Here is a 72089-nt window from a genome sequence, read left to right on the forward strand (position 1 = left end):
GAAAATCAAGATGTTTTGCAACTTCATAAATAAATCTACTATACATATTTCTCCCCCTCAAAAGTGAGGGAGAAAAGAAAAAATACCAATTTTCTATTGAATATTTCCCATATTGTAGCTTGCTTTATGATTCTAATTGAATGGGAAACTCTTAGGTTGCAAAATGAACCCTGAATTATCAGGCTGATGCAGTGTAATGCAGTACATTTCCATTACGATGCATGTACATTATAACCTCAATTTAACGATTGTCAAGGGACTGGAAAAAGTTATCGTTAAATCAAGGATATCGTTAAATCGAGTAGCATAGACATGTAATACAATCGAATCTGGACCAGTGCACTGTATCATTAAATAAAGGAAATCATTGAATGAAGTATTGTTAAATCAAAGTTATACTTTACATAGGACTTTTTTTTTCTACTTTTATAGATTCAAGATACATAAACAAATGGTTTTTTTTGTTTATCTGCAAAATAAAATTAGAGTTACAGTATTCTTGTCAAAAGGAGTTTTAGGTTTGGAAACGTGTGATCCATTTTGAAAATACCATTCATTTACATGGCTAGCATTAAATCTAACATCATAGATTTGCTAGTGTTTTCTGGCTCAAAATTTATAATTGGGTATCCTGCACCTAAAATTTAACATGGGGAAGGAATGGATGTTTCATTTGCATTTCTGTGCACCTTTTGCAAAATTTGGGTAGGTAATCGTCTATGGCCACATTACTGAGGTGGTTAGCTTTACAGAGCTGGCTAATATATTAGACTAAAGAGTTTGTTTTTTGTACATTATTTGCACTAAAATACTATTTATTTTACTGTTAAAGTACAGTACATACTATGCACTGATTATTACGTTATTTTAGCATAATTTAATGTTTGCAGGTGGCAGCACTGTCTGCTTTGTTTATGTTCTTTGTTTATCTACCTACCAGGAACATAACCTCAATCAGTTTAAACAGTTCACTAGTTCTTTTTATTAGTGTGTTCTGTTATATTTAAAGTTAGTTTTAGGTAATTAGTGAGTATGTGTATGTGAGTATAAACAATTTTTTCCCTCCTTTTTTAAAAAGTTAAGAAATGGTTTAAACCTTGTGAAAAGTATGCCAAAAAGACTTAAAAGCTCATCAAGAACAAGGGAATGCATACCAAATAATAGATAATTATTTCACTGTTTGTTAATGTGTCTATAGTTATGTAATCAATAAAGAATTTGCTTTTAAAGCAGTCTTAGTCTAATAATTTAGCCAGCACTGTATGTTAACGGAAGAGACGACTCCTGTTTTTTAAGTAAAAACTTGAATCATAATAATATCAATTATAGGACCTCTAAGTAATATAACATATGAAATGAAAAAAAAAAAAAAAAACTAAATTTTCTGCATAACATGTGTAAAAACATCCATGCTTAACTCACTAATAATTAGTATTACAGATAAATTCAACTGAAAATTACTCTATTGGCCTTTAGTTTGAGATAGTTTAACACAACTTCATTCTAAAAAACAAGTAATTTTTTTTAAACAAAATGACAGCTGTTTATTGTCACACTAGTCATAAAACTTCATGGATAAGATCTAAAGGACGAAATTAGCGGTCGCCACCTACCAGCAAGGTGATTAAATGAATCACTACCTGAAAAAGTAAACTAGTGACCTTAAAGTCAATGCTTTTACAACTGAGCCCAAGGTATTAAATGTGAGCTCCCAAGTTGATTGATAAAGTGGGTCGCTAGCGCTGCCAGAACTACCTCCTGGAGGGTTTTTTAAAAAATCGAAAGTCCTTACATGTGTATAAACTACCGTAAAAGCGGATGACTATGGTACAGTTTCAGTACATTTCTGACTGTAATTACTCAACATTAATTTGAAAAAAAAAAAGGAAGTTGAGTTATTATAGTTTAGGACCTTGGCTTTCGATTCCGACCCTGAAATAATTTGAAACTTTACCCACACCCCTTCAGAGCAGTTTTTCTTTGTATTATTCTCACCCTCTCATTGCGGGTGAGAATGGTACAGCACGTTTCAACGTTTTCATATAGGTTTTGGTGGTTTGTACCATTGTACCATACTCTACCTCTCTTACATTATAATGGGAGATTTGTAGATGTAAGTTATGCTGAAAATTGCACTTGGGAGAGTCAGGTGCATCATAAAATCGAGATAAAACAAAGGCTTTATTTTCTTCATAATTTTGGAAGATGGGTACCAAATCTTATCTTTATCAAGTTTTGGCCACTGCCAAAACTTACCTCACTTCAACTTGCTGAAACTTCAATCTCATTTGCATCTACACCAGTGATTTTTCCTAGGTACTTTTTCCCTTGATAACCCAAAGCGCCTTCGAAAATTTTAACTAATTACTGTACCACACTCGCCCTCCAAATTGTAAACTTTACACATTTGTAACTGTAGCAACATCAAAATATTTTATTTTTTAATGAAAATTAGAGGTAACTTTCTTTACGTAATATGAAAGCGAGGTACATATGAAATTGTGATTCCTTCTGCACTAAAAGTCCACCAAAATAAGTTTCCGAGCTACATACAAAAGGTAGCCTGAGTTGCTCACCACAAATAAATTCCCAATCACCAGGTTATTCCTCTGGCCAACCATTTTGAGTCATAACAACTCTCATTACCAGAGAAGGTTGAACAATAGTTCCTATTGAAACTCGGCTAGCCCAGAGTGCACTACGAATGCTTATTACGTCAAAACTGGAGTTTCTCACCCTCCAAACCATTCTCACCCGCTTTTACGGTTCTATTAGGATTGGCAATAATGCTAAAACCAAGGCCTCTGGGAGCTTTTACCTCCCAAACCCCCTCTTTGCTGCGCCACTGAAGTGGATTAATACTGCAGAGAAAAGAGAAACCAACTTAAATAAAAGATATTTTTTATTATGAAAAATGGCTTGAAATGCTCATAAAAACATGTTCTTTTTACAAAAGGTAATTAAAATATTTACATTTTGCAACAGGAGTTTTAAAAGCTTTGCTTGCAACAGATCTAAGTAACATTATAGCCAGTTTTTCAAAGAATCACAGATAGGTTTGACTTCTTACTTCTGTCTCGTAGCTGCTCTCCAAAGAGAATATACTGATGATACAAGGGAAGATGGCTAAAAGAAAAAAGTTATCAATTGTCACAACAGTTGTAAGTTCAAATGTAAATAACAGATGCAGAATGTTACAAAAACAACTGAAGGTGTAATAAAATAATAGTTTAAAAAACTAAAAAAACACGCTTTCGTAGCAAAATGTACTAAAAAGTGAAAAATAATCTTTGTATGATAGTAGTTGACCAATCACTTAATTTTAATGTAATACAAAAAACCGTGGGGTGCTGTCTATTTACATTTTTGCACAGACAACAAATGGAAGAAATTCAAGACAACTGATAAGAAGCCCCCACGCTTTTTTGTATTACATTAAAATTAAATGATTGGTCAACTACTATCTTCCAAAGATTATTTTTCGCTTTTTAGTACATTTTGCTATGAAAGAGTGTTTTTTTAGTTTTTTAAACTATTATTTTATTTTCTTCTTTTTAGTTTAACTTGTTTTACGAAAAAATATTCATTTCAACATTGTTAAAAATCTTTTATATTCATGAAATTTGCCCCAAAAAAGCTAATCCATCTCAGTCATCGATGTATATGTGCGGAAATCATATCTACATTACTTTGAAAATTTGAGATGCATTTGAATAAAAGTTTTGTTCAACAATGATCTGATCAGCAATGAATTTCCAATTGAAGGCTCACCTAAATTTTGGCATGAAATTAGTTAAAAACAATTATATTTCATGTTCTAATTACCTTGGAACATTGGAACAAATTTTGTCTGATGCAGAAAAATTAAAGGTTTTTGTAGATATTTTTTAATAATTTTTGTGAGCATTTTTTAATGTATTTTTTTAAATTTTTCCTTTTTCACATTGTTGGATTTATGCCAAAATATTGATTGAAATTGGAGGAAACCAACAATTAAAAGAGTTAATTAATTAATTTGATTATAGAATATTGCATTGTCATCGGGTCTGAGGTCGCGTGCCAAATTTCAAAAGAATCCGATCGCAGGAAGTGGGCGAAATTTGAGCTGCAAGATTCCGTTACAAGATACATACATACATACATACATACATACATACAGGTGAAGCTAATAAAAGCGTGTTAAAAAAGAAAACCTATCACTTTTAAGTTTTACGAAGGACTAGAACAAATAATAGTATACAATTTTTAGATTTGTAAAAAAAAATCCCTCGACAAACTGATATTTTTGAGCCTAAGAGCCATCCACACATGATGTCACATATTAAGGAGAAGAAGGGGTTCCCAAAATTGTGATAATTTGTGACAAGGGGTTGGGAATGGGTAACAGGAAGCGTGACAACACACATTTTGCTTAAATTCAAATCAGCAGAATAGATATTTATGCATTTTTAAATCTTGCTTTTATAGTGAAATTTTGGTGCTAATGGTTTTAAAAAGCAATGATAAATCAAGTTTTTTTTAAAAAAAAAAGTCTTTATATGGGCTGTTTAGAATAAAAGCGATGTAAATCAAAGTTTTTCAAGTTTTGGTTATGTACAGAAATGTGTTAATTTTTAGTTCTTCTATTCAGTGTGATGGTGTAAATCAGCAGTTCAGTATTTTACCACTATCAGCAGCACTGATTATGTTAACTGACCAAATAGCTGAATAGATTGAAAATGAGAGTGGTGTAAGTCACAAAGCAGACAGACAGCTTTGTTCACGAATACAGGGTGCGTACGGACTTAGCAAGAAACTCCAAGGAGTCCGAAAAAATTACGGGTTTACAGCAAAATAACCATGCAAATAGCAGTTAGTAAATTATTGCATTTTACTATCTGCTATTTGATTTTTTTTCTAATTGTTTCTAATAGACGATTTTTCCTAATAGACCTAACTTTTTAACTAACTAATAGACTTAGTCTTTTCCTAATACAGTGAAATCCCGTTACAACGAACTTCAAGGGACCGTAAATTTTGTTCGCTGTAACGAGAATTTCGTTATAATGAAATTCAAGCAACGTGCTAGAAATTAAATTTGGACTGAAATTTTATTTCGTTGTAACGGAAGTTTCGTTATATTGGTATTCGTTGTAACGGGATTTCACTGTAGATAGTTAGATTTTTTTTCTAATAGACGATTTAAATCTTTGTGGAAGCAGTCTTTCTGGGGTTGGTGGGCAGGGGTTGAAGCCCTTTAGTAATGAAAGAAAAGTATCAACACAATAAAATAAGACTATTTAATGTAGCTTATTTCAAAATACAGTGAAACCTCCCTTAATGGACACACCTCTAATTAACGGACATTTTTGCAAGTCCCAGTCCCTCAATATAGGCCATTCCACGTCATTCACTCTGAATAATGGACACTCCGAATAACGGGCAGTTATTTCACAAAAAATTTCCCTTTCGATCGTAGCACTTCCGATTTTTTTTCCCTTTTCACAGAATATGTTAGTAACTGCTTGCCTTACAAAGCTTTTCATCCTCCACAACTGTATTCCCACTCACCCCGTCATTTCCTTATCACTGTTTCTTGGTATTAAAAGGGTGGTAATGGGCAGAGGCAGCGATTGGGGCTTAAAAGTTGTGGGCAGAAAAAAAAGAACAAAAATACATGGTACTTTTTGTGGGCAGCAAAAAATGAAAAAGAAAAAAAAAAGTCATAATTTTGTTACGGCTAGTTTTGAGAGTATTGAAGCAGATAAGTGAAAACTGATGTCAGTCTAAGAATTAAGATGTGTTTTTCTTAAGATTTTAATGAATTTTGTACACAATAACTATTTAAAAGTTAAGATAAAAAAGAGGAAACTGGGCGCTTTTTCTAACTGAGGCTCTCGGGAGATGCAATTGAGCAGACCGGCGCCGGTAGTAGTCGGCTTTATGGCGCCGTGGTTTCGTTGGGTTGTTTAATTTTTAGTAATGAAAAAGATTTGCGAATATACAAGGTCATATTGCCAACTATCAATCATGCAATAGTGATACTCGAGATGAAGTAAATAAATTAACCATAAAAAGTGTGTACGTGTGGGGGAAAGGGGTTGTTCCACCGAATCGCCGCCGCCGTTGGTAATGGGATATTCGTACCCTGAGATGAATTGAGAGGCAAGCGAACCTGCTTTTCATGCAGCAATCGTAGCTTTGCAGTTGCAAACTTTCCTAAAGGCATGTTGATTTAGTTGATTGTTTTGTGTGACAATATTATTTGAATTTTAAAATGGCAACTAAAAAAAAGAGACTGACATTGAAAGAAAAAATTAATGTTTTGGATGTTGCCGAAAAAGAAAAAAATAAGTGTGCGTTGTCTTGTTGTTTTCAAGTTGGGAAAACTCAAATCAGAAAAATTTTAAAAGATAAAGACGAAATTAGAAAATTGTGAGTTCGAATGAAGATTTTAAAAAATGTTAAGTTTTGAAAAAAAAAAAAAGTTAAATGGACGAGGTTGTCATGAAATGGTTCAGAGCTGCTCATGCAAAGAACATCCCAATAAGCGGGGTATTACTCCAAGAGAAAGCCAGAGAAGTCGGGGAAAACTTTGGGGAACTTCCTCTGATTGAAAATGATGTTTGCACAATTAGAGACTTTTCAGAAGCACTGAAATACAGTAAAGAATTGAAAAACTTTTTCCTGAGCAAAGGGGACACTGAAGGACTTGCTAAGGTAAATGATTTAAATATTTATACTGAGAAACAGGCTTGTTATGCAAAAAAGAGATGTCGAACTCTTTTAACTGATTACTTTAATTGACTAAATGCTTTTTAAGACAAGTGTGTGCTGTCAGTATACCTTTATTAAGAAAAAACAGATTAATTACACTTGACGTAAAATGTAGTAAACCTTTCGCAATTGTTTCGATTGTGTTCTTCAAAGGGAAGCCCATTTTGAAAAAGGTAAATTAAGTAGTTCCTCCTAATAGCGGACACCTCCCAATAACGGACAAAACTTCTGGTCCCTTGACTGTCCGCTATTCGGAGGTTTCACTATACCTTTCAGAAATAATTGAATTATTTTCAGGATGCAAAAGGATTCAAACATCACGTACAGCATGCGATTAGAGGCAAAGAATATGCTCCATGTTGATAAACTTCAAAGCATAAACTTGTTACTTGTAAAAAGCAGAAACAAAGAGTACTCAGATCAAGAGTATTACTTCAAAAATTGGTAAAAATTACTTTAATGTTCAAAACACACTAAAATTTTGTAGCCTAAAAAAATATTAGTAAGAGATAAAACCTCTTGCACATAATTCCTTAAACATTAATTTCCAAAGCATTAGGCATTCATGCTGGTTGGTACAAGAGCAATGGATTGATGGAATGATTTGGATCTGTATTCGCCAATCACACCAACACTTCCAAAGAGTTGCTTTATAACTGAGTTCCATGGGCGCCCATATGCAAAATTGTAAGGGGGGGGGGGCGTCAGATATTTTAACCATGATTTAGCATGATATGTTCCCCATGAAAACCAATTTCAGGACAGATTAGAGTCATTAAAATTGGACATTTTTAATCACTTATTCATTAATGGCTGGAGAAGAAATATTTTTACATTTTTGCAAAGAAAACAGCACAAAAAACAAGAAAGTTCTAATTTCTAAAGGGGGGGGGGGCTCGAGCCCCCCTTGCCCCTTATATGGGCGCCCTTGCTGAGTTCATCCAGTCTAGTTTGTCAAGTTTGCCGATTGGTTTTTCATAGTTGCTGTGGTCTTTGGCATTAATTAGCAGTTTCATCCCCACTTTGCTGTTTGTGACCTTAGCCCTGCAATAAGCATGCTTCAAACCACCTGAAGTCTCTGAAGAGAAATCTCTCGAGATATGAATTTTATCATGAATGCAGTGTTAGGACATCAGAGGGGGCTTAATCTACATAGAAGTAGTAATGAGTCAATGAACAATGATTTTATAGCTATAATACATGTTGCAAAAAGTTTTACTCACGTCAAGAGATTAAGTTACATTTCTGAAAATCTAGAAATTAATTAAAAAAAAAAAATGGAGAAATAGGCTAGACAGATGACTTGGCTGAAGGGCAGGAGTCTCCTGCTAAAATGGGGGGAGGGGGGGGGGACACTGCATTGAAAAAAGTAGAAAAAACTTTAGGGACACTTTTTTAATATTGTTGCTAAAAATCATAAATCTTCTCAGTAAATCAGCAGGTTTGCCATTTGTAGAGAGACAATATATTAATTCAAGGATATGGCGGCAAAAGTTGGTATCATAAAAAAAATTTTTTTTGGACAACAACAAAATTTGTTTAATGAGGCTACAGAAAGATATGAGTTACAATAACATATCCAGAACATGCAATACACCAGACAGTCCGGTTATCACATTTTGAGACTGCAGTTTCGTTTTTATTAGAACTCCTCAGGCAGGAATAGTGAATAACCGAGCTGGAGGCAGATGTCGTGCCAACAAACTGGTAGATAAACTGAATTTGCCTCAACAGCGAGTGTCCTTAGCATGGTGCGGTAGGACTCGTGGATTGAAGGTAAAGCTTGGGTATTTAGCAGTAAGTTATTGCAACTTACTGCTAAATTCTCCTGTCTTGTTTAAACAATATAAGGGATCATTTTGAAACTCTTTAAGTGTTAGGTTGTTGGCTTACCTAAGTAGCAAAATATCTGAAAAATAAAAAAAAGTACTTTTACATAAAAGTTGGAGATACCTACTTTTACAGGTATACACTTCAATAAAATGCACACGATAAATTATCAGCACTTTTAGACTAATATAAATATCTTTGAAAATGGCTCACGAGAAGCAAAAAAGTTAGTTTTTCATTAAGTTAGTGTTTTAAAGGACTGAAGAGATCAAATAAATTGGCAATCTAGATACTGTCCAACCATGGATTCTATGGAATTTTCAAACGTCCACATAGGACGAATCTATCTGAATGAGGGGGAAAAGAAAAAAATTGATGCCGGTATTCTGCTCATTTGAATGAGACTCTGTTTCTGCAAAAGCTGGCATCGCTAAAAAATAATAGATTCGTCCATTTCCGGCTGTAAAACGGATATTTGTCTTTCCATACAATTCGTGGTCAGACAGTGGAGCTTAATTTACGAACTTCAACCTCAATTTCATCAGAAATTTTTTTTTCTAAAGCGCATGGGAATAAACCGACTGAGATTTAAATTTCCTGGCCAATAGATTATCAGTTGGAAGAGATAAATCCTGCTTCCCCGGCAATGAGAACCTGCCGAAACGTAACTAATAACACTTTAATAACATAGAATCACTTATTTCACCTGCACCTGCTGAACAGGCTCGTATGGTGTTTGTTCAGGTATTGAGAGGAATTCTTCTTCTTCTGAGACATGGACATAGTCAGCCTCGACATCATCACTGTCACTTTCATCTAAGCTCAAGAGGTCCTTATTCAGAGACTCTTCAATGGACTCCATCAAATCTTCATGTACTTCAGAAGACATTAGGCTGCAAAAAAATTGGATGCAATACAGACAAAATTTTCTTTTTTTTAATCATCACACTATTAGTCTTTGGCTCTTTTTGCATAAAAATTAAATAGATGTTGCAGTAGTATGCTTAATTTGTATCTATGCTACGTGCATTTGAATTGCACATTTTTTTTCTATGTTTTCTGGACATTTAAAAAATTGCACAATACAAGATGTGAAAAAATCAGATGGTGAATGACATTTTTATAGCAGCAAAAGCTGAAGCTATGTCTATGTGGTGTTACTTGTTGTTTGGTAATGTGATCAGCAGAGAAAGATAGCACCAAGTTTAAATAGTTTTAGATTTGTCAGAAGGCTGACAGAGTCACTAGAGTTAGGTTGTGTTTATCATGTCTGTCGTACATCAGAGTTTTAACTAAAAGATTCATTTTGAACTAATTTACAACCACTGATTCCATCAGTGATCTACCCATGGGTGCTCATATATGAAATTTTAAGGGCGGAAAGGGGGGGGGGGGCTCAGATATTTTCCCCATGGAAACCTATTTCAGTACAGAAGAGAGTTATTAAAATTTGACATTTTTAATAACTTATTTATTAATGATTGGAGAAGAAATGTTTCTACATTTTTGCAAAGAAAAAGGTACAAAAAGCAAGAAAGTTATAATTTCTAGGTTGGGGAGGGCTTGAACCCTCCACTTGCCCCCCCCCCCCTACCCAAAGGGTGCCCTTGGGTCTATCTACAGTTTGAACTTTGCACATGTTTTTCTCAAAATTTCAAAACATGTCCACTTTGCATCTCACTGCTTCAATCATAATCACATTAAGATTAAGAATTATGACATTAACAGATTCGATTTCATTTTAAATGATTCAGTTTAACTGATTGCTACAAATGAAGGAAAAAAAAAAAAAAAAAACAAGGAATGTTGTTTATAAGTCTTACCTTTTTGGCTTATTAGAGTCATTTTCCAGCAGAAGTAGAAGATTTGAAATGGTTCGATGCACATTTATGTTTGACGCATCAACTTGTTGAGATAGGCACAAGTTAATCACATTAGCATTCAACTTAGCAACCCGATGCAAAAACTTTTCCTTTGGGTTTTTTTCTTGGTGACAAAAATCACTTTGGGAGAAAAGAAAAGTTTATTTGAAAATCTACAGTACATTTAATACAATAATATAAAAGCTATTTAGATAATAAAATGAGAATGATCATTTTTAAAAACTGAAATACCAAATTAACCCTTAAGTAATTGTGTGTTGGTCTATTCCCTGCCCGTTGTAATATATTTCACTCCGCCACACTGCTCCTTATATTGATAACGGGAACTATCTGTGTAGCTGACCTTGAGTAACTCTCCAACCTGCACACAGAATTCTTAGAATTTCTTTCGGTATTTCAAGATTGCATAGCCTTTGGTAATGTATATTGGTCATTTAGACCAATAGCGCCACAACTTACTCAGGTCCCCAATAGTCATTCTCTCAGTGTACGCTGTAAGTATTGTTCTTCATTAGATACTTCTGCATAGTAAATGGTAGCTATTCCATTAGCTGAAGCAAACATTAGAAGAAATCACTAAAATTATTTTTTGTCTCACGGATCGCTAAAGCGGGGAAAAGACCAAAACACGAGCACTAACGTAATATAAAGAGACGCAACTACACGCAGGTTTATCACTCAAGCAAATTTTCCCATCATTTAAAGTTGACCGTGTGGATGAAAGAAAACCCTTTTCCTCAATCTATGAACTTATTTTTAAGAAAAAAAAATCTTGGTGATAACTGAGTTTATATAGTACTAGTGGTACTCACACGGCTTTGCCCCTAGTAGAAAATTAAAAAGTCATTTGGTTCGCCTGTATATTTACAAATAATGGATGATGAATCTCTCACCAATATGCTGTGTTAATTTGCTCACCCACATCATGCTAATTTGCTCGTCCACATTATGATAAATAGCTCATCTATGATATGATAATTTTTTCGGTAAAGTGTTCTTAAAATTGGAATAGAAAAAGAACAAAAATCGAATTTTCAAAAAAATCGCTTCGAGATGCTCACATCTATGCTATGGACTAATTTTGTGCCAATTTTATGAAAATCAGCCAAACCATCTAGGCGCTAGACGTGTAACAGACAACCAGACAGAGATCCAGAGACACAAACTTTCAGCTTTACTATTAGTAAAGATTTCACAAAATCTTCTTTCTTACCTGTAGCTTGTCCGTTTTGGCACATGGGAGTCCATGTAAAATGCAAGGATTCCCACCAATTGAGCAGTGTATGCAAGAGCAGCACTGATGCCATAGGCTACATCAAATCGATACTTCCCCACCTGGTCCAATTCATCACGAGAGACTCCTGCAAATCGTGATGAACCTGCAAAAAAAGAAGAAGTTCTTAACTAAAAATACGTTGTCGATTTAACTTAACATAACATATTCAGTGAAAGTAAAATTGGATGGTAGGTTCAATCTGCATCAAAATAGAATACACAGCTCCAGCTAGTTAAACTTAGGTTATACAGATCTAGACACTCTGTTCATTCTTCAAATCAGTAATAGCAATATTTTAAAAATAAGTAACTAATTAAAACCAACACTTTTAATTATTTGCACAAAAAGAAATAGTTGAAAGCAATAATTGATTGTGGACGTGGAAAAAGACTTTGATAGAACCTTTAAAAGGCAGAAAAGCGCACCACATATTTCGGCGAAAATTTTGAGATGAGTTATTTTTCCGAATAATTATAGATGAACAGGCAAAAAAAGACTAAATACAAAGCAGGGCTTGAAATTAACAGTGATCTGAGGGTTTAAGATCCCAAAAATATTCATTGAACCAGCAAAATATAAATTTTAGTGGTCCACGGGACCAGCAAAGTTTTATTTCTGTTTTCCTTTCAAAAATATTAAGCATCCTTATTTTTTTTAAATTTTGAAAAAAAGTTTGCACTATTTTTTTTTTAGTGTTTATGTTCTCTTTGCAAGAAATGTAAGAAAAAACTACAGCATTTTTGCCATCCTACTCCCTTCCTCCCAAAATAACAACAAAGATAAGATTTTGTTGTTTTAATTCCTTGAATAGTATTCGTGAACAAAGAGATGCCTATTATTGTTTTTTTTTTTGCTTCTCCACTAAGTTGGACATGTCTAAAGAAAACTACTAATTAGATCAACATGCCAACATCATTCGCAGAAATTTCTTTTAATTTGTGGACTGTTTTCATATTTTTTGAACTGATTTCTTCAGTGAGCGACACCTGTTTCTTGTCAATTTTGCAGTGCTTCTCAAAAAGAAAATAAACTTTAAAAAAGCATGTTGAAGATACATATTCCACTCGGAAAAAAAAAAAAAAAAACAACTTACTATTTTTACAGTTGGTAGCAATATAGGACTTAGGGGGTGGGGAGCACACAATGCTTTCTTGCAGAACAAAGTTTTAAGAAATGATTTGAGTTGATTTTTCCTTTCCCCCTTCATTCAGGTAGACTCGTCTTACATGGAAGTCTGCCAATTGTGTAGCAAACATGGGCAGACAGTAAGACTTATTTTATTTCCCCATTGTTAACTTCGTTCAGGGGTATTGAACCCTTCTGAAAACTTGGGATTGGCAGAAAGTATCTTGAACTTATTTGGAATGCAAACATGCAAAAGTTTTTGTGATTTCCTTTGTAATAAACAAAATCAAAAGTAATAGAGAAAAGAGACAGGTAGTTTTTATAGATTCCCAAACTGGAGTTATAATCTTTACAATACCTTGATTTATGACAGCACAGAGCCATAAAAGTCTGAGTCTAGTAAACTGAATTTCTCTTAATTTACAGTTGCAGAAATAATGTATTTTCACCCCTCGAGCATGAATTTTAATTTGGTACTTGCAGTTCAGTTTAATTATTGAGCAGAGTTTTACTAGTCTGACTTAGAGAGAAATTAAAATTAAAAATATACATATAAACATTACTTAAAATAACATCCCACATTGCAATTCCTGTCCATTCTGGAACTGCTACACTCCCGGTTATTGCATACTTGCTAACCAAGGGAAATCTCAATGTGTAAAAAAAAACAAAAAACCTATGCTATTTTGAAAATAAATGCTTAAATCAAGTCAAATCCCATTAATAGCATGTACTATGCCGTATGTTTTGTTTTCAAGAAACCATTCTTTTGACAAAATTTAATGACTATTTGTTTATTTATTACTAGCTGCGTTGCCCGGCTTTGCACGGCCTACCTCGAAAATAAAAGTTATTTCAAGTGACGTGTGTTCAATAGAGTGGTCCAAAATTTCGAAGGTGAAAATTTTTTGAGTCCTACCCTCCCATTTTGTTCCAATGTATCAAAAAATAAATCAGACAAAATTTGAAAACATTTCAATAATATTTAGAGGTAGCTCAACGCAGATCAAGTTTTCATCATTGCTGAATAGAATGCGTACGACACACGACCATTGACCTCACTAAGGTAAAATACAATTGCTATTTTTATTAACAAGAAAACAATTGCTTTATAAAATTGCTATTTTACAATGAGACTTAACAATAGCCATTATGAAAATACTTTTGTAAATACAAGTAAATACATAAAATCTATTCCTTTAACAGTCGTGATCGAATAAATTTTCAATTTGTTGCTTATGTATGTATTCTTAATTGTTTTGGTTTCACCACTGTTGGAATAGCAGTTTGCGCTTATTTTTGAAATGCATATGTCTCTTTACTTTAAAATAACTGAGCATGGCAAATACATCTATTAGATCAAAATCAGAGGTTTATCTTCTTAGTTTAATGACAAGTAGTAAACTACCTTCAATTCGTATGGCATTGGATATGTTTCTTCATAACCATATTGAATTAAAGAAAACCATAAGAGAATCTTCCAGAAATACAATAGAAGAAATAACAAAATTTTGGCAGAAAGCCAGAATACCCGTACAAAGACCCATACCTTCATTCACGTAGATCAAGAAATCTGGGAGCTTCAGGAGGATTTTAAGAAAGCAAAAAGGATTCTTCAAGGAATTTCAGTGGTTAATGATAATGCTGAAAGGGGTATAGCCCTTATAAAAGAGTAATGGAAAAATGACACGAAATGAAGAACAATTCCAATTCTTGTTGCAAGTTGTTGCAGAGCATTGACGAGCTTATCCCGGATGTAAAAAGCAGAGTTTGTAATGTGTACTAAGGAAAGCCATGTACATAACTGTTGAAATATTATTATTATGTAACTATTTTTAACTTACAAAATGCTGGCAATTTTAATTAAATAAATTATATACTTTTTCTAGCGTCAATTTTATTTCTATCTGCATTTATGGCATAAAATGGTAAAACGTGAAACTTTGAGGCTGTTGAGCTACTTCTAAATGTTAAAATTATGAGCTCAAACTTCACAATAATTATTTTTTACTCCGATGGAACCAAATGAGGGGGTAGGACCAATAAAAATCAGGAATTTTTTTAAAAAGGGCCTTTTTTGGACCACCCTAGTGTTCAACAATTAGGCCACTAATAACAGGTTGTTAACTGTAAGCACTACAAATAGACTTTTACTTCAAAAGCATGATTAAAAGAAGATGAAGTAGGTATTGAAGTCTTTCCTCTGTTTGAAATCAAAAAACTGAACAAACTCAAAACAGAAACTAAAATTACTGCACATAATATTGCATTTGTTAAGAAAGAAAAAAGAAGACTTACAAAAATTGATATATGCCGAGTAGTCACCATTGACAGGAATGCGTGGCTCCACTACTGCATATTCCATTTCATCTGGAGGACTGCCAGCAATCACCCATTGACCTTGAACATAAGTTGTTTTCTGAGCTTCTTCAAGTTCAGCACACTGGCCACTAGTGCTATCTTTGAAGCTTTAACCAATAAATTGAAATTAATTTTATGGCACGTTATCACTTAATAAGAAAAATTTAGGCTTAAAAAAGTTAAAAGTTGCCAGTACAACAAAGTAACTTTTCGTAAACTACTTAAATAAACAATTATATAATATAATCTAATATTGTATGCCATGGATGCTGAATTTCAAGATGCCAAGTTTATGTATTTTTAGGCAAGAAACAAAAACAATAAAAAAGAATATAAAGTCGAATCTTGTTTTAGCAAATATTACGTTATAACGAAAACTTCTAACATCCCCAAATTGTATTAACTCAGGGTCATTGTCATTTCAGTGGAACGAAATTTCACTACAGAGAAATGGTTTGTCTGATCCCTTCAACTTTGTCGAAACGGGATTTGACTAATGATTATACTTATACACATATGTATGCATTGGAACCTCAAAAATCTGAACCTCGGAGAACCGAAATTCAGGATAATTCAAACAGCTTGTTAAGTGAAGGCCATAAATATGAAAGAGGAAAAAATATTACTGCGATTCAAAAGCAAAGGTAGTTTTTTAAAGACAGCTACTTGTAGCAAACTTTTGAACACAGTGTGCAGTAAAACCTGTGTATAACAATACTGTCTATAACAATAAACCTCTCTATAACGATATTTTCATTGGTCCCAGCAAAATGTCAGCACAAAGAATCGAACTGTGTATAATGATAACCTGTCTATAACAATATTTTTTAAGTCTCAGCAGTATCGTTGTAGGCAGGATTCACTATATGATACAGCTCTTTATCTTATGCAGGTGCGTGCACAGTAATTTCGGGGCTCATCAGAAACGACTTTTACGGGCCCCCTCCATATTGTTTACCCCTACATCCCTACGTATATTTAACCCCTCATTTCAAGAAACTCAGGTCCCTTTTAGAGTTGGGCTTCGGGCCAACAGGTGTCTCTTCTCCCCCCCCCCCCCCCGATCTTATGTAGAAACAAATTCAGTATATAGTGAAATCCGGTGAAAAAGAATACAATTACAACGAAGTTTCCGTTACAACAAGATAAAATTTCAGTCTCGATTAAACTTCTAGTATGTTGCTTGAATTCCATTATAACGAAATTTCCGTTACAACGAACATTTTTTATGGTCCCTTGAAATTCATTGTAACGGGATTTCACTGTATTTTGTTGACGTTTTGAAACTGAATCGGCTTAATGACACGATAGTGCACCAGTGACACATGAACATTACATCAGCTACTATAGCGTTGAGACATATCAAGAAATCATGATTTATCAAGGGTAAAATTGCTGGATTGCTAACTTAAAACAAAGACTTTCAGATTGGTATTGTGTTAAAAACAAGAGTTAAAATATACCACAAGACAAGTGCAAACTTTCTGGAATCAGATCAGGGCTCAGCCCCATTAGTTTGAATTTTTGAGGTTTATGCAAGTACTAACCTACATTGCGTAGTGAAAACTAAGGTCAATTTCTGTCTTGTAGACAAAAATTTCGATTTCTTTTAAAGCAAAAATGGCCACTCTCGTCAGCGATTATTCTATAGCAAACTTATCAATGACTTGTGGAAATATTTATTCCTCGCAAAAGATACAAAGAGCTTATGAGGTAACATTCTAATTCATAATATTTTTTACCATACAGAGAGGAAAGAACAGCATGCCAAATGAAACTTTAAATTAAAAAGTAGAAAGGAGATCAATAAGAAAAAAATAAATAAATAAGTAGGCTCAGGTAATCTAGAGAGCATTAATATCAAAGGCACAATAGACTAAGCCAGGAGGGATTCTTCTTGCACTGTAAATATGCATTTGAATGAGACTTAAGCCTGCAGAAAAAGAATGGTGGTAAAGTTGGCATTTTACCATTATAAGTTTAAAAAAATTTTGTTGCTTAATAGAATTATTGCTAGAAATAATAACTTTGTACTGGGGATCACAATGACATCAAAGATAAATTTCCTAGACATCAAAATAAAAAATCCAAGAGCTCCTTTTTGAAATTTAACATGTATGAGATAAAAACTTCATGAAATAGAAATAATTCATAAATTTGCAAATACCAAGCTGCTCACTATGGCAGTGACAACAAAGGACAGGCTGAGCAGGGCTGCCGAGAGCCAAGGGTGTGCTTTGCCAGTTGGCCCCTAGTTCCCACTAAGCTTGCATAGTCATTCATGGGCCTTGAAGTTGAGAGATTTACTACTTCCAATTCTGTTGTGGCTGTTCAATGTAAAGACAGCCAACAAAAGTAAAAATCAATAAGGCAGTCAATGAAATTATTGCCATTGTCATAAACATTTGCGCTCCCCAGCTCTGAACTACAGCAGGGCCCGATTAACCTCTGAAGTTAGGGGAAGCTAAGTCTCATTTCAGGAATTGTTTTCAGTTGATATTTTCTAAAAATTCTATGCACATTGAAACAAAACTCACTAAAATGCTATATGTATTATTTCCAAAAACGGCCAAGCAGACTTCCAGTTAAAGTTTATTACCTCCCCCCCCCCCCCGACATATTGAACTTTTGTACATTACATACTTTTGTACTCCCATTCGCAGCAGATAAGAGTGGTTAGTTATTGTTTCAGATTTATCACTCCATAAAATTTATCAAGTGTGAAAAAAGTTAAGGTGAATTCCACAGATGAAAATAGCTTGCTACCACTTTTTATGAATTGTGTCCTCACTTTTTAAAATTCGGTCAAAATTTTTATTTAGCGAGTCCTAAAGTTTGAATACTTTTAACAATACGTTCAAAAGCAGAAACTGAAATTTGGGAGTCATTTTTGAGTCCACTGTTAATTCTGAGGGGAAGCTCAAGCTTCCTGAGCCTTTTGGGTAATCAGGCCTTGACTACATTTAACTGTTAAGTTCCACTTCAGAAGAAAAAAATAAACCAATACTCACTAAGACGGAGCAACTTTGGTAATAGGAAATATGTGTACGACCAACTCCTTGATTCTATGATTTACAACCATTTGTAAGCTTTTTATCTCAGCACCAAGTTTTCTCTCTCCCTGTTCCAATTCTTCATCTCTCATCTTTCGTACTTCTCTCATACGAGTTAACTTCTCCCCATACTGGGAGCGATTGGCGACCAGGGCAGCATTTTCTTCCTCCAGTTTACGTATCCTTCTCTGCCCTAATACATAAACAAAAAGTCAAATCGTGTAAATTTTATGCAAGATATTTTTACATTTAACAATGAGTTTTGCATTTTTGCGATGGTGATGTTTGTTTTCTGTGTCTTTCATCATGTTTGACCTTCACCGAGATGTTTCAATAAGATTTCAATGTTTTTTTTAAAGGTACTGTGGTGAAGCAGGCTCATCTGCTGCTTATGTAACTTCCGGGTTGCGTGTATCTAATCCACATGGCGGCGAATTAGTCAGGTGACCCCGTGTTTTTATTTCTCTATGAGGAATTATGGAACGCAATATATGAAGCAATTGAGGGAAATGACCGAAGCTATGTACTTCATACTTATGGTACAAATATAGCGCAAAAGTCACTGCTCTTCAATACTTTTTATAATCAACATCTTGTAAATAAAAGTCTTATTTTTGATAATTATGGAGTCTGATTTTTTATCAAGAACATCAATTCTGTTCAGTACTTAATTACCTTTTTCAATTTCGCAGCTACAATTGAAAAACAATGTTTTTGTGCCATAGGTAATGTTGGGCCGTTTGAATGCCGCTTCACAATCCAGATATTTAAAAGAGGTACAAAATAAAAATTTAAAAAATGTTATCTCATACCTCAAATAGTTTCACACTTAGTTATTTGATCAAAAATGAAAAACCTCTTACAAATTAACAGTTTATAACAACAAATAATAACTGCAATACATTACATAAGAGTTATACAAAATGCAAATTACCTTACTTAAAATTCTTTTTTTCCTTTTATATTTATTTTAAAGTTTACCCCAATGTCTGGGACAAGTATGTTAACATTTTTCTCCTTCAAAACGCATTTTCTTTTGTATTTAATACGACTGGGAGAGAAATTTATGACTAAGGAAATGCATGCAAATAAATATGTACGAATTGCGTAAATAAATTCATTTTTAAGTACAAAGTGGGTGTTCCTACACAGCTTTCGTCTCTAAACTTGAGGCCTGGGGAGGAAGGGGGCAAGAAAAGGGTACAGTTGAAGAATGAAACGCCATCAACATGTTTTTAAATGCCTCAATAGTGGTTCATAGCAATTATGAGGATCTTATTTTGCATATTACATAAGTAGTAAAAGTATAGTAGCGAAAATTGCCTAATTTTGTACATTGAAAAACGCCAATGTTCCCACTCAGTTCAGTTCAGTTTTTGTTGATAGGAAAGTAAGTCAGCTAACAAACCACTATGTGGATCCCTGGGAACTGCCTAAAATATTGGCTAGGCAACTGCTGAAATTTGTTTTGGTTATTGGGCTCTACTAGTTGTCAAAGTGGGACAGTACAATAGACCAGTGGTCTCAGTGCTAATGCTCGTTTCAAGCACCCCCCTTTTCACTTCATACTTCAAGTCAGCTAAGAAACGGTGTTGACTCAAGTCCCTTTTAACAAGAAATGATCCAATTGGGAAAATAGGAGTTTGATAGCTCATAGAAAATCTTTTTGATGTGCATTTTTCTCTATCATGTATATTCATCAACGTTATTACTGTAAAATTTCTAGTATTGGGTTATTCAAAATCTAGCTTTGAAAATTGACAAAAACTTGCGTTTTTACAAATTTTTGTGGGCAACACTTATTACGAAGGAGAAAACATTTTTCTTTCAAAAAAAAAAAACTACTTTTCCTATTAAATACAAAGTTTTTTAAATACTCATGAACAAAACTTTTTAAAAATCATTTTTTTTAACTTGATTCTTATTTGGGAGCGTTGGCATGTAGAAGGTTAACTTATCTTTTCCTCTGAAGGGGAATTTTGCTACGGCTCATAAACAATTTGATGTTTTGATACCAAACAACAGTTACATGACAATTTTTACACTTATTCAAAAATAATAAAAAGAATAAGATAAAAAAACTTATAAATAATGAATTACTCAATTTTATGAAGCAACTACGTAAATACAGTTATATCCCGTTACAACGAAATTCAAAGGACAGCAAATTTTATTCCTTGTTACAGGAATTTTGTTGTAATGGAATTCAAATATTGTAAAGGCAATTATATAGGGACTGAAAATGTATTTCGTTGAAACGGAAAATTCATTGTATTGGTATTCGTTGTAACAGGATTTGACTGTAGAATATAATAACTGAAGATATACTGCATTGCATGAAGTGAAACAGTGCAAGAAGGCAAATTGCCATGACAACTTTGAACATGTGTTTCGAATTTATAAGGATCTTTGATGGTAAAATTGGAGTTACAAGGAAACTATTCGTCTTCAGTGCAGAAAAATACAGTTGTGTCGAAAAAAAGACACTATTTTTCAAATACAATTCCATTTCTACACTGAAGAAGGGCTTCTTTTAACTTTGAAATGTGTGCATGCAAGTTTAATAGCAAATAATGTCACCACATTGTTTCATCCTTCTTTATAGCATTGCTACCAAAAGAAAGGTTATCTGTTTTCAACTTGTTTGCTGCATACACTTATTTACTAATATTTCTACATCAGAATTAAAGCTCAAACTTAGAGATTCTGAATAAAGCCACTGGCTACCAAAGGCACAGAAAATTGTAGCCACTTTTGCACTTTTGATAGCCATTAAATTTTTTTTAAAAAAATGCACACAGCCCCAAACAGAAATTAACCAATTTGCTATCAGTAAAACTAACTAAAAATGAAAATGTTATGACAATCTACAAAAACAACAAACAAAATTTCACTGGATATACTTCTTCACATGAACATATAAGCACATAACAAAAGGAAATGCTTCACACATTTTTAAGTATAATCAGGGTTTGAAAATACCATGATATTTTTGAAAATATCGAGAATATCCGATATTTTGATATATATATCAGATATTTTGATATATATATCCGATATTTTCAATTAGCACAAACTAAAGTCTTCAAAATAGTAAATGCATCCTCAAATCACTCTTTATTTTCTAATGTTATAATTGCAATATGTGGACTTAAAATTAATGTTTCATTCATTATTTATATCTAATGTTTCATTTTACATTTCTATCAATTTTAATGAAGATAATTTAGCATTAGCTGTTTTACTAATTTTTCTTCTGTTAGCTACTTTTAGAATCATATGATTCAGAAATAAAAAATATGCATTAGTCAATGCACTGTCATAAGACAGTTTCTTTTTTTCTGAGCAATGTTTAAAAATTAGTTAGGCACTTTTAATATGAACATTACTAATATTTTTATGAATATAAAATACAAGTAACAAAGGAATATTACATTAACTTTGTTATATTAATGATGTTATTATACATCATAAAAGTATAGTACATACCTTTTTGGTTGTTTTTAATACTAAATGAACAATTTTACTATGATTAATGTACTTTTTATATTGGAAAATACCATAGTTGGAAAAATAAATATCGGATACATATATCGTGATATATATCATGATATATATCGGCGAACCTTGAATATAATACAAATGTTTTAGCAATTAGAAGTTAATGCAAGCACATACGAAAGACTATACAGACTTTGGTTCATTAATTAGTCTGAAAATTTATGTCGCCTGACACAGTTATTTTTCAGGGAAATTGAAATTGCAAAAAGGCCATTAATGCAGAAACGAACCTTTTACCAAAAAAAGAAAAAAAATCATGGTACTAAGATGGACTTTTTTTAAGTACGAAAAGATGAAAAACCATGAGAATCATCGATTTAGTTATTTTAATTGAAAATATTTGGTCTGAAATGAACGGTGGGAAAAAAAATATTTGTACAAAATCAAGATAATGCTTAAAAAGAAAACCATGTATGAGACTTTTAGCGATTCGGACTTGATTCTTAGCTACTTTCAATAAAACGGACGCCTATAGGAGACTGGCGATGGCTAATCTGGAGCTTTAATCCGAAGTCAATCTCATATTTAATATATAAGAGGCAAATTCTAACAAAATAAAATTAATATAAACAACTGTCTCCACCAAACACGTGAAAAATCCAATGTAAATAAAATGCAAATTTGAAATGAATTTCATAACAAGTGTGCCTTATTGAAAGTAGATTTATTTTGGCGTATAAACAAAAACTAATTGAAAACAAATGACTCTTTCTGTCCACTTCAGATGTTAGAATGAGACATCTTTTGAAGAAAAAGATTCACAAAGATAACTATTATTTCTATGTTTATGTATTAAAAAAAAAGTAACGTCAAAGAAATTGTGGCAGGATGTCTGTGGCGGGAATGCATCCAGGAGATCCTATAGCACCTATAGCCTACAAATATTGTAAAAAATTACTTCGAGTCACGGGGTTTGCACCTAGCATTTTTTACATAAAACTTCGAATTAGTTTTTTTGTAATTGACTTTTTAAGCTAAAATTTTATGTGAATTGCCTAATAATGGATGAAAGATTCCCCGCACCCCTCAACATTCGATATTGTTGAAAGGATATTTTTTTTCTGCATCAAACGAAGCTTGTTCCAATTTTCTCAATTAGTGTTCCAATTTCAGCAAAAAGTCCTAGGCTTAAATCAATTCAAGGCCTAAGCTAAAAAGCAAAATGTATTACTAAAAACCACGAATTTGAAAGGGACTTTTCAAACATCTAAAATTGCCGTTTTGCAATGCTCAGGAGCCTTACAGCAGGCTATAGTTGTGCAAGTTAGTTCGGAACTTTAATTTTTTAATACCTCAGTTATGACTATTTCTATCAAATTGTTTTTGTCTTTGTGTGGGAACGTGATTGTGTACTAATTATGAACTTTTACTTAAATTCTACTTTCTATGGATGGGAGAGGGGGATTATTTATTTATTTTTGGTTTAAAACGGAAGTTGTAACGCATTTTTTAGTCTGATTCTTTCTAATAGACAGTTTAAATCTGTGAGAATTAAACAAGATGGCACAATAATCATCGAAGGTTGGTGAGCGCCAGCAAGCAGGGGGCAAAGCCGCCTAGTTCATTAAACAATAAAAACCTTTATGCCTGAAATACCATAATTTTGTATATTTAAACTGAGAAAGTAAGTAAAAAATACCTTTATGAATCTCATCTTTATAGGATTTAATGCTTTCTTTCAAGAGCTGTATTTTTTCTTTACATTTGTAAATATCCAGTTTCTGAGAAAACAGAATAACAAATTGTTTCAATTTTTTTACATGATAGCAGCAGCAATATTCAAAAGAAAAATGTACAAATATAAAATCACGTCACAAATAAATAAAGTTTAACCAAGTGGCTGCAGATCAAGTGTTTTTTTTTTAATAGTATCTTTTAGCCTTATGCCATATGTTGCCCTACTTAAATACTTACATAGGAGTATTATGCATAAATTTACTGCCAAAAAATAAAAAAATACAGTCTCAATGCAAGGTTTAGTATAAAATACACTCCTGTTTAAAAATTGCAACACCATGAAGGAAGCATCATAGTTGAATGAAATTTTATACAGTTGAGAGGTAATGGTACAAATATATTACATATTCAAACCAAACAAACAATAAAAAGAGATAGAAATTAGTATTTTATGTGGCCACCACATGCTGCAATAAGAGCTGCTACATGACTTGGCATGGAGTGAAACAAAGTTTGAATATTTGCCTGCAGAAGAGTATTACATATGTATGCGCAACCAAAGTTTGTCTGTCGAAGCAGCAGGACAAGGATCACTTGCGAGAAGCCGCCCAACGAAATCCCACACATGTTCAATCGGTGACATATCCGGGGAATATGCAGGCCAAGGAAGAAGCTGTACCTGCTGCGAATCAAGGTAGGATTGGACAGTCCTGGCGACATGTGGACGGGCATTATCCTGCTGGAATACAGCCCCTGGCAATCCTTGTAGGAAAGGAATAGTTTGGGGCTGTAAAACTTCGTTTATGTATCGGGTTCTGTTCAAATTGCCCACAATTCATAGCAATTGTGATTGTCTATGATATGCTATGGCACCCCAGACCATAACTCTGGGTGTTCGTCCACTGTGGCATTCGATACTGCACTCCGGAATGTGCCGTTCACCAGCATAGCGCCTGACATGAATTCGGCCATCATGATGCCACAAATTGAAGCAGGATTCATCAGAAAAGAGGACCTGCTGCCAATCAGCATGCCAGCTCCTATGCACATTGGCCCATTGTAGCCACAGGCGGTGATGGTTTTGCTTGAGAGGAATCCTGTATAAATGAATCCTTGCGCGCAGCCCACGCTGCAGCAGACGTCTCTGAATTGATGAAGTACATAATGAAACACCTGTAGCTGTTGACCACTGTGCTGCCAATTGTCTAGAAGAAGCTGTGTGGTCCGTCAGCGCCATACGCACCAGGTGTCTATCATCGTGAGCTGACGTCACATTTCGGGGTCCACTGCCGGATTTCAGAGCTGTCCGACCCTCGTCCGTCCACTGCTTCCAAACGCGCATGATTCTGCTGCTGATATGCTGCACACGAGCGGCTACTGCACGATAAGACAATCTAGCTTCACGAAGGCCGACGATTCTGCCCTGCTCAAACTCCGAAATTGGCTCAAATTTTGCTTTCTTTCATCGAAGAGACATAGTAAAGATTCAGTTAACATTTACTCTAGCATATAACCACCGATAATCATACACGCCTCGCTACAGCCGTCTATTTAAATTCGGTTCGATACGCCGTTCAGAGCGCGCTGCTCATCATACGCATGCGTTACCGGTCTGCAATTCTAATCATTTGCATATCATACCCTACTTTACATTTCCTGCAATTTTCAGCTCACTTGCGTAAGTCCTTCGTGGTGTTGCAATTTTCGCAAACAGGAGTGTACAATGTTCTTTTTTTCTTCATATAATGTATTTTTTAAAACAAATTTCTAATTTGTAAATTTTGAAAAAGCTCAGTCTATTTTACTCTGCTCCACATTCTCCTATATATGTTAAAATTACTTTTAATTTTAAAAACACTTGAAACATTCTTAGAATACAACAGGACTGAGATCTTATATGCAACATAGGGTTTTCAGCGAAACATGCAAATCAAATTGGAATATTTTCCACATTTAAAGAATATCTTCACAAAATAAATAATTTTTGGTTTAAAATTGGCACTACTGCGTTCTAGTGAGGAAAAAAATTTAATAAAAATAAGTATTTTTTGAAAAAATCAGAAGTATCAGGACAAAAAGTTAAAAACCAGAACAACTTACAAACTCTGCATAGAAGCACACTCATATATTAAAATAGTATTTATGAATGAATAAACACTTACCGCATTTTCTATCTTTTTTCTTTTAGAAAATGCATGTTCATACCTGAAGGAAAAAAAGATAGATAAATATTTTAAAATATTTGTACAAAATTGCAGATCTAATATGGTAATCCCTTTTTATATCACGCTTGTCAGGATACAAATACAAATGTGACGACCAGCAACAGGCTCTTGGCCCAGCTAGGCCGGTCCTAGTCAATTTATTAGTCCCCAATGAAGATCAATGGCCCTCCTAAAGCTATCCACCCCTTGCCCATTACCACCTCTTCCAGTAAGCTGTTCCCAGTGCCCACAACCCTACTGAAGTAGTAGTTTTTCCTTATTTTCAGGTTAGGCCTGAGATTTGAATAGCTTAAAACAATGACCCCTCGTCCTGCTTTCAGTGCAAAAATTTAATCCATTAACATCATTCATTTTGATAAATTTAAACAATTGAATCATGTCCCCTCTGATCCTCCTTTGCTCCAGTCTATACATATTAAACCTATTAAGTCAGGTATCATAATCTAAATCTGAAAGTCCCCATACTAGTCTAGTTACCCTTCTTTGAACCTTTTCCAATACACACATATCTTTTCTCAGATAAGGTGACCAAAACTGCACAGCATACTCCAAATGGGGTCTTACTAAACTCCTATATAAAGGCAGAAGAACCTTCTTAGATTTGTTTGAAATAGATCTATTGATAAACGCAAGCATTCTGTTGGCTTTGTTATTTGCAGTGCTGCACTGTTGACTAAACTTGAAGTCTTGATTTATTAAGATACCGAGATCAATAACATTTTCTGCCTGACTAATGATTGAACCCTGTAAAAGATAACTCGTATGCTTATTTCCATGACCTAAGTGTAGCACTTGACATTTTCCTACATTAACTGTCATACTCCACTTATCTGTCCACTTAGTAATATAATCTAAGCTGTTTTACCTGTTCTTCATTTTTTTCAATCCCTATAACTTTTTCATATAACATTTCAATCCATAATATATACATTTAAACATAAAATTATAACATATAAGCATTTTAATCCCAACTTTTACACCATCAGCAAAACAATTCATGCTTCCAGAAACATTCTCATTGATGTCATTCATAAAAATAATACACAAGAGAGGCCCTATAACTGAACCCTGAGGAACCCCACTTAAAACATCACTCCATTTAGTATGATTTCTCCTCACAACTACTTTTTGTTTCCTTCCAGTCAGCCAAATTCTAACCCAAAGTAAAAATTTTCCTCCTATTCCTATATCAGCTAATTTGCTGAGAAGAGCAACATGCGGTACCTTATCAAAAGCTTCTTAAAAATCAATATAAACAACATCCGCACACTTTTTGTTATCTAAAGCCAAGATAACCTCGTCGTAGAAATGCAATAAATTAATAGCATACGATTTACCTTTCCTGAACCCATACTGCAAACTAGTCAACAGACTATTAGTCTCTAAGAAATTTATAATATTAATTTTTATCAAAGTTTCAAAAATCTTACAAACCACTGAAGTCAAACTTCCAGGTCTATATTCAGTAAATTACCGCCCATTAGCCAGGGCTAAAGCAGAAATACAAGAAATACACCGCTGACGGTGACTGAGGTGGACTGAGCTCACTGAATTGACTGAGCTGACGGTGTATTTCTTGTATTACAGGTCTATAATTCCCAGCATTACCTTTAGACCCTTTCCGGAAGAGCGGCGTTATGTTAGCCAGTTTCCAATCCTTTGGCAATGTCCCTGAGTTATAAGAAGCATTGAAAATATTTAAAATAACATCCACTAATTCCTCTGTGCATTCCACTAAAATTTTTGGATAAATAATATCTGATCCCGGAGCTTTAGTTGCTTTAATTTTTTTCAAATGAAATTGAACCTCCTCCCTGGAAAACATAAAATCTTCAAGCTGCATAATAGATTGTATCTTGCTAGCGTCAACTGTTGAGATACAGTTATTGTTAAACACACTGGAAAAAAAATTATTAAGAACGTTTGCAATATCCCTCTATTGTTTTGGATTAAATTAACATAAACAAAAACAAAACAACAAAAACAAACAAATAATATGATATATTCGTAAACATGTTATAAAAAGTAATGATTCAATTAATGGACAAAGGAATGGCAAGTGAACTGTGCAGCTCCACAAAGATTAGTTTACTATCATACTATGGTGATTTTTTTAATAAAAACAAAACAAAACTAGCTAAGATATTTCTACTGTGTTACGATGAAATACGAATGAATAGTTGAAATTAATTTGTAATGTTTATGCCCCATTAGTTAGGTTCTTTTTTCCTGGCCGACTTGGTGTTTTTTATTGACACCCAAGCAATTTCATAAATTTTTCAAACCCAAAACCTTAAGTGTGTTTATGGGTGGGGGATGGCATTCTTCCACATACCACCCCCTAAAATGGTAGTTTGTCTAAACCTTTGGCTTTAAATATAGGAGAAACAGTTGGAATGTTGAAATATTGAGTATTAATAAGAAATGTATTCATAAGTAAATAATTCAGAAAATAAATTGAGTCTACAAACTTTTTCAAAATTGAAGCTCTTTCTGCATCAATTTTAAATTTTCTAGGTTTCTTGTCGGCAAATCTGCAAAGGAAACAACACATATAAACAAGTAAACATAAATGTTTCACTGATGAAAATCAAGTTAAAATTATATCAAGAAATCTGCAAATATAGTGCTTTTATAAAATTATTAACATTAAAAAACATATGAATATATAAAAGTATAAACTTAAATGTTGATCATTGCCAGATATTATAGGACATGTTACGAACATAATAAGGAATAGAAATTTAGAAAAAGTCACTGGCCTAACGAACCAGTTATTACAAAGTTTCACTGGTCTGTACACTTTTATTAGTTCATTCTTGCATCCTGGTTTATTAAAGACTGGTGGTACCCGCACGGCTTTGCCCGTAGTAGACAATTAAAAGGTTATTTGGTTCGCCTGTATATTTACAAATAACGGCTAGTGAATTTCTCGCCAATTTGCTATGTTCATTTGCTAGCCCATGCTACGGTTCGACGTTATGATAATTTGGTAATTCACTGGGCCACGTTATTATAATTTGCTCGGTAAAATGTTCTTAAAATTGGAAAATAAAAGAATAAAATCAAAATTTCGAAAAATCGCTTCTAGATGCACACCCCCTGCTACAAACTAATTTTGTTCCAAATTTCATGAAAATTTGCCGAACGGTCAAGGTGCTATGCGGGTCACAGAGATCCAAACAGAGAGAGATCCGGACATCCAGACAGAAAGACTTTCAGCTTTATTATTAGTAAAGAAAAAAGATAATTGTGAAACAAAATTAACATGACAAATGAAGTCAATTAGCAGTTTTCAGTAGACATGTTTGAGTGTCTGGATAAGAGAAGAAATATGGTATCTTTGCTGGAAGAAAGTCCCTGCACCAATTTCTTCCCTTAATAACACACCTGAGCTTTCCCCAATTGCAGACACAAGACTTAGAACTTGCAAAAGCCCAGAGGAAGGTCTACAAACTCTTCCTCCTAACATCACCAAACCAAAGACTGTCTGATATTGCTTTTTTGAAACTTTAATTCCGAAAAGTTTCCATCAGGGAGATAAGAACGCCATTCTTTCCCTTAACAGCATCAAAGATGGCCTACATTTGTGTTTAAGAACTTCAATTTGGAAAAATTTTCGGTGCAGGGTCCCTCAAGGGAGGGGCGATTGCCCCCCATTGCCCTTCCCTTGGATCTGTTATTGGTAGCAAATCAATGTGGTATAATGTTGTAGAAATTTCCTTATTCATCTTTTCTTGCAAAGAAAACCGAAAAATTATAAATGAAGGTGCAAACTTTCTCCCAACAATTTCAAAAAATGATGATGCTTGAATAGGAATAAAACTTCAGTTTCTATGGGCCACTAACATTTGTATTCTGCTGGTCCGATGGATGTTTCTGTGGTCAGCAATCGAAATTAACAGTAGTCTGCTGTTCCAGAATAGCAGAATAATTTTGATCCCTTATAACCAGTATGACATTTTACACTGAAAAGCACACAGCATTTAATTTGCAGAAACCAAAATATGGGAGAAAAAATAGCTCTACTTTGATATCCTTTTAGTTAATTAACATTTTTTTGCTTGCCTCCCTAAAACCACAAGTTGAACTTTCATCTCCTACTTCTGGGGGCCATGATATTTCCAAACTAGAACATACTAATTCAAGTCAGGCCCAGATCTGCGTACCGGCACACCCAGAGGGGGGGGGGGGGGCGCATGTCCTTAAAGGGCCCAAGAAATTGAAAAAAAACTGGCACTAAGACTTATTAACGCTGCAAATATATACGCTTTCGGCCTCTGAGGGTATCCCTACAGATTTTATTGCTGGGGGCATAAAACTTATAGATCAGGGCCTGGTTCAAGCCAAAAAAAAAAAAAAAATCAAAAATGTATACATTAGAGACGTACCGAGTAGCACTTTGGCCGAGTAGCCGAGTACCGAGTACTCGGCCTTTCACTACTCGGCCGAATTACCAAGTACCAATTATGTTTTAAGAAGAACCATCGACACACATGTGATGAATTTTGAACTTATTGGAAGACCTCCTTGTCCATATAATGATTTTTAAAACTAAATTCCTGCTGAAATTTAATCACGCATTATATAAACAATTTTGATAGTGTCTAAAATTTTACAAAAAAATTATTTTTAAAATTAAAAATAAATAAAAGGCATGATTAATCAAGTTGGAATTAAAACAAATTACAGTAAAATCCCTCTAATGCGGACACTAACAGGACAATTTTTTTTGTCTGTAATAGAGAGGTGTCCGAAGGACAGGGGTTTAAGAATGTTATTTGCATTTGAACTGGGGAATTAAAAATTGTCTGCATAAGAGGGGTGTCTGCCTTTGAGGGGTGTACGTTAGGAGGGTTTTCACTGTATACCAATCAATTATAGTTCTAGTCCGCCAAATATAAATAATTTTTAAAAGCAGATAAAACAAATGTGCAGGAAGAATGCAGACACGTGTTTCTTCCCCCCCCTCATTACAAGGAACGTCTTTTTCAGTGCATAACATGTGAGCTAAAGAAGACATTCGACAAAAAAATCCGATTGTTGTCTTAAAATCCACGAGCTCCCATTTTGTGCATTGAAAAAAAGAATTCCTTGTAACGCCAAAACATGTGTCTGCAGTATTCCTGCACTGTTCTTTTAACGTTGTTTTATTTCCTTTTATTTTTTTAACCAAAGATATTTTTATATTTTTTATGACTAATTTTTGGTTGAAGCAAAAATCCATTTTTAATGTAAAAATTCCATATTTTCTATACTTACCTTTTTTGCATAATTTTTAATAAATAAGTTTTATTAACTTTGGAGACATTAAAATAAAGATTTATTCCCATGATAATGTGACCAGACGTCCCGCTTTTTGTCTTATTGTCCCGCTGCAGGAATGTCCCGATTTGTCGAAAAAGGCTCGCTTTTTTTGTTTAAATTCCGTCACACAAGAAATATAACATACAATCTAGATTGTTGAAACGCTTTTTCGATTTTTTGCTGTCAGTAAACGTAAGAACGCCGTGTAAGATGTTATTCTTTAATGTTTAATAAGCTGAACTACCTCCACCATGATTTGGATTGAAGAGGAGGAGCCGTTCTTTACTGGTACATTTGAGTTATTTCTTGGCATTTTTCTGTTACGTAAAATATTAAGCCTGTAGAAAAAAAAACTACTCTCCCCCCCCCCCCTAATGTGTCCTGATTTTTAGCTTGAAAAATCTGGTCACATTATCCAATGAAGCATTATAAGCTTCATTATTCTCAAAATTTATATTTGACTAATAAATTTTAATTGTAAATGATTGCAGAATATAATGCTTGCTTTTTTTAAAAAAATAAATTCTAGCATCTGTCTTGGACAATATTCAATTTTTTGCAACTACTCGGTATTGACCGAGTATCTGATCAGAATTTGGCCGAGTACCGAGTAGTTACCGAGTACTCGGTACATCTCTAGTATACATATATACTGTACAAACACCTTTGTTTACAAAATTTTCTTGAACATGAAAATAGGCAATTATATGAATTTTCTTTAAAATAAGATCATTAAGTGGTTATTACAGTAAACCATGACTTTTAAAGCATACTAAAACATCCAGGATTTGTTCCAATTTTTTCCCATAATTTTGTATGCTACAAATGTATAGACATGATTTTATGAAAAAATAAATAAATGGGGCATTCCACGGTATTTTTGACATTATGTAAAGTCCGTAACGTGACCTTTTTTTGCCATAACTTTTTAATTTACCGTTTGATTTGCAAATTATTTTAATATTAGCTGGTTTGTTGGTAGGAAAAGATCAAAATAAAATAATATGCTAATCAAACAGTAAATTAAAAAGTTATGGCAAAAAAGGTCACGTTACAGACTCTACATAAATGTCAAAAATACCGTGGAATGCCCCAAATACGTGAAACACGATTTTTTTTCTAATTGCAAGCATTTTTTTTTTTTGATATGTCAAGGAAAGAACATTAGATTGTTAAATAAAATGCTGATAAAAGAAGAAGCCAAGAAAAAACTAAGCAACTTACGTGCGATTAACCCAATTCTATGATTCATCCTTTTTTTAAAAAAAGTTGTAAGAAATAAAAATGTAGATCAACATTTAATGAATAAAACTACGGTAGAAAAGAAATACTGAAACAGAAGGAAGAAAAACTTCATCGAATCTGAACTAAAACTTCTTTCTATTTACCATAGAGATGACTTCAAGTTTGTATGTAAACATACCTACCTCTCGAAACACTTTTTTTTGGAGTGCGTGAAATCCCCATTTCTCACACAATCAACGCAATAAAAGATTTTCCCCAAGTGGTGACATAGTGGGCATTTCACGAAGTCATCCCTTTTGCAATTATTGTCTGTAATAGATATGCATTGATACAAAATTTCAGGTATCGAATCATCCAGTGCTTCCGTACTTGATCTCGCCATTAAACCATCACGACAGTTGTTGGTTTTTGTTATTACACGTCGGTCAATGCAGGAACGATCCTGGGTCCATGGTTACCATATTGGCGACTTCATCTATTTCAAGGCGAGTTCTTATCAACATGACGAACATGATGCCAAAAAAAAAAGTGCGATACCATAAGCAATACAGTTGCAGTTTATTTCTCCTTTTTGGAAACACTTCCTGAAGGAGTATGTTCTTTCGAATTTTAAGTGTACTTTTTTTCATGTATTGGTATTTTCAAGAATGGTAAACATCATTAAATGCAAATTAGTTTAAGAAAATAAACTGGTTCGTTCTGTATTCTAAAGTTATATATTTTGAATTGTAATAAAACAAACTAAATGACGTTAAAGTTTTTTCGCATTTTTTATAAAATTCCATTTGCACCAAAAAAAATCTTTCCTAAATCAGAGATGCTCCTCTTCCCCCTCAAGAACAATGACGTCCCCTCCCCTCAAATGCATCCCCAAAATGAGATCCCCTAAAAACGACAAAGACAACTTTTAGCAAACCCTCCTCTCCCTAAAAATTTCAATCATGCTGTATGCTCTGAAGTCCCACTCGTTGCACTTTATTTATCTATTTATTTAGAAGCTAGACAGCTTCACATAGATAGAGGACTGCGTGCCAAGCGCCTTGGCTCCGGACACACACAGGAAAGATTTACAACACTAGAAAAGGAAATAACACTCAAGGCACAGGCGGGATTTGAACCCACGATCTTCGGCTTGGAAGACGAAGTTTCTACCACAGAGCTACGGAGGACCCCTCGTTGTACTAACTACCTTAATTTTGATAACATATTAATTGACCCCCTTGAGTGCCCACTCAAGCCATAGAAATTTTAAGGGGTATCCTGGGTGTTGCTCACGATTGGGGGGAGGGGAAAACTACGAAACACATAAGATGCAGAGGGGTACCCAGTACCCACCTTGGGGAGGTCATGGCGCGCTGCACCATCGAAATTGTTATGGGGGGGAAGTATTTCGTGTTGGTATTTTCCCTGTTATGGGGTCTTATTTTGGAGGGGGTGCATCCTTGCTCTTAAGCGGAGGGGGGAACCCCTAGATGCAGTAATTTTGCAAACTTTTTCTGCAAAATAATTGTTGTAACATTTTTCATTAGAAATGATTCATTAAAAATTTTAATATTTTCTCTCTTTTCTTTTTTTGTAACATAGATAGATACAGCATACGCAACTTTCAAGAGAAACAATATTAACTTTTGTGTCAAAATGAACTGTACATCGCTTTTCCAACCCCATGCCGTTATGCATAAGCTTTGGAAAAAGTAGCAATAAATAGTTGGATACTGTGGCAATAAATATTGAGAGTTCAGAGATTGGTAATAAAATGATATGTATGACTTATTAAGAACGTGAGTAAATAGCCCAAGCAGTGTACTTCCTTGCAAATGAAGAAATTCACAGGACATCAGTGAACGCCCAAAAGCAGAAGCACAACCTTGGATATTGGGGTTTGGGAGGGGGGGGGGGAGCACCTTCATTGAGTCTCAAGCAATTCTCACTAATCCTTGAGTGCTTATGAAAACACGAAGATTGCTAATGAGCCACAAGTAAGTCCGTCGTCATTTAGGGCAGTGCTTCTCAACCTTTTTTACTTTGCGGCACACTTAAGAAATTCCTAGATCAACGGGGCACACTGAACTTAATTTCGCAATGGTAATATAAAAATGTTTTATCATTCACTGGTAAAAAGACGGGAGGGGGGACTTTTTTCACATAAATGAAACAATTATAGCTATCGTGGTGTATTTCAATTTATTTAGAAAGTAGATATATTTTGAATGTATTGCGGTTGATAATGAACAACAAAACTAGAGCTATTTACAGAAAATTATGCTTCATATGTTTCAAAGCATTTCTATCAAACATGTCGTTAAAGTGCAAACTGCAGTTAAACGATTTATCAAATAATGTTTTATGAAAGAAGCAAGCAAGAAATTAAAATCAATCACCTAACTTCCGTTTGACACTAATTTTTGACGTTTGATGTTCGGCTCTCTGCTGGAAAGAGCTACACGAAGTTCTTGATCCAGGCTCTTTAAAGATGATCTCTAACTGTTTTTTTTTTTTTTCTTTTTATAAGTGCGAAGGCTGAAAGGCTGAGTTCGCAAATATTTGTAGTTGAAAATGGAAGCAGCACATCAGTAGAAAGACAAGAGATCGTGGGATACTCATTTTTAACCAGCAACCAAAATTCGTCCAGGGGCACTTCGCTAATAAGAGTACGGTCGCTCTTGAGGTCCATAAATTCTTCTCGAGCCTTCAGAGAAAAGATTTTAACTGATGCATCGCAGATGAAGAGAATGGATCCCGAATCCAGTCATACTGTTCCATGTTACTATTCTTGAAATAGTACTTAAACTTGTTCTGAAGTATGACTAAATGATCTGCCACCATATTCAGCAGCTTTTTTCCCATGCCATTTTCTTCACACACCATGTTGACGGTCCGTTTGATCATGTCCAATGAGCCACGAACTACTTCTTCTCTCCACAGCTGAATTTTTTATTTGAACCCGTTTGGCTTGTCCATACATGTAACCCCAATTCTCTCCTTGTCCTAGCATTTTCAGGTTCAATTTGATAAGGTTTTCAAAAATGCCAGCCATGTGCGCTAGTTTTGCCAGCCAATATTTGTCTTGTAACAAACTGGCGTACTGCATTTCGTTTTTTAAAATCAAAAACTGTCGTACCTCTCCCCTCAATTCAAAAATTCTTGATAGTACCTCACCACTTGAAGCCAGCGAATCTCTACATGAAGAAGTTGATCTGTTTCCATTTCTCCACAAAGTATGGAGAAAAGGCGAGAATTACGGGGCGTCGATTTTATGAAATTCACGATTGTCACGACTTCGGCCAAAGCTGACTTCAGCTGATCTTCACGACGGAGGAAACAGTGTATGGTTTTAATTTCTATTTTACTAAGTCTCAGAACCGAGCTTTGAGAAACTACGATAAAACGAAATTAGTATCGAACCTCGAAAAGAGGAAAACGAAAGCTAAAGTTGTGGTAGGGAACGATACTCCCGTTTGCGAAAGACTTAGAAAAATTCTGTGTATAATTTGTTGATTTTGTGGAAATTTAAATCCGTTTTCAAAAACTGAAAGTTATAGTGTCACAAGAATTTTAAAAGAGGTGGGGCAGTAAACCCCGCCTCTCCCCTTGTCGGGTATGCCTTATTGCACATGATCGAAGGAGTGAATTGAGAAGTTATAGAACGATACAAACGCTATTCGGTCGTGTAACTTTAAAATGAAATACGTCAAGGCTCTTTCTTTTTATATAACTACGAAAATACCGCGGCACACCGGGTTCCTTGTGGCGGCGCACCAGTGTGCCACGGCACACCGGTTGCGAAGCCCTGATTTAGGGGGTTCGGGGCATGGGCGCGCATAAGCAAAATTTTAAGGGGGGAGGGGGTCAGATATTTTTTCCATGGTTTAGTAAGATACTTTCCGCATAGAAACCAATTTCAGTACAGTTTAGAGTTATTAAAATTTGACATTTTTAATAATTTATTCATTAATGGCTGGAAAAATGTTTTTACTTTCTTGCTAGAAAAAAAGTACTAAAAGCAAGGAAGTTCTAATTTCCAAGGTGGGGCTTGAGCCCCCACTTGCCACCCCCCCCCCCCTCCATGTGGACGAAAGGGAGGAAGGTCGAAAGTCCCCCTTGCTTTGGAAAAATAATGCTTTTTATTAGTTATAAGTGGATAGCGGGCGTGTTTTTCGTTGTTTTCCCCAAGTCAATTCCCATTGAGTGCACACCCCCCTCCCTCCATGTCAAATTTCGAAATGAAGGACCGCAGAAAAATATTTCTGATTGTGCGGCCCCCTAATAGAGAATATGTTAGAATCCCCCCCCCCCCTTCCACTTCAAAGAAAACGCAAACCTACCTGGACTTAAGGCTACCCACCGATTTGTTACGTTAAACTATTATTTATTAATTTATTGCAGCGAAAAGGCAAGGAGCAAGTCACTACTTCATTAAGTTATTTACTTAGCCCAATTTATATAATATGTGCATATAAGTATACAAAGGGCAAATGTATGTTCAAACTGACAAACTAAAAAAATTCCTCTCCTCTCCTACTCCATGAGTAACAGACATTAAATTAACGTGACTAGGGGTGCACCCTCCCCCCCCCCTGCCCGTTTAATACAGAAAAATGTTCATATAGTAAACGGATTAAGGAGAAAAAAAAAAAAAAAACGATAACACTTGTTTAAAATAGAAAAGAATTTTTCAAGTAATGTGTTTCATATGATACATGATAGAATTCTGAATAGATTAAAATTTGACAAACTGTTAATAAAATTCTATGTGAAACATAAAGTTAAATAACAATTCTTAATAAAACTATTTAATATATAAAGCTGAATAATTTTCTTGTAAATATACAGGCGTCTCTCGTATTCGTCCCGTGTAGTATCGAAATCGTGTTATACGAGACTTTTTTAAACTTATTAACATATTTTTTTTACACTAATTAATCATGTACATAGTAAAAATCATGTCAATATGTATCGTGTTGTATCGAAACCGTGTTATACGAGACTTAGAAATAATGTAAATCAAAGCATGTCTATCGTGTTATATCGAAACCAAGTTTCATGAAAAACAAAGTAAAACCTCATTAGAGTTATCAAACATTAACAGAATGTATTAAACAAAAAAGAAATGTCTTCTTTATTAGTGATAACTTTCGTGTTATATCAAAACCATGAAGTATTAAATTGAAGTTTCGTACTGTGTAATATCGAAACCGTGTTGTGCAAGTACCATGTTATACCAGGGACGAATGTACTACAGTAAATTTGTTAAAATCGAACGTCAATTACATTGATTGTATTATAAAATAAAACCTGCTAAGTGTGAAGCATAATGCAAAATATAATGCTGTGGTTTTATTTTAATTTAGAAGCAAAATTACCCTCTTATAATTGTAATGTGTGTTGTTTAAATGCTAACACTGAAAAACACAATTACAGCATATAACCAAATCCAGAATAAAACATTCTTAAAAATTGGATGGTATGATAAATTGAGGAATGTCTCCACATGCTTCTCAGCACTTATTCAACATGGTGCGAATATTTTTAATGCTCTTGCTCAAATGTTCTTGACATTGAAACATGAATATAGCTTAAAATTACTCCTCTGTTAATTTGAAAGGATGAGCTTTTTAAAATCCCCATGGAAAATACATGACTAATGACTATCATGCTAAACTTGTTACCAAACTACTACATTATTTTTACCATTAACTACTAATATAGTGCTTTTGTAGAAAACAATAAATTAAAGTAGAAGCAAAATATATTTGACCCAAAGAAGGACAATCATTTTCTCTTTTAACTATATAGCTTTGAAATTTAATATTTAAATACATAATTGAAAAAACTATATATGTCATTGCTTTGACGGGATTTTTGAAACATATCAATAACATAAAGCATATATACCACTACTATTATACACTTAAGTTTTGCTGATACCTTTTACTTGAAATGCAATGTTGATTTAATGTTCATTTTCTTTACTCACTAGAATACTTGGCTTAATTTCTACTTTCCTCATACCCCTAATTTCTTACACCATAAAATTACAGATAGTGATCTCCAAGTTTTAATGCCAGCATGCCAAAGAAGTTTTGTAAATGCTTTTCTTTTGACATTTATGAAACTTTTGCACTAGGAAAAACTAGAGTAGAGCTAACTACAGGAATAACTTAGAGAAGCATATTCATTCTTGGTATGATAACAGCAAGAATTTGTTTTAAACTAGAATAATACACAGATTTTTTTTAAGCCGGCTGTGTTACAATTCTAAGCAAAATAATTGTACCAGAAATAAAATATATCTGTGACCAAGTAAAAATATTCAAACCAAACTTTTTATCTCGAGGAAAATTAGCCAAAAAAATGCTAGCATTTATAAAGAGGGTTTTAGTCATAAATTAAGTGACAACATCCCTTTATATTAATTCTGTAAATGCTTTTTATTACATCAGACACAAGAATCATATATTTAGACTGACACTATATGACTGATGTTGAATGCACTTGAATTTTAACAAGTCGGTTTTAAAGCATTATTGCCAGCAAAATTAGTACTTCAAAGCAGACTTAAATAAAGTAACTGTTGTGCAAGTTCTAAATTCAACTAGTGTGCTTTAAGTTTCTATAACCTCATCCATCTTCTCATTATTCAGGATCAAACAATTGACATCTTGGTAAACTATGGAACCCTTCTGAAAAATAAATATATTAATAAACAAAAATGTATTCATAATTCACAATACAAATTGAACATTCAACTTTGGGCCACATTGAAATAATTATTTTTATACTTATATTCACAGGAAGTTTGTGCATCAGATGAACTTAAAACTGATTTCTGGCTGCAAAGCATAGACCCACTATTTCAAAGATTATATTGGTTGTTCTTACTCATTGAAAGGTCCAGTTAAAGCATTATTACCAGCAAAATTAGGACTTTGCAGCAGACTTTAATAAAGTAACTGTCATGCAAAGTCTAAATTCAACTAGTGTCATGCTTTAAGTTTCCATGAAATCATCCATCTTCTCGCTATTCAGGATCAAACAATTGCCATCTTGGTAAAATAACATGGAAAAACATTTCTGAAAAATATACAATAAGCAATGTATTCATAAAAAAAATGTATTCATAATTCACAATACAAATTGAACATTCAACTTTGGGCACATTGAAATAATTATTTTTGTACTTATCCCACAGGAAGTTTGTGCATCAGATGAACTTAATACTGATTTCTGACTGCAAAGCATAGACCCAGCATTTCAAAGATTCTAATGGTTGTTCTTGCTCATTGAAAGGTCCAGTTAAAGCATTATTACCAGCAAAATTAAGACTTTGCAGCAGACTTTAATAAAGTAACTGTCATGCAAAGTCTAAATTCAACTAGTGTCATGCTTTAAGTTTCCATGAAATCATTCATCTTCTCGCTATTCAGGATCAAACAATTGCCATCTTAATAAACTAACATGGAGGAACCCTTCTGAAAAATATACAATAAGCAAAAAATGTATTCATAGTTTACAATACAAATTGAACATTCAACTTTGGGCACATTGAAATAATTATTTTTGTACTTATCCCACAGGAAGTTTGTGCATCAGATGAACTTAATACTGATTTCTGACTGCAAAGCATAGACCCAGCATTTCAAAGATTCTAATGGTTGTTCTTGCTCATTGAAAGGTCCAGTTAAAGCATTATTACCAGCAAAATTAAGACTTTGCAGCAGACTTTAATAAAGTAACTGTCATGCAAAGTCTAAATTCAACTAGTGTTGTGCTTTAAGTTTCCATGAAATCATTCATCTTCTCGCTATTCAGGATCAAACAATTGACATCTTGGTAAATTAACATGGAGGAACCCTTCTGAAAAATAAACAATAAGTGAAAAATGTATTCATAATACAAATAGAACATTAAACTTTGGGCACACTGAAATAAAGCATTTTTATACACATGTCCGCAGGAAATTTGTGCATCAGATGAACTTGGAACTGATGACTGACCAGTGAAAAACCCACAATCTCAAAGATTTCAATCATTGCTGTAACAATGACTGCTCACTGAAAGGTGAACTTATACTTCAGGTGCTATTGACAAATGTACCAGGTGCCCTACTAATATAACAGAATAGTGTTTCATGCTTAAATAATTTGGCTCTTAGCAAACTACAAAAATCTTTCATTTGTTGCTAGACAAAGTTAAAGTTCAGTAGAGATTAAAAATTTGGCATATAATTTTAAGTAATGAATTAAACAGCTAAATAATTTCAATTATGTAAGGATTAGGAAATAAGTATTTTACTCATGATAAACATTGTTACACATCACACTATTTGTTACACATGTGTTACACATGTGTAACATCACACTATTTGTTACACATCTATAATGCTGGATAAGAATAATACCTAAAATTCATGAATTTTGACAGTAAATTTAACAGCATACTTACTGATTTGTGACACCAAGAATATGAAAATTAATAAATGTTCATTTTTGGCGCACCCGGGAAGGCTAATAGGGAGAATATTCAACAAGAAGAAAAGATATGATAGTTGATGGGAAGGGGACTTAACAGGAAGAACCTTTACAGAGTTAATTTTTGAAGAAAATATTTTGACGGGAAATTGAACAGTTAAAGGGCTATTCCACGGAAAACGGTAATTTTTTCCCGCATGTGACGCTTCGTATATTTCATAAAAAATAATAATTAAAAAGGATAATGAACAAAATTTTGTTGCTTAAGACATCACAAATGCATGTGTGACTTCTTTAGCCAAAACTTTCTTCTAAAATTATTTCTCTTTTATGAAATACAGAAACCGTCACGTGCGGGACAAAATGACCATTTTCAATGGAATAGGCATAGATATATTTTTTTTTTCAATGGTTTAAATAATTTATTTCTAAACTTATGAGATATGTTTCCTTTACATTGAAACCATAGCTTTCAAAATCTGCAATTTGTTTCGTCATTGCTGTATTAATAGAGCAAAAATATTAGCTTATCCACAAGCAAATTACCAGAGGTTGACTTTAGATGTCCTGCACGTGACGCATGTAAATAAATTTTAATTTAAATAACAAAATTGTTTCAGAAGCATCTTTGTATCAAATTTAAAGATTAAAATAATTGCTTACCCCAGTTTCATTAAAATATTAAGAGATATGATGAAATGTTAATGAAATTTAAGCGTATTTTTGTCCCACATGTGACGGAGGAATGGCCCTAAATAGTTTCAACTATGCAACAGGAAAAGAAAATAAATGTCAGAATGAAGTCATTTGATGCTCAACTACACAGGAGACAGAAAGCATCCTTACTTAAGACTTGATATCTGAAAGAAAGTCAATTTTGGCAGAAAATTAAATTTGCTGCTAAATATTCCTAATTGTTTAAGGAACAAAAATGCTTTACAGTACAATTTTCAATAGCGTTCATTTGAAACACATCTTTGCACGCTAATGGCTAACAGGAGGAATCTGCCCTTAAGAATAGATGACAGGAATAAATTTAATTCTGGCAGTAATTAAATTAATTATACATCAAAATGGTTTTACTAAATGAAGGAAATTAAATAATTTACTCACGATAACAGATTTCCAGCTGACGAAGATCTACGAACGCTAAAGGCTGACAGGAACAATTCTGACAAAAGTCAACACGTCTGAGAAAAATTATTGTTAATTTTGGATAATTAAGCAACTCAGTAGCTTTAATTATGCAAGGAAAAGGAAACATCTACATGTTTCACAAAGGATAAATGTTTAATGATGTGAATACATGCACGCTTACAGGAAGAATCCTTAAGGACGTCTTAAAGAAATGTACGTTAATTTAGGCGGGAAATTAAAAGAAGCCTAACAGTTTCAACAACCTAAGGCCTAGCCATAATAAATCTTAATACATGCTTTTAATTTCATGACCGTTGTACTGTCCAACCACAGATTGCATGGAATTTTCAAACGTCCAGATCAACGAATCTATGTGATTAAGGGGGAAAAGTAAAAATTTGATGCGCGTATTCCGCTAATTTGGATGAGACTCTGCTTCTGCAAAAGCTGTGAGACATCGGTAAAAAATAATAAATTTATCCATTTCCGGCTCTAAAACGGTGTTTGTTATTCCATACAATCCGTGGTCAGACAGTAAGCATAAATAAAGGAACACGCTCTTTTTCAAAAAAAAAAAAAAAAAAAACAAAAAGATACAACTTAATATAGTCACATCCAAGAAAATGTTTCACTTACTTTCATGCATATCTAATTGTAAAAATCTCATCATAATAAATACATCAACACATTACTCATTACTATATTCTTCGAGCCATTTTGTAAACCACGCACGAGGTACAGGAAGAATCCTTGTCGCCAAGTCTGAGAATGATATCATTTAGCGCCAAAATATAGGGTTGCCTCCCGTTTATCTGTCAGGATCGTTCCTGCATTGACCGATTTCCTTTGTTATTAAGCTCTTTGTTTTGTTTAAAGTTGTAGTTTAGAAACTTTAGGAAAACAATGCCCCTTTTTTGTTTAAAACAATTTTCCAGACTTAAAAACCTAATTTTTTAACAAGAAATCAATTTTCTAGAACCAAAAAATGAGTAAAAATTATTTTCTTTTCTAAATTCTTTCATGGTTTACTTCTTCAGTTCATAAGGAAACTAATTTTAAGCTCATTCGAAATTAAATTAGATATTGTTGTTGTTGTTGTTTATAATTTTAGTTTGACATGTTTTTGTTAAAAGAAAATTATTTCCCCAGTTTTCAGCAGAAAATGTTTTTGCCACATTGCGAAATATTTGGCTCCTCCTCCGAAAAAAGTAAATAAAATGAGTTTTGTTGATGGAAGTGTCTGCTACTCCTCGATTTTTCTAGCAACCTTTGAAGTAACTTGGCGTGGTTTCAGACGTCCTCGATATTTGGCGATCACGTTCGCGTTGTTTTTTGGCAGCAACTGCTGCGCCTCGTGCTCTTTCTCAGCATTCTTTCCCATGTGGATAGTATTTTAATGATCTAATTATTGTAATTATGGAGAAATGATTTTTGAAGTAGGGGCGAAGTTTTCTTCATTTGAACAAATTAAAATACACCAATGTTTTTGGCGGGCGAGAGTCCCAAAAAAAGGAAATCCAAGTGAGTATAAGTTTTGTGTGTTGAACAGTACACCGAACTGACATGTAAGAAATTTAATCTAATTTTCTTACAAGTTGCTTCCTCTTTAAAAAAAATAATACTACGTTGCATATATTAGCTGTTTTATAAGGTAATAAATGACTACATTTCTCAAAATGTGTCGGAATTCATTAATGAGCCTAAGTTTGCCGATTATTGGTTTTATGAACCGTATTTAGTCACCAAAGAAGCCTGATAATTTTTATTTGTTTGAAATGCAAGCGTTTGCGACCCTAATGAGAAATTTTAAAGATGCGGTAGTGGATTTGTGCTCAGGCATTCTTGAACATTTTTATACAATGGTAATAATGCATGGTGATGGACCGTCTTAAGAGATGACGGCGCCCAGGGCGAATATTTTCTGGCGCCCCAACCCTCCCAGACTCTAACAGAATAAGGAGCGTATAATGGAAAAATACCAAATATTTTATATTAATTTTTACATAGTTGAATATGTAGTTTGAAAGTTGTCTGTCATAATAGTAAGAAATTAAATCAATTGTGTTGGTAAAAAAAAAGAATAATATTTAAAGGAAAAAAAATGAAATAAAATGCAGCAAGCCCTTCATATCTTGGGGCCCGAGGCGATCGACAACCCTCTTATTATTACCAATGCTTAATGGAGGACTTTATGATAAAAAAATCCTGCCCAGAAGAAAATTCTGGTAGCGCCACCTACTTACGTCACTCGATATGACTAAATACAATCCTCAAATAAAGCACATTTTAATCACGTACGGTTCCTAAATTCAGAATATGAAGCATATTTTAATATTTCAAGATTTTTTTTGGGGGGGGGGGGGAGGGAAGTGCAATTCGAACAAGCTTCGAAAAAAAATTGTTTCAAGAACATTTAAAAAATTTCAATTCGCCCTTCTTTGGCACTCCCCCCCCCCTCGTGATCGGCGCCCTACACAGTCGCATGCCAAACTCGGATCGGCGCTGTATATATACTATCTTCTATAACACAAGTATTAGACCTGTAATTTTGATTCCCAAACTGTTTAGGGGGGGGGGGGGGAATCAAGTCTTTATGGGAGCACAGCGCCGGCGCCACGAAATGTTTAATTACTTCTCAATAATTAACGAAATATGAAACTGTTGTAATATTCCGCAGAACTTTTGAATCATGAATAACACTAAAGGACTATGCAATGCTGTTTACCAAATGTGTTCATTTTTTTCCTGTTAGTTATGATTAGTTACATTAAAGGCAAATCTAGGGAAGGAGCTATACGTGTGTGTGTGTTTGTGTGTGCGTGTGTGTGTAAGGCTGCAGCCGCACTCCCCGCCCGCAAACTATAGTGAAACTAAAGTTTTTGCTTTTCTTTTGCTTCGCTGAAAGCGATATCAAGATGAAATAAAAAAAGGTTTCGACCTCAGCCCATTCCCCCCCCCCTCCCGGACTAAAACATTTACTTTGCTACTGAGTTATAGAGAGCCTTGATTCTAAAAAATATTGGAACCACGGGAATTACCCAAAAATTTTAATGGAAAGGTTTATTAGTTTCAATTGAATTCAAGTTGGCGCTGAATGTTTACTTATTGTTGTTTTGACGATTCGTGAATTGATAGTTGAAAAAAAAAATCCTATGAAGTATGTCACTTTTATTTTGAAACTAGTATGTTGTGGCCATCACGAAACTTTCTTCTATATCTTTCTTATAATTCTGATCCCTCCCCATGCCTAACGAGGAAGCAATGTTCCCAACGAAAACAAAATTACACATGCGAAAACTTGATGACCATCCCAATTCCTGATTTATCTCAAAAGCAAAGCAAAGAATGAAAATTGAAAATTATTTTTAAAGCCTTGCTGAAAATAATTACAAACATTTATCTGTTAACAGACACAAGATGGCAACAGTTAAAAATTTTAAATCATTGAGATAATATTTCGGATCATTTCCATGCAATTAAAAGCACGAGCTGAACGCAGACGACAGTCTGTTACGATTTATCTTTCTTATTGTTGCAATTAAAAAGCTATTTTTATTCACACAAATAAAAAAAAATCAGCCCCCCCCCACCCTGGAGCGATTGGCGCCAAAATTAAACCAACGCCTGTTTACATATGGATTCATATTTATTCCAAATTTCATCCAGAACGTAGCATTACTTCTTGAGATATGGCACTCACAACGGAAAAAAAAGAACGTTCGATTGCGCCACCCCCTTTTTAGCTGTTGACACCAAAATAGAATCATTTCTTATACCATCTAAGGGCTACTTGTCGATAAATTTTTGTTTGATTACGTTCATTATTTATTGAGATACAGCAGTCACAATTGACGGCAAAAAACGTTCTATAGCTCAACCCCCGTTTGAGCTATTGACACCAAAATTGAATCAGGATCTGTACCTGTTAGGGACAACATATGGACCAAATTTTGTCTGATTCCGCCAGTTACTTCCTGGGGAATAGCAATCGAGCAAAACTCAAAAAACGTCCCATTGCTCCACCCCCCTTGGAGGAATTCGCGTCAAAAACCAATGGGCACAAGTTCACATAGGGGCACATATGTGTACCAAATTTCGTTCGATTTCATGCGGTAGTTTTTGCTGTAGAGCGGTCACAAAAAACTGGTCACACACAGACGTGACACACATACACACACATACACACAGACAGACAGACATTTTCCAAAAATAGTCGAAATGGACTCAGCACACCTCAAAACGTTCGAATCCGTCAAAATTCGAAATTCGAAAATTTGCACGAATCCAATACTTTCTTCTATATATTAGATATAGAAGAAGGTAAAAATAGGGGAAAATTCCGACACCATTTTTTTCTTTGGGTGAAGTAAGTAGATTTGGATGGGAACGAGAAAAACATTTTACTTTAATGTTTTTGAATAAACCAATAAATGGGGGTTACTTTGATTTTAAAAAGTCCTATTACGTAGTTTTATGATGTCAAGTCGTCTTACTCTGGCGCCGCAATATCCAGTGCAAAGTCCTTAAAAAAAAGCGAGTATGGCACCGGCGCACTAAAGGCACCGGCGCACCGGGAATTTTCCCGGTATCCCGGCGGCCCAGTACGCCACTGGCTCTGTTTTTTATTTTACTTTGAACTGAGCAGGACCGGATCTATAAATTTTGTGCCCCAAAATCTGTAGGGCTCTTCCCTTAGTAGTATGTGTGTGACGTAATTAAGTCTTTGTGTATTTTTTTATTTTTATTTATTTAATTAACTTTTTTTTTCAATTTTATCCCCAATTTCTTGGGACGTTGGGCCCCTTGCACCGCGGGGTCTGCAGGTACGCAGATCCAGCCCTGGAACCGAGGACACTCATGCTCCCCTCTCCCATTGTGCATATATACAGTAGGGGATTCATAACTATATCGTCCAAATAAGCTGTGCTGTCTGTGCGTAGCTCAGAACCACGGTTACAAAGCAAGATTCATGCTTAGGAACATATGACGTTAACGTAATGCTGACGCGCGATATGTGCATACAAAGTCGGAGTCGGATTTCTCTCCTGAAGAAATACTAAAAATGATGCTGAACAAAAAAAGTCAACAGTTTCGGAATAGTGTTGACCTTGCCAATATTCATTAAGATAAAATATAGTAGTTGACATTAGTCCAAAAAATTTTTTATGACGGGGGGGAGGGGCGTCGACACCTCCTAATCCCCAAAAGTTACAATCTTGGAATGAAGAAACAGTTTAATAGTATCAAGAGTGCCTAATCTTTCTCATGAGCGATGTCCTAACTCCATTTAACACCAGAGTATATTGATATATCATTGTGATCCCGGAAAATGGGCACTCATATGCAACATTTTGTGAAGAGCGGGCCCAGATATTTTCTCCATGGTGTAGCAGGCGTGGAAACCGATTTCTGTACAGATTAGAGTTATTAAACATTTGACATTTCTAATAACTTATTCATTAGTAGCTAGAGAAATGTTAATACATTTAAAAAGTACTAAAACCAAGGAAGTTCTAATTTCCGAGGGTGCTCACCTGGGGGGGGGGGGGGGTCATGGCGCAGACTGCGCCATTAAAATATTTATAAGGAGGCGTATTTTTCTCATTTGGGGGGGAGGAGCTCAATATTGAGAGGGGTGCGCCCTTGCCCTTAGGGGGACACCTCTGTGATTTCTAAGGGGGGAGGGCTTGAGCCCTTACTTGCCACCCATATGGGCGTCTATGGCCGGAGTACCCCCCCCCCTCCGTAAAAAGAGTCCCTCTAAAATGAGGATAAACATATCACTTAAAACTAGCCCCCTGTGTACCATGAACTCTCTCTCTCCGCGTATATTTCTTCCTAAATAACGTCAACGGTCCTATTCAAGCAACGCATCAAATTAAGGACAGTAGTCCCTGAAAATCTTCATTTGAATGACAGGGGTGCTCATCCCCGATGGGCAAGGGCGCAACTCCTCAAAATCGCAAAAAACACCCGAGCAAGAGTCCCCCCTAATGAAAAAACCCCTAAAAGCACCCCCTAAAAATGCCATGATCCTCCCCCTAGGTGGGCATCCCTGTGAATGGTGACATTTAATACTCAAGAACTCAAACTATATTATAAAAAGAAAAACATTCCCCAAAAGTCTTCATTAGAGTATTAAGAGATCTCCTTTCCAATGCATAGCTCTTAACCCCTTACGCCCTCTAAAAATGTAGGGACTCTACTCTATAATACTAGTTCGAAAACCCATGAGAACTAGTACTAGTACATTCCCCCCCCCCCCCCCACAAAAAAAGGAAATAAGCAAATTCAAGGAAAGTCCTCATCGCAATAAGGATCCCACAAAATTCTCATACACATCAGCATTTCTTAAAGAATAGGTAATCAAAAAGGAAACATTTAAAATGCTTTCGCTTACGACAAAGCCTCAAAGCTTTTGTAATATTGATTCCGAGCGTATTTCTCTTTACGCAAGAAAAAAATGGCAACCGACAATATTACTCAACTGTATAATTCGTCATGTAATTTATTTCCTGTAGAATTAGAAGTTTTTCGCCAAAATGAGCGATTATTTTGCCAATAAGTAGTCCTACTGGAGTAGACTACGTTAGCCAATCATAGCTGCTTATTTTCGAGGAGTAGTAGCAACGTCCTTTGTTGATGTTGATCCAGCCAAGCAAATTTTGTAAATAATGGAACTGTGTGACATCAGAGCGTAAGTTTCTCAAATTATATTTTTCCCAGAGAGTAAAAGGCTAATTTTTAATAAATATTAGCAAAAGTTGTGTATTTTATCCTCTTTGGATCGCCATTTCGTTATTTAAAAACAAGAATTAAAAACAGAACAAAAAAAAAGTTGCTTGTATTTCGTCTTTATTATTATTATCTGTGTCAAAAAATACAATTTTAAATTGTATTCTAATGCATATTTTTTCTTAAAATGGATGCGTTTAAAACGAGTTTTTGTGTTTAATGATCGTTGCAGTGGAAGGGGTTGTGTGACACTTGCACGTATGACTCACTCTATAAATTGGGAACCACTGATCTACATGATCATCTCAAAAAACAAACTAATGTCACATATACCCGTCTTCCACTTATCTGTTCAAATAGCACTATTTGCTTGATCATCTCAAGATTATAACAAATGTAATGTAACGTCTTTTTCCATTCACCCAATCAATTTTCTTCAAAGGATTAGAATTTCATATATACGTATTGAAACTTGTACAGTAGGTTCCTGATTATCCGTGAGCAAGTTATTTGCTTTGCGAATCATCCACAAGCCTAAATTTCGTTCTCTTTTTTTTTTTCAATTCCAATCTTTTGGATGGAACACATTTTCACAGTTTGAGATGATGTTTAGACCCTCCTTTTACTAAACTCCTAGTTCATTTGAACAAGGAAAAAATTTTTGGTTGATTCTAAACTGAAAAGAAGATTTTGGTTAAGATTTATCAACTTAGGAGAAGTTGTTGGTGGAGGAGAAAATATCAATGCTTGCTCTATGATTTCTTATTGCTAATCAACAAATTGACCTAATTTTAAAAGTCTTAGCCAAAGGCTTAAATTTAATAAATTTTATTTGAATTTGAAATTTTTTTCAAAAAACTTCAATCAGAAACAGGCGGGGATAGGCGAGACTTGTGCTACTGCTTAGGGAGGCGGGTTTTAGGGGCGGCAAGATCCATTATAGTAATTTGTTCCTTGGTTTTTATTTCTTTGCAGCTCAAATTGCAGCAATACATGAGAATGTGCTTGATGATTTAAATATATATTTCTAATATATATATATATATTATTAAAATGGGGCTATAGCAAAACTACTAGAGCTGGATTTTGATCTACAGACCTTTGTGATGGTAACCCAGTACTCATACTCATATACACATATTATCATTTACATATCTCTAAGCGAAAAAGGACCTCAAGGCAAAAAAAAAAAGAATCGATTGGCTCCTGTGAATTGAAAACTAGTCGGCTGCCTTGTCTAGTGGTCAGAGAATTCTGACTGCGATAGGAAGATCCCTGGTTCAAATCCCGGCTCGGGCAGGGATGTACTTTCTCTCTCCTGTCATTGTCCTTTCTTTAAGTGTGAATGAATGCCTACCCTATAAACTAGAGCCGCTATATAGATAGGCCGACGCATCAGCTTAAGTTTAGCCATTTTGGATCGGATTTTTCATTGTTTTACACTGCTAGGGTTACCACAGCAAAGTTTTGGATTTCGCCAAATTTGCCGAAAATAATATTTTATTTAATGAACAATTCGCGTGCCGCTAATACTTGCTCACAGTGTACAATCATCAAACGCGATAACTTGCCTGAAAAGACAACCACTCAAACACGCACTCCGATCCAAAATGGCTGATCTTAACCCTTCAAGCGGCCGTGACGTAAAATTCCTTCACCCAGCGATATATTGAAGAGCGGCCGTGTCGAAAAATTTGGCCTTGAATATTCTGCTTCGAGAACGACTGCGGCGTAAAATGCTATGGAAGAATATTCATGGCGAAATTTTTCGACACGGCCACTCTTTGATACATCGCTGGGTGAAGGAATTTTACGTCACGGCCGCTTGAAGGGTTAAGCTGATTCGTAGGCTCGTACTACATCTAGGGGCCTTACTATAAACGGATCTTTATGGCATGTGTGCACAACAACAACAATTGAGAACTATTTTCCATGTGCTTGTGACCATAGCTAGATAATATAGATGCAAGCAGGACGGATACATTTGATACTGTGCAGATACATTTGCTGTAGATATGTGCAATGGCTAAAAATTGTTAATATTATCCATATTAAACACTTATTATCTTCAAAATTTGAAAATAAATTAATGAAAATTGTTCATTATTGATTTCACGAATACATGATTGAAATCAAAAGACATTTTCTCACAAAAAATTTTATCTACTCACTGCATATTGATTTTCATTCCTGCAGATAGTTTTGAACTATGTGCCCAAATACATTATATTTTTATCTGACTATGCTTGTGACTTTTCTAAAAACCAGAGCTAATGAGGGGGTAAGGGAATCAGAGTCGGGAGCTTAAGGTTTAAAATTTCAAGAGTCCGAGTGGTCATTTTCCCTCCAAGTCTGTAACTCTGTCAGTCACGGCCATATACAAGAAGGGGGAGGGGATCTTAGGGTTCAACGCACCCCTCTGAAAAGTTTGGTTTGACATTTAAATGTTCGTTTACATTTAAAACTTTCCAAAAAATATTGTTCCAAAACTTAAATGTCTTTCATATGTATATTATTGCATAAAATGCTTTCATAATACATAACCCAACGACTTGAACATTAGCACAAATAGCGCAAATCTCCACATGAAAGTTTTTAAACCCTCCCCGAAATTATTTTCTGGTTACGGCCCTGCTGTCAGTGCTAGCAGAGTTGGAGTCAGACTAATTTCAAGGTATAGGAATTGGAGTTGGAGTCGAAGGCTCTGAAATTTCTGTTAGGACTTTCTGTTCTAACAGTCGGAGTCTAACGTTTGCCCTCCGACTTCACAGCCCTGCTTAAAACTACAGTACACACAACATCATTTTTGCAGTCTAATGGGGACCAAAAACGATCTCGAGGATTGAATATCCAGATATCGCCAGTAATATATGTAATGAGCAAAACAAATCCGTAAGCGTAAGCGGATTTAGGCTGCGAATTCCGGGGGTGCAACAATTACGGGAATCTAGTGGGACGGGGGGGAGGATGCTTTCTTTTGAAAATTTACCTCAAAATGCTGGTTTTTAATTGGTTTCAGAGTACATTTTATAGCAGTTTACTGAAATGATGTGCAAGAACTTGAAGCAGATTTTTGATAAAGTATATAACAATAGCAATGTTGTTTTTTTTTTTTTTTTGACTTTATTAACCATGGTTGTAATTGTAATGATTGTACTTTGTACTCATAACTATTCAGTTACAGAGTATAAAATTATTCAATAATACACCATTGAATACTAAATAATTTGAAAAATATGTTTATTTATCTCTGTTTTTCAAATGGATAAAAGTATTCTGCTTCTTTATACGTTGCTAAATTTCTCTCGCACTGGCGAAGTTTGGTGATACACACAGGTTACACAATAAACTGCTTATTATTGTTTTTCTTTTTTTTTTTGAGTTTGTTTTCAAGCAAATCAACTTGGATTGTATACTAGAAAAAAGTTATTTTCTAAATTGTGTACCCGGAAGAAAAATTATTAATTTTAATTATTTTCAATATCCAAACAAAGTTGTTAGGGGTGCGGCGCACCCCCTGGCACCCCCGTAAATCCGCCTGTGTCCGTAAGTAAGCTACGTCACTATTTATTACAACAAAAAATAAATTTTAATGACAAGGTTACCTGGCATTGTTTACAAGATATTAATAATTATCAACATTTTTCATATCTTTCTGAACAAAGAATTCTTCTATTTTTAACACTTCATAAAGCACTGCCAAGCAAATGCTTTAGTGAGTAATAAATAAATACCTTTGTACTGGGAAGTAAATGTCAATCAAAAATGTTTTTATGCACTAAATTAGCAGATTACTGCAGACTCGTGTTCGAAGTTACAGGGAAACCCTTATTCTGTGATCGGGATGTCTTTACATCCAATAAAAGCCTTTACCAGATGTCTTTACATTCAAAAGCTCACTGTTTTGCATTGAAAAGGGACTTCCCCTGTAACCCCAAAACATATGTCTGCAGTAATATGCTAATTCCGCTTGTCAAAACGTTTTCGGCGGGAGTTTGTGCGTTTTTTAGCTTGAATTTTTTAAGGCTTAGCTGAAATTTAGGTACTACTTTCTTCATTAAATCTATCAATAAAAAGTGAAGGAATTGTCCCACTGTTTTCTTTTTTGGCACTATTGGATAGAGCAACATTTTTTACTCCAGATCAATCTCAACCCCCGGTTGAAAAATTAAGCTTCTATCTCAAAAGGAAAAATAGTTACACGCCTTTTTAAATCAATTTCAAAAAATCTTATTTCCAATCAAATTGTTAACTATTGTCTTTCGCATTTTAAATTCCTTAAACTGATTTTATTTTGTGTTTCCATGGTTACGCTTTTTAAATCCATCTTTCTCGATTTAATTTCTTAAAAGTATTTTAATATATGTCGTCATTGTTTGGGAGGGAAATTTTGCATGATGTTTTTTATTTATTATTATTTATTTCAGCCTGATTGTTGAATGTACCCTCACTTGACACAATTTTTATTTTCAAGGTGAACCGGGCAAAGTCAAGCAACGCAGCTAGTTAAAAATATTAAAAAAAAACTCACTGGTTGTATTGATCATAAAGAATTAAGGGAATGCCACAAATGGGTAGTAACGTCTTATTTAAACCTGTTTTCTCTCTGTTTAATCACATTCATTTGGAAAACACATCATAAGAAAGAAAGGGAAGATAGAGCTAAAAATCTCAAAAAAAAAAAAAAAAAAAAAAGAACATGTGCAAGAAAAAGAAACGAGGAAGGGACTAACTAGCCAAATATATGTGGTTAAATCACCGAATTTAAAAAAAAAAAAAAAATGCCAGCATTCATGTTGCTTTTTTAACATGATTTGATGAAATATATAATTATAACAACAGGCGTGTCCATCCCCCCCCCCCCTAAGATTGATGGGGCACTTCTTTAAATGCTACCAAGCACTTCTCCCCAAAAAGACCAAACCACTCGAAAACTACACCCCTGGCAATATTCAATGGCGCAGCTTGTACCATGATCCCCCCCCCTCCCCCTTGTCGCGCTTTTAATGATGATGCAGTATGGGTGCACATGTAACCCTGTTACCTATTCCTACTTTAAAAAATAGAAGTGTCATTTTTGACTATGATATTTTTTGTAATACAACCAAAATTTGTACGTTGTCCCCTTGTGTTAGTTTATTTTTCACATTTTTTCATGGAGATTTTAATTTACGCATTTCTATGGATGATATTATTATTGCTTTGAATATTTTGAGTTAGGAAAAAAAATACCAAGGGATTTAAAAGAGATACAATTCAGACTATTACTTAAATTATAGTACTGGCCGAAAAGTGTTGGCATTTTTTGTCGCCTGTTAAAATAATGGAGGTTAAATAAGATTTGTAATTTTGATAGGTCGCTTTATCAAGCATTGTTCCTCAAAATGGCGGATTTGCCCTTTTTTTTGTGTGTGTATGTTAAAAAGTTTTATCTGTTTAAATCTGTTTCTGGTGTCCCTCTGATACACTTGGAACTCTACTTTATCATTAACAATTCAGCTGGAGTGGTGTCAGGGTGTCAGGCTGGCGTTTCAAGTACAACCGTAATGTTTGATAGGCTAACATAATTTGTTGCATAATTTATACAGAGGCTGTACATTTTATAAAATTAAAAAGCAAATGTTTCTGTGTACTTGTAGTGATTCCTTCTATCAAAATTTTGAATTGGTATTTACATGAGTATATAAATAATGCAAGTAATCATTTCAATTTTTTTTTTTCTAAAAAGAAGCAGAGTTTAACGATGTTAAGAAGAACTAGATATGAATTGTATTGTCAGTGTTAAAGTAATAAAACAAAAGCAGTGCGCAAAAATATTCAGAAAAAAAATATTTTATCCAGAAATTGAAATATGAAAAAATATCAAGCAATTGCCAAATGAAAAAGATATCAAAATATGAAAAGGGATAAAACCAAATACCAAATGGACACCAAAGAAATAACATAAAGTAAGGATTAATGCGTCATCAGGGCAGGGAGTTCATGTTCGGTTTTCATATTTTGATATATTTTTCATTTGGCAATTGTTTGATATTTTTTCATGTTTCAGTTTCTTGATAATTTATGTACAAATGTGAACAAAATTTCCTGGAAATCCATATCAACACGGTTCTGCTGTAGTCATGATCTCAAAAATGCTGAGCCACTCTGCTCGCTCTATGTTATATTCATTACAGAAATATATTTCACATATTTTTAAAGACTTTTTTCTTTTCCCAGGTGTGTTATAGCCCAGTTGCAGGACAGAAATTCCAAGGAGCATAGTTTTTTGCGAAGTGATACATTATAGCAACAAGCTGTTAGAATCATTAGATTACCTGAAGAAGGAGTCATTAAATAGGAAACTTTTGGCCAATAAGGATGAGTCTGATCTATCTGTGTCTCCAACAGCAGAAAAGTCTTCAATGAAAAATGAGGAAATCAATATGCTTTTGAAGTGCTGTTCTTTGCAGAAAGACTTAGCCGATTGTCACAAAAGAATTTGCGGATTATGCTCAACAAGTTATTGATTTTCGAAATGTTTTGGATGAAAAGGATAGTGAATTGTCCAGGCAAAAGTGCATATTGGATTCTGTCAGACGTGAATTAACAGACTCGCGAGATTTATGTACAAATTTTTCCAGACAGGTCTCGGAGCTTAAAAGTGCCCTGCAGAATAAAGCAGATGAATGCGATACATTAAACATCACATATTCTAGTCTTGAAAGTAAGAAAAACGATTTGGAGATAGAAAACAGGAATTTGAAGTATCAGCTTTCTGCTCTTCTGTCGAAAAAACCCGCACCGGGGACCCGAGATTACGACATTCAGAAGTCTATTCAGGAGGCTTCTGAAGATTTGGTGGAAAGTAGTCAGGCTGTTAAACCAGCCCAGAAAGAAGTCTTAACCAGAGCGCCGTCCCGTAGATCCCGCTGTCCACGATTATGATGTGCCTACGCAAATGAAAGTTTCATTTAATGCTCATGATAGCCAAGTGAATGCCCTCATATGGCTATCTTCTTCCCATTTAATTACTGGTGGAACTGACAGAAAAATCAAGCTTTGGGAACTCACAAACGAGAGCATGACATTGAAGAAATGTGTTCGCGATTGCAATTCTGCAATCACGTCGATAGATTTAGATTCGGATGCCAATCTTCTGCTTTGTGCATCCTGCGACTTTGCAAGTCGGGTTTGGACTGTCAGTGATTTCACCATTAGGCACACTTTAACGGGGCATAGCGGGAAAGTCTATTGTGCCAAGTTTTTACGAGAAAACAATCAGATCATTTCGGGCAGTTCTGACCAGACGCTGAAACTTTGGGATTTGAGACGGAGGGTGTGTGTTCAGACATGTTCCGCCAACTCTCAGGTCAGTGACGTGATCAGTGCTGGAAGCCATGGTGTGATTAGTGGCCATTTGGATAAGAAAATAAAACTCTGGGACTTGAGAACAAATGTAGAAACTTCACATATCTATGCTCTGGAGCACTGACTTCTTTAGATTTGTCCAAAAATGGAAAATTTTTACTTGCTAGTCAAGCAGATCATAAATTAACTTTATTTGATCTGCGAAAAAATTCTAAATTATTATCTCTGTCTAATGAAAGACTTGAAATTCCAAGTGATTTGACAAGAGCGAAGTTTAGTGCCGATACTTGTATTGCTCTTGTGGGTCAAAGAATGGTTCTGTTTTCATTTGGCTTTTATCATCCGGAAAACTTAAGACTGAGTTAAAAGGTCATTCAAATCTGTGATTTCTTGTAGTTGGAGTAAATGTGGTTCATACTTGGCTACTTGTGATTCTAATAAGAAATGTATTATTTGGACTAATAAATAGGTTGTTTTTAAATTGTATCATTTTTATCAAAGTTAAAACATGATTTTAAATCAAAATTACTGTTAATTAGAGACGTACCGGGTAGCATTTTGGCCGAGTACCGAGTACTCGGCCGAATACCAAGTTACGGAGTACTCGGCCTTTCACTACTTGGCCGAGTACCAAGTTACCGAGTACTCAGCCTTTCACTACTCGGCCGAGTTATCAAGTAGCAATTATGTTTTAAGAAGAACCACCGACACACATGTGATGAATTTTGAACTTATTGGAATAGTAGTATAGACCATCCTTGTCCATATAATAGTTTTTAAAAACTAAATCCCTGCTAAATTTAATTGCGCATAATATATACAATTTTGTTTGTGTCAAAAATTTTACAAAAAAAAAATATTTTTAAAATTAAAAATAAATAAATAAATGGTATGATTAATCAAGTTGGAATTAAAACAAATTACAGTAAAATCCCTCTAATGCGGACACTAACGGGGACAAATTTTTTTTCCTCAATATAGATCCGCAGGACAGGGGTTTAATAATGTTATTTGCATTGGAGCTGGGGAATTAAAAATTGTCCGCATAAGAGGGGTGTCCGTTAGGAGGGGTTTCACTGTATACCAATCAATATAGTTCTAGTCCGCCAAACATAAATAATTTTTAAATGCAGATAAAACAAATGTGCAGAACACTGCTGACACGTGTTTCTGCCCTCCCCCCCCGTTACAAGGAACATCTTTTTCAGTGCATAACATGTGAGCTAAAGAATGTAAAGACATTCAACAAAAAAATCTGACTTTTGTTGGATGCCTTTAAATCTACCAGCTCCCATTTTGTGCATTGAAAAAGGAATTCCTTGTAACGCCAAACACGTGTCTGCAGAGTTTCTGCACTTGTACTTTTAACCTTGTTTTATTTCCTTTTATTTTTTAAGCAAAGGTATTTTTACATTTTTTGTAATGAATTTTTTGTTATAGCAAAAATCCATTTTTAATATAAAAATTCCATATTTTCTATACTTACCTCTTTTGCGTAATTTTTAATAAATAAGTTTTATTAACTTTGGGGACATTAAAATAAAGATTTACAGGGTTCGTACGCTCCGGGAAAACCGGGAAAACCTGAAATTGTCAGGGAAAATGAAACAGTTAAAAATGTCAGGGAATTTTCCAAATTTGCCCCCCAAATTTTTTTTTCAATTTTTTCCCAGGGAACTTTTGTTTTATGAGATCTAATCTCAATTTTTATCTATTTTTCCTAAATTGTAAAAATTTTGAGGCAAAATGAAACTGGCAATTAAAAAAGTGGCGAACCCAAAAGAACTTTCGCAGCCGCCATTTTTGACCCTCAATAGTTCTCAAGAAAATAATTCCTCGGGTGAATAAGAATTATCCACAAACTCAACAGGGAAGAGGACTATTTACTGCTTCGGGAGCACAAGCCTAAAAAAATGGAGGTGGGGGGGGGGGGGATCTGGGAAAATCGTTTTTTTTTTTTTTTAAATCGGAAAGTCTTTTAAGCTTCGTGTGAAACGTAGTCGCCCATTTTTGGTCACTCACAGGATAGAAGTAGACACGATCCTTAAATGTCAAAGTTTCCAAAAACAAAGCATAATTGGAATTTTTTCTTTAACTGCAAATTAATGAAAGTATCACAAAATGTGCTGAAAATTGTTTTATTATTATTATTATTATTTTAAATAATTTTCTTGAGAAATGAAAAATTTGTTCTTAAAACTTAATTTTATCTTCATTTTCATTGGATGCAATTTGTGCTAAAAAACTTTTCAACTGAATTGTAGTTTCATGAAGATTTATTATTTTTTAAATTGTTTTCATGCTATAAATTCAAAAAATTACTTCTTAGTTTTGTGCGCAGCCGCCCATACTTGGTCATTCCCAAGATGGAAGTACACAAGACTTTTTTTAAGTGCCGAAGTTCCCGAAAAAAGCATTGGATGTTTACTGATATGCAAACTATTGAAAACAACGCAAAATGTGCCTTATTTTTCGGATAATTCATAATTATTTTTCTTGAAAAATGCGAAAAATTTATCTTCAGAACAATTTTTTTATTCTAATTGCTTTAGACCCTTATGTGCTAAAAACTGACTATTTTGACTTAACTGTAGTTTTTTAAGGATTATTAATTATTTATAACTACTTTTATGCCTACAAATTCAAAAATCTTTTGTAGTTTTTTAAGGATTATTAATTATTTATAACTACTTTTATGCTACAAATTCAAAAATCTACTTATTATCTTAAGTTTTTCACTTAGTCGCCATATTTGGTGGTTTGCATGATGGAAGTAGACGTAAACTTCCAAAAACAGAATTGGATGTTTATCTCTATGTAAACTATTTAAAATAACATAAAATGTGCAACAAATTATGAATTTTTAAAAATTAATTATTTTCTAGAAAAGAAAAATTTTAATGGAAGCATTCTTTAATAAGCTAAAGAGAAAAAAAAGATTATTGGCATTGGCCTATAATCGGCGGATGTAGATTTTTGTTATTATGCATTTTCTGGTATGGCGATCGATGCAACAAGTTAATCATATTTATACTGAAAAATAGCTTTGTATTTTGCTCAATATGTTTTGTGTTACATACTAATAAGAAAATAAAAAGGAGTATTGTGAACCAAAAGACCAAAAGCGAATGCTAAAAGATTGCAGCTCCACTACAGCAAAACGCTAATATTACTCATGACACATGATATCGAGAAAACGCTAAAATAAGTTGGAAGCACTTTGTTTTCAACAATTAGTAAATCAATTAAAACAATTTTGAAAGTGTTTAAAAAAACTTAAAATTTGGGAAAGAAAAAAAAAAGATTTTTTTTTTTAAAATCTATGGAGAAAAGTTTCAGTTCTTCCGCATTGCTACTTTAAACAATTTTAATTATTTTGAAAATATTGCTATTTAAACTTAATTTTGAATGGAGCGAGTAACCTGGAAATTTTTAAAAAACAACCTGGAAAACCTGGAAAAGTCAGGGATTTTTTTTTTAACCACAAGTGTATGAACCCTGAATTTATTCCATTAAAGCATTACAAACTTCATTATTCTCAAAATTTAAATTTGACTTATAAAATTTTTGATTGTAAATGATTGTGTATATATGTGATTGTAAAGATTGTGCTTGCTCTTTTTTTTTTTTAAATTTTAGTATATGTCTTGGACAATATTCAATTTTTTGCAACTACTCGGTATTGGCCGAGTATCTGATCAGAATTTGGCCGAGTACCGAGTACTCGGCAAATTGGCCGAGTAGGCCGAGCACCGAGTAGTTACCGAGTATTAGGTACGTCTCTACTGTTAATTCTCTTAAAATCAAGATTAAGGCTCTGTTATTCAAATGTTTAAGTATGCAGTAACTCCTTCATGATTAAAACAGTGGTCTCAATATTAAAAATTTGTAAGAGTGTGTGCCCATGCTCAGGGCCGACGCCAAGGGGGGGGGGGTGTGTGTGGGGGGGGGGGTGCTACACCCTCCCAGTTTTTCAGAAGTGGGGCCGCCAATTTCATTTTAGCGATGAAAAAAAACAAAGAAAAAGGGAAACTCTTCGTTGTTTAAAAAAATATAATAATTATTATAACCGAACAATTAAAATAATAGTGACAAAAAGCATTTTTTCTGAAAATTTGAATAGAAAACTGTCATCTTAAAATACAATTTAGGAACATCTATGAAACTCTTTTATTAAGATTATCTAAGTAAGGGCCTCGGAAATGTACGCTTCGAACATTTTTTAACGCAAAAAAAAAAGTATTCAATGCACTATTTACTAGGCCGCGGCCGCAGAGTGGGTATGTCTGGCTAGTCGGAAACTATGGGCCTGGCTCAAATTAATGTATAGTGCATAGAGTAAAATTAGCATAAGGAGAGGGAGGACCGGCGACAAAACTAACGTAGTTCACGCTTTGTCTCTCAGCGGCCCTGGTTATACAAAACCAAGGTTATCAACTTTCATTGAAAAAAAGATAAATAAATAGGGTAGCTTTATTGGGGCCGCCGAAACATTCCCATATGTAATTATTTTAATGAAAAATATGTCCTGCAAATCGTTGTTAAGTGGAGAAAAATGCATGTGTCGCCGAAATATATTTCAAATAGAAAAAAAAAAAAAAAAGTTAATGCAGAGAGAGATTAAAAGTATTGCAATGAATACTCACACTAGAAGTTCTAAATGCTTGAATGTAAAAATCGTAAGCAAATTAAAGCTTGATCAAGAGATGCAGGAGGCTTATTTAAAATAAAATGAAGTGGAATAAAGACCTAAGGTGTCGCAGAAAATTACCATATCCGTTCAAAATGTTAAAAGTTCTTTTTCTGGGACCGCAGACTCATGTATTTCAAGGAAACAAAAATATTAGGCTGGAAGTTGAAAATTTTACTATGGAAAATTCAAGCAAAAAATCGTTTTCGGCGAAGGAAAATTGAAAGAAAGTCTTGATACAATATTTTTATCAATAATAAAAATTTAAAAGGAAGATAGGATATAGCCAAACTGAGGGAAGAGCGATGAACTCCAAACATTTCTTTTTACGTCCCCAAAGTCCAAAGGATGTGAGTTTTCAAAACTTACGTTTTTAAAAAATTCTAGGAAAGCGTTCTCAAACTCCACCCCGGCCTAACGTTATTAAAGGTGGCCTACTACACATGAGTATTTAGGACTGCAATATCGAAAAACCTTGAGAGTGCTCCCGACGTAACCCTCTCAATTACTCATTCATCATTATTCAAGATGGAATAAATTTCGTCTTTTGGACTTTAATTTAAAAAAACTTCCTGAGGTCTCCCGAACCTGTCCTCCTATTAATATAACCGAAGTTCCTAAAAAATTTCATTGTAAAGGTTTTAATTCAGAAAATTTTTCGGGGATGATCTCGTAAACCCCTTACTTCTCTAACAGTATTGAAAATTGCTCACGATTGTGTTAACTGAATTTCAATTTTGAAAATTTGCCAGGGGAGGACTCCGAATCTCTCCACCCATTAATATTACCAAAAATCTTCCATAAATTCGTTTTCTACAGATCGAAAATTTTTCGAGAGAATGCTCCTCTCTCTCTCTCTCTCTCTAGCCAACACCATCGATAAACGTCTTAAATCCCGCTTTTAGTGCTTCAATTACGAAACTTTTCTGTGCGCAAGCCCCTTCACCCCCCCCCCCCACTTTCAACGAAGGTTGGCTTAAATTACGTTTTCGGAGCTTTAATTTCAAGAACCTGGCGGTGCACATTTTAACAAAAAAAGCCTACAACCGCGTTTTTATGGCTTCAATTTCAAAAAATTTCGAGGGGATGGCCCCCGTTTCTCTTTCCCTTAATATCACCATAGTTCGTCTAAAATTGCATTTTTCGAACGATAATTTTCAAAATTTTCCCCGGGGGAGAAGCCCCCGGACCCCCCTTTACCTGTCACAATCAGAAGTAGTTCACATTTGCGTGTTTGGAGTTTGAAATTTTGGAAAATATATCGGGGGATAACCCCGAGCGTCTTCCTCCCTTAACATCACCATATATCGTCTAAAACTGCGTTTTTCCAATAACAATCTTGAAAAATTCTTGGGGGAGAAACCCCGGACCCCTTCTTTCTCCTGAACATAATCAATCATTACGTACAGTTCTGTTTTGGGAACTTAAATTTGGAAAAATTATCGAGAGATGCTTTCCTGGACCTCCTCTCTCCTTCCTCCCCAACTTAAAATATTGTCTAAAACTGTGTTTTTATATCTTCAATTTTGAAAAAATTCCAGGAGGTCCCCTGTCGGAGGAGGAGGTTATCCTCCGACACCCACTATTTCTGATTGAATATTATTCTTTACTATGACTATCCCAGCTAAACCAGAAGCGGAATCTTCTCCCTCTCTCTGCATATTGAAACATGCGTTTGAAACAATTAAGGGGCCGCCAGATGCGTACACCCCCTCAGATTTGACCTAGCGACGGCCCTGCCCATGCTTGATGTTTTTTAAATATTTTTTATTAAATATTTTTTGAAAAATAAGAAATTTATCACTTTTATTATTATTTTTAATACTAATACTTACATATAAATATGCATTAATGTTATTCGCAACAAAAAGCATAAGAAAAATTAGTAATAGTAATTGGGATTCAAATACAGACAAAAAAAAATGTAAAGGATAACATTAAGCATAAAACTATTTTAGAAAATAAAAATAAAATACTTCAAATGAATGGAAAACTGATTCTTCTCAAAGAGAAAGATATTTTTTTTTTTACTTTTTCTAAGCATTGCTAAATTTAAAAGTAATGTAAAAATTCTACTTCGGGATAAAAATTTTGCACTCATCTTTTGTCTCTTTTTAGCTAACAAAATTGTATTACGTATGTGTGAAAATGAATTAACGATTATTTTTCTTTTATCTATAAAATCGCTGCCCTCGTGGAGGGACGGCGATTACATCTGCTTACATGGATTATGTATTTCATTTAGTGACGTGTCGTTTGTGAACAACTGGGTCTGCAAGACCGATGAATGGTGCTGTCGTTTTTCTAAAAAATGAACGACCGTTCTTGAACGGTGAACAGTTAGGAACACACTACAGTGTTCGAATGAATTGGGGCAAAGATATAATTTTGGGGACTTGGTTGCAAGCTAACTAGAGTGGGCTGGCTCCCCTAAGCAATTCTGTCTGTCTTAACACGTTTTACTCAAAACTTGAAACTGTCCAGTTACATCCCTTTGCTTCTCACTTCCTCATATGGCATTTCTATTTAAAATTAATGCAACTTCTTTTTTTTTTACCTGGAAAATATTGTATTGTACCTTATTCAGTATTTTTTTTTTAAGATCAATTTTGTAAGCTTTATGACGTCGCGAAAAAATTTATTATTTCATTTTTGTCAAATAAAATTCTATAATTTACTTTTGGGCTAGGCTGTAATCGACCTGACGACTTTTGGAATGGGAAACAGATGTCTTATCACTTGACCGCTGGGATATATATCTTGAAGAAACGAACTACATATGTTTTTTATGCAATATTTTTTGATTGCATTTTTATTGCCTTATTTTCTTTTGCGTAAGTAATATTTTAGTGACCCATTCATCAGAGGCTCTGGGTGAATGAATCGAAGAAAAGAACGACATTATGTTTTCGGTAATAACTATTACATCTCTTGCGTAGAATGATAGATGGCGCCACCAATTATTTAAAGAAAATGTATAGTATTTTTTTAAATTTTGTATTACAAAATTAGGAATGAAGCAGCGTATTTTTTTAAATCAATACTTGTAATGCACTTAATGCTTTAAAACCTCTTTCCTAAATATATCCGTTTGTTTTAAAGCAATGATCGACAAATATTTTTAAGGAGGGAGGGAGAAGGAGTCTGAAAATGAACAAAATTATTACGGAAAAAAACTTGTGAAAATAGGAACAAGTTATTTATTCTGTGCTTTCTTAATGATTTTAAAATTTTACCTTTTCCCTTCACAGACGAATGTAAAATCAAGCATTTTAATATTTTATTGGATTGGAGCTATAAATGATTCAACAAAAAATATATATCTTAGTTTCAATCACGCACAACAGATGACGCCATCATCCTTTAAACTGCTATTTCCACGATTTCCATGATATGATAATTGGAAATACTGTGTTATAAATGTTTTCGCATAAAAGAAGTTTGATGGAATTTTTTTAAAGAAATTATTCAAATTTTTCCTGCTAAAATATTTTTGTCAATTCCATTCTTCATTCACAAAAAAAGGTTGAAGAATTGCAATCTGTAAACGTTTCACTAAAATAAAACGAAAGGTACAATTAACAAGTTTAGATTTTAATTAACTTCATGATTATTAGGTTAAATCTTTTTCTTGGGAAATAAAATGAGAGAGTTGATCTTAATTATTGTGCTGAAAATTGTCCATCTCACCTATTGTTGCGTCATGTTCGTATTGGCCTGTATTTTAGTTTCTGAAGGAAATTAAAGTTTTAAAAAACAAATTCTGAACACAGCATTTTCTTTCTCCAAATTTCCTACGATTGAATATCAACTTGAAAAAAACAGAATTTTACCTTTATTTAAATGTTTATTTTGTAACGCGGCCGTTTGTGTGGTAGCGTGGCCGAGCGGTCTAAGGCGCTGGTTTAAGGCACCAGTCTCTTCGGAGGCGTGGGTTCGAATCCCACCGCTGCCAAGGATATAATTTTGCCTCTTATTTATTTCTTTAGTAACAATCGGGGGGGAGATGAGAGAAGGGAACCCCCTAAATTTCTGTGCACGCCCCTGACAACAAAAAACAAAAAAATACTTTTGGCACTACTCCTGCAGAATCTTATGTAATGGCCATGACCTTCTGGATCTAAACATGACTACCATTTTCCCCATCACCTCTCCCTTTTTTAGAGATTTTAAATGTGATACTGATAATTCCCAGAAATCCAAATCCATTAATGATTATTTTCACTCTTAATCTCAAGTATACCTGTAAACGTAATTTGAATAAATATAAATGCTCATATAACAAGCGCGGAGGGACTGCGATTTTTGCTCGTTACAACAGAGTGCTTGTAAAAAACGAGTTTGTGAAACATTTACAAAAATTCATGCACACTTGCTTTTTTATGATTTCTAGGTAATTTGATTTGAACTGCCTTAATAGCCTATACATCCGGAAAAAAAATCGACATTTGTATCTGTGACTGCTGAAAAAGTGTGGAATTTCTCATTCATCAAAAGCCATCGACGTAAGCGGGGTTTGGTCGTTAAAAGCGCGTTTTGTTCCCATATACTTATTAACGTTGTATCAACCAAAGCTTCCTGATTTTCTCTATAAATCCGGGTTCTCGTTGAATCAGAACTCGTTGTCAGCCAGTTTGACTGTAATTTCATCCATCAGCTCACTTGATTTGCATTAAAAAAGGGGTTTCTTGTAACCCTGAAGCAAGTTCATGCAGTAATCAGCAATTTTGTGCAATTAAACGTTATTTATTTTTTACTTTTCTAGCACAAATGTATTTATCTTTATTGAGATACATTTTTAGAGGCGATTGAGAGTACATTATTCGTTCACTATTTAGCAAATTCAGGTGTGCCCACCCCCTTAGAGCAAGGGCGCACCCCCCCCCCCCAAATCGGAAGCCCTCCAAAAAAGAGGAATATATGCCTTAAAAGACACCTCTGAAAATTTCAATGGCGCCCATGACCCCCCTAGGTGGGCAGAGCACCCCTGAAAAATTATGCTTAAAAGAATAATCTTGCCTATGTTTCGGACAATGAAAGATATTTTGAACTCGATCGGAGCGGTAATTTGCTGCGAAACTTATCTCTGTTTTTGGCATTTTGTTTATTAAATACATTTTGTTCTACATAATATGCGAATATTTTGTTCAAAAAAAAAATATTTATCGAAAATTTTAAAGCAATAAACTATTGTGCAAAATAATAATAATAATCCAACTTCAATTTTAAGTCCACCTTAATATTTATTTTCGCTTGACTACGGAGAGATGGCAGAACTGGAAGCGGGTACAGAACCAGGGTGTCCTCCTAGAGGGTTGTTCATGGCATTGAAATTTTTAGGGGGGGGGGGTGCTTTGAGGGGTATTTTTCTCTTCTTTTGGAGAGGGGGGTCTTCGCAATATTTAGTGGGGGGTGGGGGATTGCGTCCCTGGCAGAGCACATCATTTTGTAATAGGTAGGATCAATGAGAACGCGTAAGCCAGGGGTTCTCAAACTGAGTGCCGGAGCACCCTGGGCATAGGCGGATTTAGCACTGAGTTCCTGGGGGGGGGGGGCAGGATTTTTTAAAGCAACATTTTTATTACCCCCCCCCCCTCACTCCTAAGTTTTTGTCTGTTTCCTGTGATGCATAAGTCCATGCTTTACTTTTTTGTGTGTCGTTTTCATTAATGTGTGTTTTCATGCTGTCCTTTTTGAATTGACCTTAAGAGAGGGAGCTGGTATCAAGAGAGTGACGCAGGGCTCCCTTTTAAGTGGGAAATAGAATATCTCCAATTTTAGGGGGCCGGGGTTTTCTCCCCCGGAGGAAATTTTGTAAAATGGATATAAAATTCTGTATATTGAAGCCTTATAAAAGTTAATTGGATAGACATAGAAATTGATAACTAGACTATACAGTTGTACAGTATTGTTCAAACTTTGTAAGAAACAGCCATTTTAAGTTTGAAGGAAAAAATAAACTAGATTTCTCATTACAACAACCTTTTTTTTAAATTATAAGTGGTGCAGAAAACGAAAAGGAATAGAGATAGTGTATAATTTTTTTTCCTGGCTAAACAGATTAACAATATGCAGTAGAAGTAATTGGAGCCGACTTTGCTCAGAATTTTCAAAGACTTATCTAATTGCTTTCAAGGACTCTGGAATAAATAAAATTATTTAACGCCCTTCATTTGTACTTTCCAGTCTCTGGTATTTTAGTACTTGATTGTAAATTTTTGCAGTCCTGTTCTTACTTTGGAAGAAATAACTATTTTAACTTTAAAAGAAAAAAGAAACCATAGATTTCTCATGACAACAACTTTTCTTCAGTTGCAAGTGGGGCAGAAAACGAAAAGAAATAGAAGTAGTGTGTATTTTTCTTCCGTGCTAAACAGACAGACAATATGCAGAAGAAGTAAGATAAAAGCAATCAATACAAAAGAATTTCCAAAATACTGCATTCAGGATTGAATAAATAGCAAAATATGAAACATGTGAGTCACAAAACTTTACTTCAAATAATATATTACAAAGTGAGAACCATGATTTTTACATTTTTAATACAGGATGTGGCAAGGAGCTGAATTTGACATTTGTTGACATTCCTCCCCCTCTACCATTTGTTAGAAATTTTAAAATTTAAGGTTTGTAGCCACACGTTTTCAAGCACTTAAAAAAGAAATTAGTTTTTTCAAGCAATTTCCATTTTTTAAGGAACGAATCATGAATTTTTTTTTGGGAGTTAGGGACCCACTTCAAAGCAGGGGCCATAAGCAACAGCTTGTTTATCTTATAGGCAAATTCGACCCTGTTTGTAATTCACTCTCTTTTGTAATTTTTACGAAAATTCGTCAGTTTTTACGGTTAAAGGATTTTACGATTTTACCAATCTTTGTTAGGTTTTAATAGACTTTTATAAAATTTAAGCAAGTTTTCCGAAACTTTTGATGACTCAATTATTTAGATTTCAATAATGACAAGGACTGACTCACTTAGACTTAGATGATTATGACTTACCTTACTTTTTAAACAGTATTTATCAAGTAAGTAAAATTGTACTCTCCCTCTAAGTTAAAAGATTCATTTAATCAGAATACTCAGATAACTGAAATTTATTCAGTTTGCGATAGTATTTATTCTCTCTCTCTCTTAAAAAAAAGAGAGAGAGAAGGAAAAAAAACTTATGTTTTTTAGAATTTCTCAAAACGCCAATTAATATACTAAGAACATAAATATTATGCACAAATAAATATTTGAAATGTGGACACAAATCATAACGAGTAGAACGTTCTGTTAGCGCGAATGGGGAAAGGGGAGTTTCCCCCCTTTGCTTTAGGTTCTAATTTGTTAAAATAATCGTCAATTATTATAAGTGTTGCAGCTTAATATATAGCTGGTTTAGCCTATATTTTCCTTCATATACTTGCCCAAATGGTTTTCAGTCCAAAATAGTGAAGTTAGACACATTTTCAGCACCCCAGTGACAGCTGTACTATTTGTATTTAATGTTCGTTTTTCTTTTCCTTTTCTTTTCTCCCACCAGAAAAGGACATTTGCTTTTCTCTTCATTTTCATTAAACAATTCAAAATAGAAAAAGGCATGATTTTTTTGTTTTAAGATTTTGGAAGATGTGTTGTTACTACATAAAGTCCTCCCAAAACTGAGGGGCAATGCCCCCTATGCCCTTCCTATAAATCCACCCATGCCCTTCTGAACTATTCAAAAAAGAAAAAAAATTTTTTTTTTAATTTTTGGAAGATGTGTTGTTACTACATAAAGTCCTCCCAAAACTGGGGGGGGGGGGGCACTGCCCCCTCTTCCCCCCCATAAATCCGCCCATGACCCTGGGGTGCCATAGGAAGAGGCAAAGGGAGCCACGGAGTGTCCATGGTATCCATATATATGTTCCAAATAAGGCCATGTAAACCAAGATAGCCATCGCCCTATTTTTGATATAGCATAGTAAAATTTCGTCATATCGTGTCTTCATAAAGCCTGACTGATGATTAAGCCTTTTCAACTAGCAGTTTTTAATTACCAGGCAACGATGTAGCCAAAGTTATTACAGAAAAGAGATGTCAAAACTATCTTATCTTATTTTACGGTAGATTTTGTTTCTACGTGGTTCACGTTTACTAACATAAAAAACGTTGTTTATTGTTCTTGAGGCCTAATTTAAGTAGTTGACGAATTCAAAGAGAAAAATGTCTTTGCATACTCATTTCTTTCAATGATTTGATAACCCGAAAAAGTAGATAGTAGCATAAGGCTACAGCAATAAGGCAATCTGATGCGTATGCAAAAGCTGGTGTCAATCCAGTTATAAATGAGCTTGATAGGTTACGAACGTAGAGTGGCCTTATTTAGCCCATTTACCTTACATATTAGAGATGGACTAGGGTGCCGAGAGAAAATTCTGTTTCGTCAAAGGGTGCCGTGCGTCGAAAAAGTTTGAGAACCCCTGGCCGTAAGTAGTTAAGTTGTTATTGCTTGCCGGTCATACATACTAAAAGATTAAGTGTTCCCTTTCTGCTTCTCATACATTTCTCCGTGGTACATTCAAAATGTATTACAATAAGGGGAATATTCTTTTAGCCGATATTCTAATAAGAAAATTTGATTTTATAATCAATAACTCAGAATTAAAGCATGTAACAACATCTTGATATAACAGCAACTCTGTAGCATTTTTATTTTCCTTTAATTGTTTAGAGTTATGATGATATATTTTTTTTAATTTGTAAATGATTGGAAAAGCTTGACAAAAAAATTTGCCAATATCCATGAAAATTTTATAACTGTTGCTTTCAAAATAGCACTGAAATTGCTCTTCCGAAATTACATTTCGTTTTTGTATATTAAATAGAAATATATTTCACATAGGTTTGTTAAGGGTCCGTACTTACAGTTAGTAAAGAATGAGCTTCCCCTGAAGATATGATGATTTTGTTTGAAATAACTGATTTAAAAAATATTTTTTCTTAGTTATAAATAATCGAAGGCTTTTTTGCTCTAATTATCTTAAAATTTCTGGAACAATCAGCAGCAAACCTCAAAGAGATTCTTAAGGTCCCATTAAATTATTTATAGTGCAAATTTAATCGTTAATTGCAACGCTACTCCCGGTGAAAAAAGTTTTATCTACAGCTCATTAAGATCTTAATTACTCACAGATTAATGAAAAATTTTAACCTTTAAGTTCTCACATAATGAATTAAAATTCTTGGAAAGTGGGGATTTGATGAAATATTTCGTTTTCTTCTTAATTTATTTGTTTATATTTTGTATTGGGAATTCTCGAAAATTAGTTTTAACGAAATAGCTTTTGAATCTCTAAAACTGTTTAAGTATCGATATTTCATTTTTGCTGATTTAAGTGCTTTTTTAAAATTACATGTATTTGACGGTTTCAGTTTTTTTTTTTTTTTTTTTGAATCATATCACTATAGCTATGTTGGGTAATAGCAATGCAGGTAGCTATTAGTTTTTATATTTCTTCTTTAGTTAATGTAAATTAATTAAATGAAGCTGACGACTTGAAGTACAATCAGGCCAATATTTTTCTCCTCTTTGAGGGATAAAGTTTTGCAATAAAATTTGACAACGTCCTTATAAAACTCTATTTTCGAAAAGAGTGCGCCATTAAAATTTTTCGGAGGTTTAATGGTGCAGATGGCCCAAATGAACTCAAAAACACTTTGAAATTATCCCCAGAGGAGGAAGCAGTGCCGCAGCTAAAAAATAGCTTTAAGTGGGGAGGGGGCATATTAGGAAAACTTTTGAAACTTGTAGTTTTAAAAACATAATTTTAGATTTTCTTTGGTGATGTTACGACTTAGCAGAAATTTGTTGAAATTAAAGCCTTAAAAACGCGATTTTAGGGCATATTTATAGACTTTAGGGCAAGGGATGGAGCTCAGGGACTATCTCCAATAGATTTATTGTTGATAGATCAAAATCATTTCCTTATCCAAACCTCCAATTTTTCGAAAAAATTGAAGTTCCAAAAACGCAATTGTAGACAAACTTTGAATATTTTACGGAAGGTGGTTCTGGAGCTCTCCCCTGGAAAGTGTTCAAAATTCTTAAACGGGCCCTGTTCCCACTCTCTGGCTGCGAACTGGGGGGGGGGGGGGGGGTTAACTTTTTCAGCTCAATTTAGAGGATTTAGTTCTTTGGGGAGGGGACGCCATTGCCCTTGGGGGGGGGGGATGTACACTCTCGACTTTAGGAAATGATTTTATATTTGGCGAACTGTAACACTGTAACAAAATTCATATCTTATTCCGTGTACACGACAGACTAAAGATGTACAGAACTTATAACTTTGGTAATCACTTCCTTTGCATGTAGGCTTTTACGCGGTACAGAAGGATTTAAGAATAGACCAGTGGCGTACCTAGCATGGGTGGCACCCGGGGCGGTAATTCAAGGCATCACCCCCCCCCCCCCCCCACCCCACCTCTACAAACGCAAAAGAATTTTTTTCTTTTAAATGTAAACATGAAATTCATGCAATTTTCAGAAAAAACTACATTTGTGTTATAATGAAATTTTAAGTGGACTAATGAGCAAAAAACAAATAAGTGTGTGGGGGAGGGGATGTTAAGGGTTTACCCCCCGGAAATTTTTCAAATTTGTAGTCTTGAAAATGCATTTTAACTTCATATTGTTCAAAAACTTGCATTTCCACTTTATGTGGCAGCCGGGGCGGACCGCCCCGGAATTTCAAGTAATCTATCCCTATTGAATAGATCAAGGGTTTTTTTAAATGAAAAAAAATCTTGTACAGAATATTAGACAAAATTTTTGTACAAAAAGTTATCTTAATAAATTTGCATAAATAATGAAGTGAGAGCCTTCCCCCCCCCCCGATGCTATTTGAAAAATCAATACTGAAACAATAAAATCGCAACTGCACGCCTCACTATAATTGGAGCTTTTGCCAGTAAAGCATGCTGCAGACATTCAAGAACCCAAACCACATAAAGGAAGTTCGTTGACATTATTTTTCTGCATTTTGTTGATGAATTTATTCAATCAATCAACGTCATCTTTTTTTTTCCTTTCTTTTTTCGATTAAAAATAATTCAAAAGTTCAAATAAAAAAAATTTCTTACCATGTCAATACGTTGCACTGAGCGTCGTCTTGGTAACATTATTCTTTTCTCTTACATAAAAGAAAAGGGGGAATGTTTTATGGTCGGCGGGGGAGAGCAAGGGTAAAAGGAAAAATGTCCGCGAAGAAAAAAAATGTGTGGTTGTTGAAAAATTTAATGAACTATTGTGTAAGATCGTTGACCGTAAAAATAAACAGAAAGAGATATGCTTCTTTAAATTAGCTACCTACACCATGAAGGAACGTTAAACTTTCGAAAAATTTCTTGAAACTTGATTGTAAGAAAGATAATGTAAATAATCATA

The 72089-nt window shown here is 34.3% G+C and overlaps 1 protein-coding gene and 1 non-coding gene across 3 annotated transcripts; one reads left to right on the forward strand and one right to left on the reverse strand.

Annotated features, from left to right (window-relative positions):
- Positions 1-2921: 2921 nt before the first annotated feature.
- Positions 2922-32704, reverse strand: LOC129227798 (beclin 1-associated autophagy-related key regulator-like). Of its 2 annotated transcripts, none has more exons than XM_054862409.1 (10): positions 32482-32704; positions 28219-28281; positions 25685-25727; positions 23485-23566; positions 18243-18477; positions 15169-15338; positions 11683-11848; positions 10410-10589; positions 9299-9479; positions 2922-3126 (listed from the first exon to the last, which is right to left on the reverse strand). In XM_054862409.1, exons 1-10 carry the CDS (start codon positions 32679-32681, stop codon positions 3067-3069), a joined length of 1380 nt encoding a protein of 459 aa, XP_054718384.1. In that variant the 5' UTR covers positions 32682-32704; the 3' UTR covers positions 2922-3066. The 2 variants fall into 2 exon arrangements, with proteins under 2 accessions (XP_054718384.1, XP_054718383.1); XM_054862408.1 differs by having other exon boundaries at positions 9293-9479.
- A 31851-nt stretch (positions 32705-64555) lies between these two features.
- Trnal-aag (transfer RNA leucine (anticodon AAG)) lies at positions 64556-64637 on the forward strand. The gene has a single exon. It is a non-coding gene; the product is annotated as a tRNA-Leu (tRNA).
- Positions 64638-72089: the final 7452 nt, after the last annotated feature.

This window comes from Uloborus diversus, chromosome 8 (genome assembly GCF_026930045.1).
Source record: "Uloborus diversus isolate 005 chromosome 8, Udiv.v.3.1, whole genome shotgun sequence".
Taxonomy (NCBI): Eukaryota; Metazoa; Arthropoda; class Arachnida; order Araneae; family Uloboridae; genus Uloborus; species Uloborus diversus.

What these genes read in the sequence shown, in the direction of transcription:
- LOC129227798 (XM_054862408.1), bottom strand. Translation starts at nt 32,681, where the DNA reads ATGGCGAGATCAAGTACGGAAGCACTGGATGATTCGATACCTGAAATT. An exon ending in GAAAAAAGATAGAAAATGCG is followed by an intron (nt 23,567 to 25,684) that starts GTAAGTGTTTAT and finishes CTGTTTTCTCAG; the next exon opens with AAACTGGATATTTACAAATG. An exon ending in CCAAAACGGACAAGCTACAG is followed by an intron (nt 10,590 to 11,682) that starts GTAAGAAAGAAG and finishes TTTCTCCCAAAG; the next exon opens with TGATTTTTGTCACCAAGAAA.